A 72,089-nucleotide genomic window follows, 5' to 3' on the forward strand; every position below is an offset into this window, starting at 1 on the left:
AAACTTTTAACCTCTTTTTCACCTCCTTAGGGGATGAATTTTCAAAAACGCTGAAATTAGTTTTCTTGTATTTCAATAATATATCTTTTTACGAAGTTTCAAATTGCTAGCTTAAAATAAATCTTGAACCCCATACAAACTTTCATCCCTTTTTTAAACCCCATAAGGGTAAAATTTCTCAATTTTTATAGCCTATAACCTGGCCGTGGGTTTTTTCGACAGATTAGTAAAGTTTGCATCAAAATCCGTTCCGCCGTTTTCATTTGATGCGCGGTCAAATAAACAGACAAACAGATAAACAGACAAAAATTCTAAAAAACTGTTGGAACGTGTTCTGTTATCGATTCTAAGTATCCCCAGCCAATTTTTTTTCGAATATCTTTCATGTACAGACTTTCGACCCTCTTCCGCTTTATTATATGTATAGATATAGATAGAAGATAATGTCAATATCTAGAGAGGAAGATATTAAGAACTATTCAGCGTTTTAAGCGTGAAGAGGTAACAGACAGACAGACAGAGTTACTTTTGCATTTTTTTTATATAGTATTACTAGGGATGTATAAAAGTGTCCAATGCACTTGACCAAGGCAAAGCATTGGGCACTTTTATACATCCCTACTAGCAGCTAGTTGCAGCATGATCATTGATCACCACCGCATGATCCCATTCGGTTGATCTAGACCCTACTCAATCTATCGCCTGCGTCAGCGACAAACTTTACCGCTAAGCGTCTATTGCATGCTCATTATTATGCTTTAAAAACTTGGCGCGTTTATTTTTCAATGAATAAAGCTTAATTTAAAAATACATATTTAACGGAAAGGAATTTGCATTTTATGAACTCGTAATTATCAACTTACTTATGTAACTCATAGAGGCCAATTCAAACTACATCGTGACATCAAAATGATGACAGTCGCCCGTGCGTCTCGCTCGTATCCACACATGTGTCATGTACAAGTAAGAACGAAATGCACGCGCGAAGGATAATTAAATTACATAATTTATACATTAAAATGTACGTTCAAATTGGTATCCTTGATGTTTCAATTAATACTATATTAATTTTTGACCAGTCGAATTACGTTTTTTCCTGGAATTAATTCCCAGCAAGCTGGAAATCGTCTTAATACCTTCATTTGGTTCTAAACTAGTGTAATCCGAGGTTGCTCCATTCCAGTTGTGGAATTTTTTTTTGTTCTTTTTCAGTTTTTTGCTTGTAGTTCAAAAACGGTACGTCGGACGGAAAATTAGCTCTAATCATGATAAAAATTGCCATCTGAGGATCCGAAAGGTACCTTAATATGAATTCGTAGCCAAAGATTGTAAAAAATGGCCGCCAGTTTGAATTTTTTTTGGGATAATCGTGTTAAAATCTGAACAGAATTACGTGTGCTGCGGCGTAGCTTTTAAAATGATTCCATAAATAATCCACCGTTGAGCCAGTGAATTTAGAACGCCCAAATCTTTTATTTGCGCTAAAAGATTTAAATTGGGCACTAGATTGGTCTGGTACATATTTTTGGTACTAATAAAAAACTTCCTAAAGCCAAAATATTATGTTCTCTTGAATTTAAACTGTTGTGAGACATACTAACATTAAATCATTTTACGGTAATACACGGTCGTCGTGAACGCTGCTCGCACTATTAGTGCTTGAGAAAGGAGACCTAGGCTCTCCGAAACATGTCGCGCGAGTGACTAAAACAAGTGAGTCTAAACCGTAAAATGATTTAATGTTCTCTTGATTAAATTTCATACTGACATTAAATAGTAACGATATTGGTCGACTTCGACAAACTTTTTCGTCTATGGTTCGTGAAAACTCTCATGAGTGCCAGCGAGTTAGTTTGATTTTTTATTGAAGGAAACAGTTAAAAGTTTCTCAAAGTTTATAAAGATAAGTCTGCGTGTAGAGGCGATAAATTTTCAAAGAAAAATGTTTCGAAGTTTAGAAAAGCGTGAAGTTGCACGTAAGGTTGGTGTGAAAACATACCTAAGTAAAAATATTTACTAAGTCTTCTATGATAACTAAAGTCATAGCTAAAATAAGTACCTAATCATGAAACCAACTCTGGTTTTAAGTAATCGCTTATACCTACTAAACAATGCTTTTATCATCATATGTCTATGTAGTGTAAGATACAATTAGGCACTAATTTTTACGATTTCAACTCGGTCGAGGAAAACCGATACATGTGGTAGACCAGTGGCCTATCCCACAAAACTTTACAATTGTCAAAATTGTTAAATTATAAATAAAAAAATGTACCACAATAATTCCAAATATGTATTCGTTACAAGTTAGCAGTGTACAAATATGTCACTTTTGTGAAAGCGTATCACAAAGAATAAAGGTATGTCACGACAGCTACATAATTGTAGTATTGTAGGATTGTTGATTTGTGAATATACAAGCGAAAAATTGTAATGTTACAACTACAAATATATAACAATTTATTTAGCTCCTTTGGTGTTTGCTACTTATTCAGGGTCCATGTGATACCATAAGAAATATGTAAATACTACCTCAAAATGTACCATGAAAGCAAGAAATAAATTAATTTCACTAAATATTTTTCACTTTTAGTGATATAAAAAACTATGTTGGTCGCATAGAGTTCTTATTTCAAAAACCCATTTGCTCGACTTATCAAGATTAGTTTATATTTTCAGTTTTTATATTTATTATATTAGTCTATATATTTACATTTCGTGGTACAAAGGGTTGGAATCGCTAAATATGATAAAATATACTTCAATTACTAGTATTCGTATACTTAGCAAGAGGGTGGGACACACGTTTAGAGAATTGTTAACTTGTAGGTACAATTCTATATATATGTATAATTATTACAACAATATAGTGTAGCACAAAACAATTGTCAGCTACAAATTTGTACATTTTCCGAAAAATATATGTATCGTATGTAAAGTTTTGTGATACAATAAATTGTAGACTTGTCGATACAATTTTCACCTCAGCAGCTCGAACAAGCCTACTTTCGTCACTGAAACAATGTAGCTTTTTAATTTAGTGAAGGCCATGAACTTCATACTACGGTACGGTACGGTACGGTCCGGTCCGGTCCGGTCTCGTCTCGTATCGTATCTTATCGTATCGTACATATTATAATACTTTTTTTTCTGTTTATTCTGTGTAATTCGAAATACATTTTAACCTTTAATATGTTCTCACTACTGAGGTGAAAAATTACGTGTGCAACACGAGCGCAAAGTTATTTTACATCTCGTGTTTTTGAGTCCCGAGAAAGCGAAAGATTCTATAATTGAATCACGAGCGAAACACTCGCAAGAAAAACCAACTTTCCTCTCTTGTTGCACAAATAACTATTACATATTTATATGTAAGAATTTTCCACTACAAATTTGTTACTTGTATATTTTGTGGTACGCACACTTGTATTATTACAAACTTGTAACTTGACACTTGTAAAATTGTAATTGTAAGTTTTGTGGGATAGGCCACAGGGCTCTTGCTTTTGGTTATACCAGTGACAAGTAATTAAATATTCGAGACTAACAACCTCCATACAAATCATTCCCCGCGTGCCTCATCATTCACAGGTAACGCTTTCTATATTTTAGCATTTTAGCTTTATTCGTATGAAAACTATCACCTAATTAATAGTAATTAATAGTTATGACTTCCAAACGTAAAACTGGACTTGCCTGGCCGCTGTCATAGGCACAAAATTAGATTAAAATCATCATAAAAGCTTTTAATTAAATTCTTATAAGGTGGTTCGACTAGGTTACCCAAAGCTTAAACCCCGCTAGATGGCGTCACTTTCGCAAATTTTCAGGTTTTATTTTTTTGTGGAATAGTGTTGGTATCTGTATACTTAAAAGTATGTTTAGCGCACTCTTTACATAAATATTGAACTATTATAATAAACATTGAATACTTCATTAGTGCAAAAAACACTTTTAAAGTCGACAGAGTGTTTCTGTCATGCTATTTCCTACTATTACTCACACATGCAAACAGTGTTTCCGTGATGCTTGTAGTAGACAATTTCATGCAGTGTAAGTATGCTGCAATGGCGTTACGGTATGTTCGTGGAAATACATGCAAGAGGATTCAGGTTCGAGACTGGTACGTCAGGGGTACTTTTTTTGTCCTTTTGTGTTATCTTATGTTTCTTATACCTTTTATTCTTCGAATTCTTGTCCGATTCCGATATAACCGAAATATATTTCAGTGATATCGGAAACGGCTCTAACGATTTCGATGAAATTTGCTGTAAGGGGTTCGATCTAGCTAGGTCTTATATCTGGGAAAACGAGCATTTTTGAGTTTTTACTTATGTTTTCTTTTTCTCCCAGATATTCAGTATTATTAATAAATTAGTTTATAACGTTTTTTAAAAATATGTGACGTTTTGAACTAAAAGGTACCACATTGTCGGTTGTCGATTAGGTTGATTTCATTTTGAAGCTTTATGGAAATATGACAACAATAAGTAGGTACCCGTTTGGTTGAAAACGCCACATATATTGAAAACCTGACTTTCACAAATCTCACCTTTTTGGGTTCTTCCAACTCAGAAAGGATGGAGAATACTGACGATTCTTAGTAGCACTAGCCCAAGGAAGTCCAGGTTTGTAATTGTCAGGTATCAGTTTTTTTTAAAGCGCTAAATATAGTTCTACAAGTAAAGCAATCCCTTACTGCCCAGCCTCTATAGTATTTTTCAAACTGGAAGGGTACGATGATAGATTTCATCTCCATACAATTTATAACCTAATAATGCCAAATGTTGCAAAATTATATTGAATTGAGATCTATCATCGTACCCTTGCAGTTTGAAATAGTTATTTACGATACAAGTGCGGAAAAGAGAAAATTCGAAACGAGTGGCGACAGATTAAAACACGACCGCAGAGAGTGTTTTAAATCGACACGAGTTGCGAATTACCTATTCGCACGTGTATCGTACAACGTTTTACAGTACATATGGCCCTTTAAACTTTCGACATATGCATGAAAAGTGCTCTTTACGCACTAGGGCGAGAAAGTTGCACCATATGTACTGTAAAATACTTTTTAGTACATATGGTGCTAAATATACGTTACCGCCCTAGTGCGGTAATTAGTACAATACGTGCATATGTCGAAAATGTAAAGGGCCAATTATGTACTGTAAAACGTTATACAATACACGTGCGAAAAGGTAATTCGCAACTCGTGTCGATTAAAACACTTCCTTCGGTCGTGTTTCAATTTATCGCCACTCGTTGCCAATTTCCTACTTTTCGCACTTGTATCGTAATGTACTAATAATAAAGTAGTAATTGTAAAATAAAATTAAAACTTTTTTTTATTTTATTTTTTGGATTCAAGTAGGTACAGTGAGTAACAACATTGCATGGCCTTCTAATTATAACTATTATAGAAAACGGGATATTTATCATGTTTATTTATATTATTTATTTCTCGATATTTTGGCCGGTCTTGCAAGACCAGTCGTTGTGGAGATCCCTGGGGAGGCCTATGTCCAGCAGTGGATGTCTTGTTGGTGTAGATGGATTCACACAACAAATGAAATAAAAAAAATTCATATTTGTTATCCGTAGTTGTCCCTGTACCTGAAAGAAAAATAATATCATGATAGCACAAAGTCTCTAATGTTATAGGAAGAAAGATGATGCAACAATATGGATTCTAATAGACAAAATTCCATAATTTTCATCCCCAGGAAATGTTTTATTTTACTTTATTGCAGTGAGGATGTCCTGATTTTTTCTGGCTAATGAAGGAAAACATTTTATTTCCAAGAATGCCTCTTCATTTTGCACAATACCTAAAAAAACCTAGTTAGTGACACATTGACTATTCGGCAACCAAAACAGTAATAATTACATTATATAGGTATTGTTCACTGCTTATATCTACCATTACGGAAGAAGTGAGAATTATTTTCTAAAAAGATTGGCACGAGAAAATTACAATGTACAATGAAGGAATGAAACTGTACCTACCTTACGAAACTTCACCATCATGAATTCCGCTTCAATTGAGTATGAATTTTTCTGGATTTTCGCGGACCAGAACACCGATGATTTTTGTAACTTGATTTAGACGTTGCTATCATTTTCAATTTATACAAACAAATTGATGTCCACAATAAACATGACCCTATGTGTCAGTGTCAACACTGTCAAATAAAAATGCACTAAACACGACGGCACTGCAAATCCTGCCAGGTCGGCCAGGCAACGTCGCCAACGTCATAGAGTGGCAACGCCGCACGCAACGTATTTGTACACGACATTTGTGACACACACATACGTAAAATTGATGAAAAAAATACGTTGTTTTATGTATGATTTCTGTATGAAACAAAGTTTTTCTATTAATTTAGCGCAAACGAATATTCGAAAGTAGATAAATGAGCAAATATTTGTGTAGTAATAGTGTGTAGTGCCTTAATTAAAGCAGATTGAATTTTGTATGAAAATCGAACCACCTTAATAAGCGCCGCCCGCTATTTAGTGGGCTCTTAGAGTTAACACTAAAGCGGTCAAGAAAGTCTTATTTTATATTACAAAATTAATGCATCCAATGCATTACAGCAGTAAAGTTCCACACGCAAATAACTACCTAAAATGTGATGATGACGAGAATGACTATTCTCGCGGAATGTATGGGGGTTGTCAGTCTTTTCTTTACATCACTTTGGTACCCTACAGTTTGTATAGGTACCTATCTACCTAACAATGTCAAATCGTAGGTATGTATGAGAATACTTCACCAAAATGTCGTATACCTAACGCTCATTTTTCCCATACTTCTACTAAGCCAACTCATATCATCTGACTAAAAATACCTACTTCCACTATTTACAGGAATATTAAAAAGTAGCGTTCAGTAAGCGACACTCTTTTGGAATGCTTCAATCACTTTAATGTGTGGTGAATCAAGTGTATTTAATGCCAAAGGAGCGATGTAATTAGAAGTTTATAATTATTATTTAATATATTGAAAATATCCTTTTTAATACAGTTGCTCAAAAAGTGCTACTTTTCGTGGCTGTTTAGCGTGCGGAAAGTTGGTTTTCGCGAACTAGTGCTTTTTACTTTTCCAATTTTTTGAAATGTTTACTTGTTCCAATTCATGACTACTTATTGATGAGTGTTAATATTAGTTTCCTTTAAACGTCGTAATCAACATAAAAACCTACTGTTAATGTAAGAATACGAAAAATATGCATATTTCATATTTTATTACTTACCTCTTCATCATTATAACACGTTTATTTTTAAATGTTGAAAAACCGTTCTTAATAAGTTGTCTGAATGGAACGGAACGCCTGTCAAAGAAGAGGCGTATTTTCTTACTGCAAGAATGTTTTAAGTTTCCAAAGGCAACATTCGATATTATTTTTATAAATATACGATACACAAATAATGGTAAATAACGATATTTAGGTAATAATAGTACAATGTTTTAATATTTACAATTGTTTCCGTCTTATAGAACATGCATTTGAAAAAAAAGCATTCATTGAAGTGGGTTCAATAATAATAACAAAATCTATTCTAGTCGAATAAAAGCTAGAAAAACACCTATTCATAATGTCAATATCAATGTCAATGATGTCAGTGTCACAGAATTAATAATATAAAAGTTTCGAATTCCATTCCTTACTTGTTGCTTTTCTTATTTTTTCGCAACTGTATTAAAAAACGTCGTTCGATACACGTGCCGATATGTCATTCTTCACTCGTCCCGAGTCTTGCCACTCGCCTACGGATCGTGGCAAGATATCTCGGTACTCGTGGAGTGATGACATACTTTCCGCACTAGCATCGAAATGTACTATATTGATCTTACTATATTTAAGGCTAGATCGACTTGTATCCTTTAATTTTTACCTACTAAATATATACACAAGTCCTACAAGTCGTGAAAGAAAACAAAGGGTTTTTGTAACGTACTAAACGCATTGCAATATGCCTACTTGAATAATAAAATAATCTTTATCTAACTTAAATGTTAGGAGGAACATCAAATGTTGGATCATGAAATGTGTATCCAAACTTCGAGCATTCCTGGGTCGTCTCAGCATTTGAGGTTTCTCGTGTTTTTCCTACAGCGGCCTTCGAATGCAAGACTGAGAAATTGTTCAAATATTTGACATGCTTTTTATGAAAAATTTCGGAGTGTACATCCACATTGTCTATGACAGGTCGGGGCGCCAAGATTTTATCATTATACAATTATCAACTAAGAATTAGTTAATTCAATAATTCGTATTCACTGGTGAGTGGTGACATAATTCTCCGATCTTGACTTGAAAAAATATGTAAATGACAAAAAGTGCCTTTAAAACTTATATACAAAATATTGTTATGTCTTTAACGTTAACGTATGCAAACAATGTTTTGCAATTAATATACTATATTCAACAATTCAATAGGTAACTGTGAAGGGAAGAAGTCTGAATAACTTACCTAATACCAAAGATAATAACTTACCTAACTCCGTAATAGATGGATACAGTCTAAGGAAAAAACGTGCCTCGAAAATCAAGAAAATTTGATTCTCGATCAGAGAGCGCCACTAGCTTTGGCCTACTGTCGTATAGATGGCGTTGACGCTTTCGTTTGTTATTTAACAATTTTAACGCATATCAGTGAAAGAACATGGGTCAAAATCATAAAAATAATTAATGCAAATAAAAAAATATTTTATCCATATTTAAATACATTTTATCGTATTTTTATAAATCTTCATTTTTAGTTTTAAAGTGTGTCGATAGATGGCAGTGAATTTACTGTGGTTACAAAATTTACTATGACAGTACCGCTCTATCGTATTATATCCTCTTTGCTAATACAAAATTGAATCTCTTTCGTCTAGACTTTTAATGATTCCGACGTGACCTGGAAGACATCTGTCGTCGACCTGTCTGGATCTTTTGAAGTTACCGACAAACTTTAAGATTATATTAGTTCACTGCTGCTTCGCAACTAGGGTTATTCCGGGTAGGGAATGAATGCCGGCAGTGTATTGCTGTGGCCAAAAAGTTTCGTTTATTCTGCACCGTAGTTTAGTTACGTAGTGCAGGTTACTAATGGAAGGGGGTAGCAGTAGTCACGAAGGCGCAATTAGATCGAAGCGAGCTAAGGAACCCTTTACTGATAATTTTATGTAGTTAGCACGCCTGACACAAAGGACTTGCACTATGGCGAGTTTGAGCAACTTTTACGCTCTAAGTTTTATTAAGTCTTAAATGCCTTGCTGATAGTTTGACAGATTTATTCGTTTTCACCACACCAGCTCGTAAAGGCGTAAAGGTCGGTTGTTCAAAAATTAATAGTGTTCTATTTTATCCAAAAGAATGGCAAAGTAATTTGATGCAAATTTTGAATTGTAAGTATCCTTATGTTGACTGGCAGAATATTTTTAAATGATGATTTCCAATGAAATATTTAATAACTTTCGCGTGGATTTCATTTGGTTTGATTTTGTTTGATGTTTTACAGTTAGTACCTATTTTCTTGGCGCTGGTGTAGTGAAAAAATCTGTTTCACTCAGGGGCAAAACTAGTTTAACCCTCGTCCCTTGAAACCCTCGCAGCGCTTAGGAAGCTTAGCTTAGCTTAGCTTCAGTTCGGAAGTTCAGGTTCAGTTTTGGAATCTTTTGTTTGCTCGGGTGAATATATTAGCACGAGCGGTTAAACAACAATTTTGCCCCCTTTTAAAACATAAGTATTATCCGATCCGATATTATCCGATAATTATTAATGTGCCGAATCGTAACAAATACACTCAATGCAACTAAAAGTTTCTAAAATTGTATTCTAAAAACGCAGGGGGTTTAAACCGCAGTTGGTTTCATTGAATTTCTAGGCGTTCATGTAAGAAATATCATTTGCTTTATCGGTAAATGAAAAAATATCGCTTGGAAACCTGCATAAGAAAAGTCCCAGGTTTAGGATCGCATTTAGCTTATGTGGGAACAATAGCCGAAACCCTCTTGTATAATCTGTGCCCGGCAGTAGGACGTACAATTTTATATGTGCTGGTGATGATAAATTGTCTCCTTCCTAAATTTTATGGTAGAATAATTTGTTCTTCCTTTGAATTCAGAAAGGATACTCACATATAACAATATATATTGCATTTTTTGATTAATTACTTTGACCAAGTATAGGTAGGTACTTAAGTTTTAGGGAATGTATGAACAAGCTTTTATTGTAACCTTTATGATTATCTAAAAGTTTCCGACTCAAAGTTCACATTTCTGGAATACCTAAGCAACTTAAAAAAAATAGTAAAAAAGTAAAATTTGTTGCAACGATGCAAGTGAAACTTTTTTTCGGATTGTAGGCATATAATGGAAAATTATTCGATGTAGGTTATTAAAATTATCTTACAGAAGCTCGCCCAACGCCAATGTAATTCAGCTACTCAACATGGAATGGCGATGTAATTAATTATTAATATCGGTTACTTATCATTATCATACTAAAGAAACCGGTATAAGTAAGCTCTCCGATACACTGGGATTTTCGAGATGTCTACACGCTTGCGAGTAGCCAACCGTTTGACCATGGAGACTGTATAAAGGAGCCAAATCTCTATATATGAAAAGTGTCCATCAAAAAACAGTAATTAGGCGGCGCCACCATGCACCGAAATACTACCTAAAACAACCTACGTAATTTGGTCGGGTTATTTGTTGCCTTATATGGTTCATGTTATACTCATGTCCCAGAGCCTAACTAGCGCCACCGGAGAGATTAGGAACTATTATTTAAAGCTTAACGCGGTCACTTTTACAACAATTCTGCCATAAGAGATTGCGATCCTTTCTATACCATCCATACGTTTGACGGAATCGTGACGTCCGTGACGTTCGAAAACAAAAAGTCGTACTATGTAACTGTAAACTTTCTATTATGATATGACTATTTGCCATTCACCGTAGAATTTGACAGAGAGAGAGAAAGAGAGAGAGTTTGACGTATTATGGTAAGCCGCCGGAAGACCAGCGCTAAACTAAACTAAACTAGGTATATACTTTTTGTTTTAAATATAATTTTTCTTTGTAATACGTTTGTATGAAATGTAGTTTACCGTGAATAAATGAATTATATTCTATTCTATTATACCTACCCTAGCCGTATTTAAGGTTAATAAGGTCTACTGTCCAAAATTTTGTATGAAATTACAAGCAAATATCGGCCTTCGTGAATTAAGTATTGACTATTGTTTTAAAGACTGAACTCTAAGTCTTCTTCTTTTCCTTTGCCTTATCCCACATTAGGTGGGGTCGACTTTCCTTATCCTTCGGCGCCAAGACGATCTGTCTTGAGTTGTCGGGTTGGGTAGTTGGGCTTTTTCCAATAGTTTGGCCATACTTGTCCACCACGTCAGAGGGGGCCTTCCTATACCTGTTTTGCCTTCTGGCAGAGCTAGAGCTTTTTGCACGACATGGCCGTCGTCTCTCCGCATAACATGGCCGTACCACCTTAGTCGCGTTTCCGTAAGTTTTTCGGAGATGGGAGTGACTTTGAAGCTGCCTCTGATAAGTTCGTTTCGTATCTTATCTATTCTTGTAACTCCACCTGACCATCTAAGCATTTTCATTTCGGCCACATGTAGCTGTTTGACGTGAGTTTCCTTAACCGGCCAGCACTCAGCACCATACAGCATTGCTGGTCTCACCGCTGTTTTGTACACCATACCCTTTGTACGTATGGGCATTCGTGGATCACAAAGAACTCCGGTGAGTGTCCGCCATTTTTGCCATGCGACATTGATTCTATGGGAAACGTCTACTTCTACCTTAGCGTCATTTGTTATAACCGAACCCAGATATTTAAATTGGCTAACTTTTGGTACTTGTGTTCCATCCGGGTAGTAGAGATTGCATCTGTTTGCCACATTGCTATAGTTGCATTCAAGGTGTTCGGTTTTCGATCTACTTACTCGGAGTCCCGCGTTTTCTAAAGTATTGATCTATTTGGTTAGGGTTATTTGCAGGTCTTCGGCACATTTAGAAACAAGCGCAATGTCGTCGGCATATAGGGGGTTCCAAGGCAGTTCCTGCTGAATGGGTTTTGTGATATAATCCATAACTATATTAAATAATTGGGGGCTTAGCGCTGATCCCTGGTGGACTCCCACTTCGACCGCGAAATCTTTGCTCAATCTGGTAGGGCTTTTGACTTTCGTGCGGATGTTGGAATATGTGTCCTGAACCAAGCGTATGTAGTCCTCGGGTATTAGATGTTCCCTCATTGATTGCCACACAAGCCTACTTGGTACCCGATCAAACGCCTTTTCTAGGTCTATGAATATAAAGTGCAAGTCTTCCTTATTTACGCGATGTTTTTCGGTCAGTATTCTCATGGTCTGTATTGCGTCTGTGGTCGATTTTGATGGGGTGAAGCCAAATTGATTCGGTGTAATTACGCAGATGTCCATAAGGCGTTTGTTTAGTATGCGCTCTCACAGTTTAAGAGTATGTGAGGTTAGTTTTATCCCCCTGTAGTTGCAGCAGTGAATTATGTCCCCTTTGTTCTTGTAAAATGGAATAAGGTAGCTTTGCCGCCAGGCCTCAGGAATAGATTTGTTTTCCAGTATTATGTTAAAAAGTTTAGTGAGCCACTCTATTGCTGATGGTCCCACAGCCTTCCAAAGGTCGGCCGGAATTTCATCAGGGCCTAGCGCTTTTCGATTTTTCATTTTATTGACGGCTTGCTTAACTTCGTGTACAGTAATCTTGTGAATTGGGCCTTGAACTGGTGGTAAGGGATTAAACTCCTGACTCGGGAACTGAACTCTAAGTACTAGAAATAAAATTTTACTAATGCTTTAATTCTGTAATGCGACATGCTAAAGACAGACCAAAAAATTTGAGGCTATAGAATAAAAGTTTCACTTTAATTACAAATTCTCCCTAAATCGTGTGAATCCTGTATTTTGTTACTAACCGGTAGCTCTTAGGAGGATAGTGGACGACCGCTTCCATACAAACGTAGGCGCGCTGTAGGCGCCGAGGGGATAAGAATTTGGAGCGAAAACCAAATTCCATATTTTTTTTTAAAAGCTCGTATATCTTATAATATTTTAAAAATATAAAAAAATTACCAAGGGGCATAACTGTGGTTATTACAAATCAGGGCCGTGTTGCATAATAAACTACAACTAATACTACAAACGGAGTTCCTTTTCTAATAAGCGTAAAATATTTTCTACTAGAAATAAAACTATGAAAACGGATTATATCGCGTATATTGAATTTATAATACATCCCGACGTATATTATTATTTTCTATAAGGTCAATATCTAGAGAAAAATGAAGAGTACGTTTGTATGAAGAAGCGGTCATCCCCTTTCGTCTTAACAATCTTCAGGTGTTACAAATGTTGTATAGAAGCCAATAGGGTTAAGGAATCGGACCTTTTGGCAGAATCAAGGTAACATGAAACCCTGTAAGTGTACCAATCATATGACCATTGTTAGAAGGATCGGGAGGCAGCCAGCCTAATTGCACTAACGAAACACACACCTCGTCAGTAAATCAACAGCACTAGAACTACACGGCTAAGGGAAATAGACGCAAATCCCACGTAACACGGTCACAATTCAATCCGAGTTGGACCGCGGTCGCCCACTAATGACTGGGCCAACGGGGCCAATCGTGATTTATTCGCCACGAGCTACGTTAGTACTTGGTGGGCTAAGCTATGAGAAGTGGCAAAGGAGGTTACAAACAAAAGACTTATAATATTATATTGTCACATCCAGCAGAAGCAATTTTTTAAATTTACTTTTTTTATTATATATATTTTGGTATATTCAAATTGCACCATTTTTCTTGTTATGAATTAAATTATTGTCTTTTATTGGCATACGCTCCAAGAGATTAACCTACGCAGCAAAAATGCAAAGATTCGCCATAATAACGGGCCGTGGGGTTTTAGAAATAAATTATTATAAAACAATAATATGAAGGATTTTGTTAGGACTAAAAAATACACAACAATACAAATGCTCTGTCTTTCTCGTCTACGTCTTTTTCGTTTAAAATGGTATCCTCTGCCTTAATTAAATTGAAAAAATATAAGCATTACACTGTAAAATACTTTATTTATACCATGTCTTTGACAATCAGCATACGGCCCATCTGATAGTAAGCGATCACCATCCCTAGTAAGGCAGTACCTGCCTGGTGGTCCTCACTTCGCCGGCTCTTGTAACTTAGCCCCGGACCGTTACGTGCACCTGCTACGTACTTTCGATATTCGAACGCGAAAACGATAATTGGTTTCGATTCGCCAGTTGTTTGCCGTGAAACGGCGCCAATTAAATTTTGTTTGAATAAGACTTGTTTTAAAGGGAAGATGTTCTAATGTTTTTTGCTACAAATAAGATATATAGCCATTCCTGTAATGTTATTAAATTGCTCAGGAAGTAGCAAGTATTGTGCTATATGATATGGCAGTTAATAGCCGGTCATGACATAAAATTTGCTTTAATAATTATCTCAACTTTTTATAAGCGACTGGTTTGCTGGTAATTAAGCCTGGTTAAACCATTAAATGAGTTTTTTAATGGCTATGCGTCCTATGGCACGGACACGAGCAGCATCCGCTAACCCCTTACTCGTAGTGTTGGCTTCGACTCCGCGTACACCTCGCACCACCCAACACCATTGTGTCGTTCAGTGTACCTGCGGAAAAAACATAATAATTATATGTATATGTATGAAACCGGTCTTACTTAGGTCTTCATGAATCTTCAAATGAAACTTCAAATATTTATATTCTGATTTTATGTTTAGTTGTTAGTATATAGTTGCTAAGTTTATGATAATACATACGTAAGTAAGATGTTATCACGTCAAAAATATTTGGCATCCAAGCAGCTTCCGAGTTTAATTTCACAGTTGGTTTGAATGAGATACTTAAACCTGAATGTCTCATTTTGAAACGGATGCCAAACTGAGACTATGCCCACAACATGCTTGGCAAAGCACCAATATTTCTAATGAATGCAATAGGTACTTTTCTACTTATTTTAGCCGTTTGTTTCTATTGCCCATCGGTACTTATGTACAAAATTATTAAACAATACAGCTTCGATAGAAAAACGCTGGAACTTGAATTAGAGTTTTAAGGGTTCCGTAGTCAACTAGGAACCCTTATAGTTTCGCCATGTCCGTCTGTCTTTCCGTCCGCGGCTTTGCTCCGTGATCGTGAAAGCTGCAATTTGGCATGGACACATAAATCATGCATGGCGATATTGGCGACAGAACGTTAAAATAAAAACTACAATTTTTGTTAGGTATATAATATACCCATACAAATGGCTTTCCCATACAATGGCGTGGGGTATTTAAGTCACATCTTGAACTTGAATTACATCCCACATCCGAAATCAATTCGAACTTACATTTTGATGTCAAAACGATGCCATATTGTTATCATTCACCCGTGCGTCTTGCTCGTGCTTTATCATTTACGAACAAATACGAGCGAAATGCACGCGTAAATGATAACAAAATGACATAGTTTTAATATCAACATGTAAGTTCGAATTTGCCTTGGACAACTGGCGAACGGCGTTGGGCAACGCCGACGTCATGTCCGCTTCCTAATTCTTATCAGTGACAATCTATGGTGATAATGTTTAAGCATCGATATAGGTAAGACTAAGACATATATTACTTACGTTATAAAAATAACTATATCTTATAAAACAATTTATGATGCTTAGCTGCCTAAAATGTATTAGCATGGCAAAGGTTTTATGACCACTTCGCTATCGATACTCGCATCGGTATAATATTATGCAGGTTAAACAGGATCAATAGATAAACCGCTGAGAATTTAGACATTTACCGCAAGCGAACGGGGCGAATGACGGCTCCTGTCAGTACCCAGTACCCATATCTTTAAAATACTGCTGCAGAAATTGTGGCCGGTTTAATAATTGAGGCCGGTTTAATTCTAAAGTATCAATGGGCATTAACGTGTTACCTATTGTTTACAGAGCATGATCACTGATTCACAATCACCATGTTTTTTTTAATTGGGATGTTGTCTGTATTTAAAACAAATTATGTGAAATAACGCACGTACGCACCCATGCACGAAATAAATCACAAAAAAATATTAGACAAACGTGGACACCAGTTATTTTTTGACACAATTTATATTTAATAAATTGGATAGACTGTTTTTTATATAAATTCCATAGTGGCGAATCGTTTGACTATTCGAAAAAAAAACTGATTTGTCTAACAGGCAAATAGTTACCCTATACCATAATTATCTCGTATTTATTTTATTTATTTCCAAATATGCAAGTTTACAGTTCTAAACCAAAGCACTTACATACTACAATAAATCATATTATTATATTACATTATATTAATTCACGCATGTCAAAATATAATTTAAATCATTTCTTAAACTACCAATTGTACTCAGTCATATTATTAAATTTCATTATAAATAATTCAACCTGTAGATTAAACCTTATTCCTAAAATTATTAAGTTTATATATAAATCCATCATAATAAAATTACACATGTATAAATCAAATCAAATTCAAAATTAATTGCCCACCTATATTGCTCTACAATTGCCAAGACACAGCCCAACACGTTTCACAAAAACACTCATACTATCGTGGAATATATCTGTATCAGCAACCTGCGTGTACAAATTGTTCAGCAGCAAAAGTGCTCTGTGCGTGGGAGCATTACCACCCCGTCGAGTGCGCGCAACGCTCCTCGCGAACGGGTGCGGGCGTCGCCGCGGTTCCATTGCTGCGCCACCTCCGCGCCTCAGAACGGGGACGTGCAGCTGCAGTCCTATCTATGCTATATGTATGCTAGTTTCCTAGTGGTCAGTTATTTTCTGATAAACGCAAAACTCATTATGATTCTTGCATTGTCCCGGCTATTCTGCCATAGCTTACTGGGGAAGCCCGGGTTCCTGCTCGTCATGAATGCAATAATTTACGCAGGTACCAGTTTTTGTGCGGAAACAGTATGTCGAATCATAAAATACGATTTTCCAGGCAACAATAGTAGATTTAATAACAACAGAAAGATCAGTGAATTTAATAACAGAGTTTCTAGCGGACAGGAAGAAAAATTACTGCGTGATAACGAGCTCTGCTTTAAATCTAGCACTAGATCCAGATATTCTACGAGGTTCTCACTGTGTCGTTTTTGAATGAATTCCAGTCACAAACTACTCGGTAATACTATAACAATGTACTTACTGATCATTATAACAATTCGTATTGGTTATTTACTTTTTTTCTAAGCCATCAAATTTTCGGTTATTTCTACTCAGAATCATTAGGACTATCCATTTAATTATTATAAAAAGAAAAAAAAGTGTCCCAAAAAATGACAGTTTTGAGACGCATTTTCACATACATTTTGTATGGACCGTCACAAAACTGACACCCAAAATTTGTATGAAAAATTAGGGTCACTTTTCTTTGTTTCAATCAATAGTCCTCGTGATTCTGAGCCGAAATAACCCAAAAGGTGTTAGTTTTTCGAGAAAAAGTTAATAGTAAATTTTTTTCTGAAAACCCCTTTATACGTGATATTAATCCTGTAATTTAACGCAGATTGCAAATCATCAGATCACAAAAAATTACAAGGCAATTGTAATGTACCTAATGACCATTTTTACCGTAGATCATAAATAATCATAATACAAATAGTGTTTGAATATTAATTAGTTCGTAGTCTAGTTGAATGCTTCATATGCTCATGATTTCCATCTAGGAGTATTATTTTTTGTATGTATTATTATATATTCGTATCTTTCCCGACTCTAATTGAAATGTTAAATTTTGTGTTCATTTTGAGGTAGGTATTAGTCAAACGTAGTTGTGGTGCATTGTGTTGCCAAAACGGACAGTTGCAGTGGTGGTGGCGCATGTTTACGATGTGCTCCTGGTCCCGTTGTGGCAGTTAAAGGCAACGTTCACGGTGGAGGTGCTAAGGAGTTTATGTAGTAACACAGATAAATGGAGTGGTTGTTTAAAATGGGAACACCCAAATATTCCGAAACATGTTTTTCCGATTTCTATAACCACGATTTTCATAATCCCGATTTTTAAAAGTCCGAAATATCAAAATTACGATTTTTAAAAACACAATGGAATAAAATCACGAATGTGCTATTTCCGAAAACTTAAAATCCGATTGTCATTTGACCGAAAGCTTAAAGTTCCGATTTTACACTTTCCCGAAAATATTTTTTTCCGAATTCTTAAATTCCGAAAAATCATTGTCCGATCGGAAATATAATAATTCGGTATTCAGAAATTCGGTCTTTTGTAAGGTCGGAAAAATGAAATTCGTGATATTCAAATGAAGACTCACGTTTTAGTAATTCTGTATTCAGAAATTCGGTTTTCTGTAAGGTCGAAAGAATGAAATCCGTGATATTCAAATGAAGACTCACGTTTCAGTAATTATTACGGGTGCCTGTCGTGCCGCATCACGTTAAATTCGGCATAAAATCTTATTGGCATAAAAATTCGGCATAAATAAATTTGGCAGAGTTCGGAAGATAACGAACCAGAAAAGTGGGTTACGTTAGGTTAGAACTGCGACCTCCAAGAAAACTGTTGCCAGAAAAGTGGGTTAGGTTAGGTTATAACTGCGACCCCGAAGTAAACGAACTCTTGCTAGAAGTGGGTTAGGTTAGAACTGCGACCCCCAGGAAAACGAACTGTTTCCGGAAAAGTGGATTAGGTTAGGTTAGAACCGAGACCCTCAAGAAAACGAACTTTTATAACATATTCGGAATATCGTTATTCGGAAATTTAAAAATTGGAATATTTAAAATAAAAATCACGTCAATTCGGAATTATAAAATTCGGAATAAGGGAAATTCAGAATTCGTGATTTAAAAATCGTAAATGTTAAATTCGGCGTTTGTCACCATCGGAATTGTTATAATCGGAATTATGTGGTTCAGAATTTACAAAATTCGGCTTTTCGGAAATATAAATATTCGTGATTTTCATCATTCGTAATTACGACAGTCGGAATTTTGATGGATCGAATTCGATTTAAAAATCGGAATAATATAATTTGACATTCTAAAATTCGGAATAAATTTTTTCGGAGTTATGTAGTGTACCCGTTTAAAATACATCGATATCAAGAGAAGTTTAGGACGCGAATGAGACTAAACTTTATGAAAGGCGGCTTTTTTGGGTTCCGTACCAAAAAGGTAAAAAGGAACCCTTGTGGTGCGACTCTGTCCGTCTGTCTATCTGGTAAGTACATCGCTAAATAATTTGGCAGCTGTTTTTATAAGTTTTTTTTATGGGAGCAAAATTTCAAACACTTGTAAATTTCAAGACAATATATTTTGTCTTCGTCATTATTTTATCTTAATAAAAATGTTATACGAGTATTATTGGACCCTATTAGCGCCTTTTGTATCTGGAGGTACGGCAGTGCCCCCGCCAAGTCAAGCAAAACAAAGAGGCACGGCCGTACCATCCTTTTCTCGAAGCCATTCAGGCCATTTTCGACGTCCTGTAATTTTGTGCTGGCTAAAGCTAGACCTCTGAATTTTCAGTGATATGTAGGGCATAATATGGCTTACATATATTCTTATTAATATTATGCCCGTGAACTTGTAGTTTAAGAATGATTGCACGTCAAAGTTCCTTAGGTTTGTCACTGACTCACTCACTCACTCACTCACGATCATCATAATTGTAAGGTACTTCAAGCAGACTAACAAGCTTCAAACATTAAACATAAGTAGTTTTTAGCTCATCAAGTAATAAAAAACCTAATAATATTGAAATATCAGTCACGTTTTAAAGATTTAGATAAAGATAAAGATAAAAGATATTTATTCGTGACGATCACAACACAAATACGAACATGTACAGACAACAACAGCAAGAAAAGAAGAGATCATCAAGTGTGCATCACGAAATAGACCCAACTCAGCATAATGCTAGCTATAAAGCCAGCGCTTAAGAACTGCATAAGTAAGTTTGTAGGCTCATATAAATATATGCTATTACAAAGTTACTTTTGTAGTTACTAAACATGTGAGTATAAAGATGTGTATAGTTATAATATGTGTATAGTATGAGTATGGTATGGCTATGAGTATGGTAAGGATATATAAAAATATGGTATAGGTATCTATGATTGCGGGTATGATGTGGTGTGGGATGGGTATGAGTATGAGCTTTGAGAAAAGTGCTAGCTGACGTACAAAAAGTAGTACCCGAAAAGAAGGACTACCTACAAAAAGAGATGAGATCCCAACAAAAACATTACATGTAAAAAGATGCAAGTCTCGCAATGCAATTCTTCTACTACAAAAAAGTTTTGAGATGTAATGTGATACCAAGTCGGTTATTTTAGTCAGTGCCAGGGAATGTTAAAACCGTATCAATAATAGACATCTTTAATTTTTAATACAGGCAAGACTGCAACACTTTTTCTGTAATCTTCCCGATTGATCTATATTTTTTTAAATTAAATATTACGCCGATAGGCTCTTGGCTGACTGCGGCCGACATCTAACTCAAAAACCGGCCAAGTGCGAGTCGGACTCACGCACCGAGGGTTCCGTACTTTTTAGTATTTGTTGTTATAGCGGCAACAGTCATCTCTGAAAATTTCAACTCTCTAGCTATCACGGTTCATGAGATACAGCCTGGTGACATACAGACGGACAGACGGACAGCGGAGTCTTATCATATACGTGATGGCTTCCCTTTCGCCACTTCAGCTGTCTTTAAGCGTTAGCGAAAATGACAGGTCTGTGGTTATAACGGTGGTTAATCTTTAAATAACCATTAGCCTACATAAGGGGCCCACTGATTATCAGTCGTCGGACGATATCGGCCTATCAGTTTGAACAAAAAATTAAACTTGAACTTTGTTGAGTTTTTGTGAACAAAAATTTGACAGCTCCCAACAACTGACAGGCCAATATCGTCCGGCGGACTGATAGTCAGTGGGCTCCTTCAGATTTCTTTGAAATATACGGTAGGTAGCTTTCATTAGCATTCACTGTGTTGTGTACTTACGTTCCTTAGTATTTACCAACACCACCATGTGCTGAAAGACGCCTACTTTATATTTAAAGATGCCGAGTAATGTACTCTTTTCTCACAGTGAGTGTACTGTGCTCCAAAGAAAGTACTTTTCTGATTGCGGTCTTAAACGCCGCGTATGCCAATTATGCATGCCACTCCAGCCTGGCCGCTTTTAGACAGATTTGTAATAATCGCTGTTTAAACTATACATTAACTAGCACAGGTAGGTAATTGGATTAGATGTTACTTAAATGGGTTCACTAGTCCTACCTACCTACCTACGTCTGTTCTGTCCCCATCCCATCACACATAACAGCTTAACCGTAACAGCCTTTGTAAAACACATTGTTTACCGCATTCTTTCACAAAAAAATCAAATTCTAATTGGTTTTTCAATGGCGACTGTTGTCTATAATGTAGTGTCCTCAACTCCTCACTGTTACATATAGCACAATCGAACTTAAACTATCTTGAGACATATTTCAAAATATTTAGATCAGGCGCGGGCAGTGCACGACGTACAACCGCCGCGGACACTCGTGCCTGAGGAAGGATTCCCAAAGAATCCGAAACATGTCGCCAAAAGCGACTAAAAATAATAGTAAGTGAAACCGTACTGATCTAAATAAATAGCACAATGTCTGGCCAAATGATATTTGCGTAGGTTATATCTTCACGTATTAATGAGTTATTTATATACATAACACAAGACTACCCTTGCAGATGCCTCAAAGAAAGAAACATTAGATAAAACATAAATCAAAATCGATGACATAGTTTAAAAATTACGCATCAAAAAACCACGCGATACCTACCCTGTATAGCGAAAATTACGTGGTGATAAGAAGAGATGGCGCTAATACGTTCATGTGTTGCTCAATCAGCAGAATAAAGACATGTAGCCACTCGCCTCCTCCCTTCGGATCAAGAACTAGTACTAACGTTAACACCTTTCGAAGTCCACTCAGCGATCCTAAAATGCCGACTTCATGGCGTGGCCGGTGCTTAAGCGGCGCAAGTATGAGCCGCAGCTTCAGGGAAATGAACATGCTGAGCTGGATATACAGAGTAACGCAAAATTACAGCATCAGTAACTCTCGCATTCAGCAGATAAACTACAAGAATGTCACCTTCTCTGGTACGGCCACGTCTTGCGAAAACCGGCAGTTACGTGGCTAACAAATGCTGCGTCTGCGTATATAGGTAAAAGAGGAAAGCCATGGAAGTGCTGGCTTGACTCGCGAGTTACGAGGGATGATATGCGCGCAAAAGAAGATACCGAAGACCTGGCAAAGTGGAGGAGAAAAAGTTGGAGATCCGGAATGTAAGCAAATAAGAGAAATTTTAATAATCACGCAGCGATCATTTTGTTCGGTTCGGTGTGATGTTTACTAGTTGCACTGGAAGAGTAAACGTCGCCGTAATCACAATTTTAAAACTTGGTTGCATGGTACTTATGACCCGCATACACGGGAATTCACAGTGTTTTTATTTTGAGCAGGTGCGCTGTGACTAAGGGGTGAATTTTTTTCAGAAATACAAACAGAATAAAACGTAGTTCAACCTTCTTGTTTGTTTGTTTTACTTTTATTTTCTCGGGTCCCTAGCACATAAAACTAAAATTTCTACATTTGTAGAGATTGTCTAAGCTAACTCTGCATATACCTACTACTACTGTGCTCTACACAAGCACAAAGTCTTTACTTTACATTTAAATCTTGGTACACTCTTATTTGAAATGCAGAAAGATGAAGTAGACATAATTTCAATAACTGCAGGCGTATTATGGATGGCTTTATCAACATGATAAAATAACTGCCACTTTTTAACACTGCGGGATAGACAGTGACGGACACCGTTTTATCACGCTGTCACGTAGACAAGAACGCCCATCATAGCCGTACAGGGTCATGTTACGATAATTGTGAGGGTAAGTAAAATATAGCGCTTTGATAAATATTATTATTATATTTGTCCATATCACTCTACAGCATTTCTGTAGATATGAAAACAAATTTCGGTTCGAAGACAAACGTTATCGCGCACATAAACATTATCTTTTCAATGCTCCCCTCCGTAGAACTCCCGGTAGACGAATTTCCTGAGGGTTGCATGCACGCCACAAATCAGAGCGAGGGGGATGCTGCAATTTGCTTACAGCCAGTTGTATACCGTCTTTACGGGAAATACAATTATGAATATTGACTTTGTTACTTAGGAACTAATTTTCCTGTCGCAAAAATCACGAAAAGAAGAAGATATCACAGTTTTGGTAATATTCTATTATACGAGTATGATAAGTTTAAGATGACTAACTATCTTAGGATCTTTAAGAAACTACCGGAAAAGGAGGTTCTTTAGTGCATATAATTTAAGCATGGATTTACATATTTGCATGAGTATGATATATGTGTGACTACTTAAAATATATTTAATAAAATAATTTGATTTGTACCCTAGTTGTAAAAAAATATATTATTGTAAACAATTTGGTTACCCTGCAGTCATCGGTGTTATATGTCACTCTTCATAATATGGTACATACTTACCCGTTATTTGTCAAAAGACTCATGACATTGATTCCTGATAGAAAAACATGTGTGAAGAAAATTTAAAAAAAAAGATGAATTTTATTTGAGTTTGTTTTATTCCAGATTTCTTATTGGTGGCTAATTTAGGCTTAATTAAGGCTCACCTGCCGAAAAAAACGATCTTTTGATATTTAGCCAAAGATAAGGTCAGGTATGTATCCTTTAGCACCTAAAATAACGGTACTGGGGTAAAATAATCTATCGTAAACAAGCGTCGGATCGACTTGTGTGTTTAAGAACAACACGGACACTTGTCGGCCGTAATGGTGTAATTGAGTTGACTGCAGAAGTTATGAAGAGCGCGGCGACGCGGCGGCGCCTCTCCGGATATCAACCGCCCACCCCCCTGCGGATACGGGCGTAAGGGTAGCAAAACAGATCGAGACCACATTTGAAATTATTAAGTTTAAAAAACATTGAACAGGATTCTAATTACACCTTAGTAGCTCACACAAACTTAGCTACTGATGCTCGAGCCAATGATTTTTTCTGGGTCTTTAGGCGACCAAGAACTGAATTTAAATATTGTTGACTCATAAGGTTTTTGACATCATTATTTATTATTATACTCAACAATTTTGATGGCTTCTGATATAATTATATGGTCATAAATAATATAAGAATCAATTTCTGACTTTCGATAGGATCCCTATGACTTCCATAAACATTTTTTTCTGTCACGCTCATCGTATCGCCTTTACATAGGGAATTAACTATTCTACCAAATAATAATCTAATTACTTCAGACATGTATACGACAATAACGTTGACTCAAGAGATTTTGCAACTGAGAACTTGAGACCAACCTTAAATAATATTTGCAGTGTACAGTAGTGCTACAATTTGTTTTGTTTTTTGAATGTGAGATAATTCGAGTTAAATTGTTTTGCAATATTCTTGAACTTGCAGCATGTATGATGGTGCTATGATGGAGTTTTACATATATGTTCTCCTCTGTCCTTTACAAAAAGAAACAATTAAAACCATGACAAAAACAAACAATTAACTGCTTTTATTTGTGGACGCTACCAAAGACGAACTCATTCTAAAGATCTTCCGATGAACTCACAAAAACTTATTTGAAGGAAGCTAGGGAGTAGTTTATTTTTATACGCCACTATTGTTTAGTCATTTCTCATTTGGCCGAGGGCTGCTGGCTTTATGTGCGTCGTTATGTGATCTATTTATTGCCACTTTATGTATTTTGTTTGGGAGGGCTTCGATCATTGAGGCACTGCGATCTGTAGGTATTCATATACAGCTATTTTGTAATTATGTAGGTTTAGGAAGGATTTATTTTTCTTACATTTTAGTAGAAAATATATTCAATCATTTCTTATCTTAGGATTCGGTAGTCGAACTCGTAGACGCAAAAAGGAACGCGAGTGTCACAGGCGAATGAAATCATTGGAATACTAACATCCGAGAAAATAAATTGAAATACATATATATTTTATTAGGCACTACTTAAGAGAGTCGCGTACGGCTACACACCATATGCTACTGTTACAGTACTTTATGGATTATGGATTAACAGCTCAATATAAACTGTAAAAAAAGATAAATTTCGAAACAGGCACTTGTTTTACAATTAAATAAATAATCAAATCTTATTTGGTCATTTGTGTTATCAAAGGAGGAGTTATGTATTATTTTATACTTATGTGTTAATCTTATCATTGTATTGCACCTATATTTTATGTTTTGTAACATAAATAACTTTACGAAATTTAGTACCTATAAGGAATAGAAAATAATTATAATTGAAGGTAAAGCTGGAACACTGGCGGAGTAGACGTTAATGAAACCCGATTTATCATCCCCACTGCCAAATAAAACCTCGCGACAGAGGTGCGGTGCGGTGCAAATCAAGAACGCACAATCACACTGCTCGCTACTTTAACGTTATTTGAAGTAACATCGTATTGTAAAATCAGTTACTGACGAAAGGTGACTAATTGATTACACTATGTATACAATTACCATTATATTTCCCGACTTCCTTCTTCGCAATTAGGTTTACTATTTGTAGCTGGTATCCTACGCTATAGCCTTACACGGATATAGAGAGGGTAATTTAAAACGTTGACATGGCAACACTACCCTCACCACCATGTCCACAGGCCACTTCTGCGGCAAAGAAACAATGTAGAAACAATAAGAAAAACTGCCGGCTGGACTGATACCTCATCAGTATTTGCAAAATTCTATAATTAGTGATTAAACGAACTTACCTGAAAGTGAAGTTCGATTACAATTATATGACCGATACTACCTTCAAAGCAATTAGTAATCACCCTCCTCATTCTAGTATATGTACGCCCAACCCTACACACAAAAAAAACAGAATGAGGGCGGTGGACAGTCGAGGCCGAATGGTGGTGAGGGTAGTGATGCCATTTCAACGTTTTAAATTACCCTCTTAATATCCGTATAAGGCTATAGCGTGGGATACCAGCTACAAATATAGTTGGTCAAGCAAATTTTGTCAGTAGAAAAAGGCGGCAAATATAAAAAATATACCCGCGAAGGGTTATCGACTATCGTCCGTAAAAAAATTGAATTTCGCGCCATTTTCTACTGACAAGATTTGCTTGACCAACTATAGTAAACAAACCTAATTGTTTCGAAGCAAGTCGGTCATATAATTGTGATCGAACTTCACTTATAGGTAAATCATCAATTTTGCCCTTACTTGAAAAATTTGGTTGAGCGGGGCGGGTAGGGTAATTTCAATTAATGGAAATAAATATTTTTTCTTTTGTAGTAAATGTTTACTATTTAGGAGTAAAAACATTGACTGTGAGTTATTTGATTTTCTTCATGTCCTTAGATTTGTAGGAAATTCCTAAAATAAATTCAATTGAGATGACCGAGAATAAGTAGTCTAACATTTTTTTTGTACTTTCGGGACGCTTTCTTCTAAGAAAATAAAATAAGTGAAGAATCCTAAATGTTTTATACTTTTCTTAAAGACCCCATTTTACGGGTTATAAAAAATAAACATCCTATTTTATGTCTAGGCAAAGAAAGAAAGGCAACTACTCTAAAAAAAATCTTATATTTGGGCATATTTAATGCTGTAGCAAAAATGTTTGTGCTAAGGGAATTTTTATATTATTTCTACTCAGAATCACGAGCTCTTTCGATCCTAATACGAGAAAAAACTTTAAATAGAAACGCCCATTTAGAATATTAAATATTATATTCTAAATGGACATAAAAGGTGTATAATCGCAGTTTTCGAATACTAGTAATACTACTGTCAGGTTACTGCGTGTGGATAGGCAGAGAGGCAGACATGGCGAAAGTAGGGTTCCCAGCTGACCACCAAACCGCCTTATAATCAGCAGTTCGTTCTTGACTTGGAAGTTTAAGTAAAGACGTGAATTCACAGAGCTCGCCATAACTTTAATTAGACGCTGCAGAAAACAACCCACGGCGGACTTAAGAAAAATATCTGCACTCTTGATTATTGCCGCCGTTCGTGGACAACTCTTTTATCTTAGTTTTGTGGTAAATATGTCGATAGCTTGAAATTGTTATGATTATACGACTGTAATACTTAATCATTATCGAACACTTTTATATGAGTTTATTATTTACTTAGGGCGTTACACACGGGTACTATACCACATTTCGATGTCTAGGTTTTTGTAAAAAGACAGCCTCTAATGCTGTTTTATTTTTAAATCTTTCGCCTGCTAGTCTTTCAATAAGCTCTCATGATAACAATAAACAAACTAACGTAGATTTTCTTTAGTAGTTATTTCTGACATCCGGATAAGGTGTTTTCTTTAATCTACCGTAGGTTCGATTTCTGCAGGCGATTATTGGCAGGCAATATCGGTGAGGCACGTGGCACGTGCCGAGCACCCGGCGCAGGTCGCGTGACCCCGACTAACAAACATGTCGGCTGGCATTTTTTAGGCATTTTGTTTATTGGTTTGCAACTACGGTTCTTGGCAGATTTATAAAAAAACTACTTGTATTGTAAAAAATGTGGCATCTTTGATACGTGCACATCGCTTGCTTGCTCTAAAGTGTGCGAGCGCGATTAAAGTTGTTTGTCTCCAAAGCGCCATTTGCATTATCCCACTAACCCGGGGTTAACCCGTTAAACCGTTAACCCAGTGTCAAATTGCACTGGTAAGCATGGTAACTGTGGCCATGGTGCAAGTGGCCCTTAGAGGTTTCAAATTAAATTCAAATTCTTTCTGCGGCATAAATTGATGCAGTCAAGGTGACGTTCGGATGTTAACCGCAGTTGACATCCGAACGTCAGATTTTCGGCACTTTAGCGAAAATAAACGAACGAATTGTAATGTTTGATTTCAACCACTCCAAATGTGATTCTTTCTCCAAAAAGTAACGTCTTATGGGGTTATTCATAAACGCGTTACTGGCCTGAATTAGCTATGAATCGTTTGTCTTTATTTGTCATTTTGACTTATGTTTTTGTAAGAAAGTGATAAAATATAATTTAACAAAATCAGGTCCGTAAAGTTTTATGAATAAGGGGGCTAGAACTAATAGTTAATAGAGTGAGACCAAGTCTGCAACGATTCGGATAGCACACACAGTGGAAGTGTTATTTTAAAGGTCAAACTTCTATGAAATTATGATGTATAAATAACATTTGCACTGCGTATGCTATCAAAATCGTTGTAGATTTTTCTTGGTCTAACTCTATGTTACTAATATGTAATTCATTCAGGGCAAGTTTTTCTTCGAAATAAAAATTTATTGCAGTCGATTTCAGCCAAGTCCTATTCAAAAGCAGTTCCAAACTACAAAACTACACATGTTCGCAAAACCTATAAAAAACACAGAAGTTTGTAACTAAAACTACAAACTCGAGTCAAACCGCTGATCGTGTGTTCGCTCATAAATAAAGAAGCGGAGTTGTCGCGCCAACTTCTGGATACATCGGCATATGATTCGCGGCCGAGTAAGTAATCAAAACTTGTTTGGCGACGTCGAATAAATACAAAATATATTACACTGGCGATATTGAACGACGCAAATTAAAATATTTAATAGTTGGTTCCATCAGATTTAATTAAGAGGCGGAGTATATCTGGTAAATCTCCTTAATATATTAAAATGAGCAAAATGAAATCAAATTCGCATTGCGATTTTTGTGACTTCAAGTTGCGAGTTGAGTGCAAAAATATGTATATAATATAAAAATATATTTCATATTTTTATATTAATACAACATTAAGAGAAAAGAGGAGGCCGGCATATCCACATAAACTTAATCCCCATATTCCTCTCTGGATATTAACATTATAGAAAATATTTTTACTCAGTTTCATGTAGGTATTTGTATTAACTACAGCTATGTTTGATTTTTTTAAAGCTTTAAATTATTATAAGTAGGAATATACTGAAAAGTCTCAATTAAAACTAGTTATCACCAAGGTCTTACGGAAAACTAGTTTCTACAATTTATTGTAGGACTGTAATTTTGGCCTTAATAAAATAAATTCCTTCATGAAAACCAATCCTTAATGGAATTTGAACCAGGCTTCCTCGTTTAAAAATAAACGTAACCCTTAAATGTATAGTGATGTATTTATATTAGTAAGAATTTTTAGGGTTCCGTTTGATTTTTTTAAAGCTTTAAATTATTATAAGTAGCAATATACTGAAAAGTCTCAATTAAAACTAGTTATCACCAAGGTCTTGCGGAAAACTAGTTTCTACAATTTATTGCAGGACTGTAATTCTGGCCTTAATAATAAATTCCTTCATGAAAACCAATCCTTAATGGAATTTGAACCAGGCTTGCTCGTTTAAAAATAAACGTCTCTCATAAATGTATAGTGATGTATTTATATTAGTAAGAATTTTTAGGGTTCCGTACCCAAAGGGTAAAAACGGGACCCTGTTAGTAAGACTCCGCTGTCCGTCTGTCCGTCTGTCTGTCACCAGGCTGTATCTCATGAACCGTGATAATAGTGATAGACATTTGAAGTTTTCACAGATGATGTATTTCTGTTGCTGCTATAACAACAAATACTAAAAAGTACGGAGCCCTCGGTGGGCGAGTCCGACTCGCACTTGGCCGGTTTTTATATAATATCTTTTACCAATAATTGTATAAATTTACATAAATTATGATTTACCCTATGTAAATTCTAACACTTTATTTATTTATTTTTCCCAGAATCAGTAAACAATTACCTATGTAAGATCAAAATCAAATCAAAAATCAAAATCAAAAATGTTTATTTTCTTTAACAATCTCATCATCTTACAAATTAGTGGTTGGAACCTCCTTTTAAGCTTTAAAAGCCTGTGCCAGGAGGTACCGCCCTTCCTTATCTGGAGAATATTAACAATAGTGCGTGCTACATTTATGAGTAGGTATTTATGCTAGGTAAATATTACATTAAGATTTACTTACAGTTACAAATGTTACAATAAAAATGCTGAGAAGCTTTATACAAGACATGCAAAAGGTATGTACATATAATTAGAAAAATAAACAGATGTAAAATCCCTCGTGTGTGTGTGTGTGTGTGTGTGTGTGTGTGTGTGTGTGTGTGTGTGTGTGTGTGTGTGTGTGTGTATGTGAGTGGGTGTGAATATTTTTTGTACGGCTGTGTGTATTTTATGTTCAATAGGTTAGTCAAATGAGCAATTCTTCTGTTTCCTCATATGTCTGTGTTAAAAGCCAAGCCGGTATAATCTTTTTGCACTCATAATAGTTTTTACTGTGAATATTAAGTTGTTTGTTAAAGAAGTTATATAAGTGTGCAGATAATGCTACGTAATGCCGTTTTGCAAATTTAGTATTATTTTGAGGTACAGTAGCAACTTTATACATTCGTCTTCTTTGTGTGCAAGTGTTATCATATGGTAATAAGTTATGTTTTTTCAGAACTATGTGAACTATGTGAAGATATATAAATTTCAGGCAAAAAGAAAAAAAAACATGCATTTAAGGGTTAAAAATAAACTAGTGACAGGCTGACAGGCCTACTACTCGTTGGATGCCTATTTTCGAGTGCCAGACTACGCAATAAAAATGATCTTTATGACAAATAGCTACTGGTTAGTTAACCAAATAATTTTCAAATAATGCATATTGTAATAGATATTTTAAATACCTAGTATTTGAGACATAATGACATGTAAACATATTTTTTACCAATAAATGATCGTATCGTATCGTATCTTAGAATCAAATATTTAACAAATTACGGCCAAGTATTTGCGACGTATCCACCTCGTACCTCTGGCTGTTAACACCTTTGTACCCAAATTACGAGTCAATTATTGACTCACTGGCACTATAGGGAGCATGCTGCATGCTGCTGCAACCAAGTCACTGCAATGTAGACCTTAAACTTAGGAGTATAAGGGACTGGATGAGTGTATTTGGGCATACTATTTGCACCATTGTCAAATTGACGAGACAAGGTGGTAACCGATACAAGACGTAGTCTCGTAGCCAAAGCAAGGAATGTTACGCATTACGGGGTACTATGGCGTGGCATATCTCTTCTGATTAGAGAGCCTGGATCTATAGTGTTGGACTTCCTGTTATATTCATCTCGTTTAACCATGAGTTCTAAAATATGGCTGACTTAGTTCACATCAATATTGATAATTATAAAGAATATATTTTTACATTAATATTAGATTGGGACAAAATAGCATCATTAAAATCACGAAAATTTTTGAAAAATAAATAAATCGACTTTAAATCATTGATTGAGTATTCCATGGGTTACTACGAGTAATGGAGAGCTTTTCAGCCGAGTACCTACCGTGTTAAGTCCACAAAGCTTGCTGAGGGGCCTTATTGTGTACAGATTGAAAAGATTGATTATATCACTGTTGTATACAATACTTTTACTACGAGTCGACAAAAATAATACTTTAAACTAGTAGAATCATATTGGTAAACAAACCAAAAGTATAAGTACTGCTAAGATACGCGAGCAGTCACGATACCTTCATTGCTATCTTAATTATATAATTAGGTACATAATATAATTATCTACAATTACCTAAATGTGTAAAATGTATATTTACCTAAACATGTATTTACATTTATTATCAGACTACCAGAAACACAGGCGCGGATTTGGATCCTCGATTTCAAAATTGTATCGAAAAGCCTTGTACGTACGTTGTACGCCTAAAGATGAAAATGAACCAGCAGTCCGCAATGTCACTGTGAAATCATTAACGGCTGGGACTAAAATCCCGCTTTTTAATTCTGGTGCCTGAAGCCTTAAACTATTTTGGTAGTTTTGATCAATGATATAATCCATAGAAAGAAACTGTTGTGCACCTCATTGGCTGAATAACTGAGTCATGTGTTTTTTTGTTTAGGTACATTTTACATCATTGATCTGTATAGAACACAATACTTACCTATACATAGGTTCGTAAAGTAATACATCACTTTTCTTAATAAAGAGCATGTTTACATTGTATTTCTATAAATATAGGCTTGCTCGACATTTTAACTCAAATGGTTTTACTCGGAGTTTAGTGTCAGTTGTTAGTCATGACCTTATGAAAGGCCGACATGGAGGTTAATTTTACATACATCAACATAACCTAATCTAAGAACCTAACCTGTTATTATAATTAGAACAAGCCACATGGCTAGTAAAATAGGCGAAGAAAAGATCAACCGTCAACAATCAAACGTTTACAAGCGTCACTGTGAAAGCCTCCTAAGAATGAAACAGCATCTCCAGCAGAAAAAAAGTGTTACAGTTGTCATGCAAAAAGCCAGTTGTCGTACCGGGAGCTATCAAGGATTGCGGGAAAATAGTTTTTCGGATTGTTTCGGATGACGGCGACTTTATTTATATCTTTTACATATACAGTGTGTAAATTCAATACGGGCGAATATTTAAACGGCGGTTAGCATAGGACCTAAGAAGTATTTTGCTTAGAAATACAATGAAAATTTTAACCGCACTAAATAACTCGGCCCGTAATGTAATACAACACACAAGTTACGGGATACGAGCTTTGTAAAGTAACTGTCAACGCTTGTTGGCAGTTACTATTAAAATCGTAACTCGTATCTCGTAATGTCATGTCATCTTATGTCTCTTAAACCGTTAACCCAGTGTCAAATTGTACTGGTAACCATGGTAACTTCAGGTTTAACCGGTTAACCCCGGGTGAGTGAAAGGTGCAAATGGCCCTCAATGTTTGCAGTATTTGTGCTCGGTAAAAAAAAAATACGGGGTCATAAACGTCATAATTAAGTGTAACTTAAAAAAAACTTCTTATTAATGATTAGACAGATAAATTCTATATCTGGTTTAATTTATTGCCCGTATTAAATTTACACACTGTATTATAGATACATGGCAAAAGTTTGATTATGAATGTAGCGAATACCGAAGTGACTGGAAGTCTTTTTTTATTCTTGTTGACAAGATGTGTATTTTCGTAAGAAAGCTTAACAGCTTAATCTCAAAATTGTAGTTTTTATATTGAATTATTACACTTTTTAATCCAAGGAAAACTTCATTAAAAACATCACACGAAAACCAGACTATATTAAATTTGCAAGGGCAGATTCCAACCAAAATCTTAGTTTAAAACTTTAAAGTTGGTTCGATAGAAAATGAACACAAAACATGTCTTGTTTTCAGTTGTAGGTATATGCCGTTAGCCTGCACCTAAATATACTTATGTTTAATATACCTAATTAAATTACAAACGGTGACAGATTATTTAAGTACTTCTTACTTAAGATATCTTGCTTAAGTAAATTATGAATTTGTAGGTAATGTAGTGATACGAGTAAGAATGTGTCTCTGGAGATTGAATGGGTGAGATCTGGATAGACCGCAACATAACAAAGGCAACGAAGATTCAGACTAATAGAATGACAAAATTAAAAATTCATTTTATATGAATAAAATAGTAGTATTTAATTGCGATTGTTACATGTTACATATTAAAATTTATATGTTATGGCAAAGATAGATATAACTCCGTAATAGATGTTTACAGTCTAAGGAAAAAACGTGCCTCGAAAATCAAGAAAATTTGATTCTCGTTCAGAGGGCGCCACTAGTTTTGGCCCACTGTCGTTGGTGTTGTTTTGACGTGTGGCGTTGACTGTTTCGTTTGTTATTTAACAATTTTAACGCATATCAGTGAGGGAACATGGGTCAAAATCATAAAAATAATTAATGCATTTAAAAAAAATCATTTATCTATATTTAAATACATTTTATCGTATTTTTATAAATCTTAATTTTTAGTTTTAAAGTGTGTCGACAGATGGCAGTGAATTTACTGGGGTTACAAAATTTACTATGACAGTACCGCTCTAGTATAAGTTACTCTATGGTTATGGGTATCAATGCCATACTACATGATATGGTTATTTACAATCTAATGAACGTGATGTAGTTCCGGGGTAAAGGCCATTTACCTTTTGTTTAGTTTAGTACGCTTCACGTCATGCTCATGGAAGCAAGGATGTACCAAAATGTTGGCGAAAAAATAAAACAAAAGTATGTAAAATCCTTGTTGATTGTTTTGATAGTGAAATAATTTTTATAGGGTTCATTTTTATGCTAGGGTTCATTTCATGCTAGTGTCCTGTAATAAAGGTTTTATTTATTTGCTTTTGTTGAAAAGTAGGTACCTATACGGTTGTTGTTTTGTTCTAACCTCAAAATGATGAAGCTCGAGTTTCAAGGTTTCAACTTGTTATAATTTTAGGCGTGGTTGTCGACGTCGCTCTTAGAGACCCGGATAGTTTAGAAAAGCTGGTCAGCTCGACGGGACCCCGATCATCTTTACCCAATAGTCACGTGGTCAGCCTTGATAAAAACAATCATCGGCTTATTCGGCTTGCCAATACTAAAGCTATTAAGACCGCCGAGGATAGGGAACACTTGGAAGAGCATGGTACATCACGCAGTAAACTCTTCAAACTAGACACGACCTTCAGCGATGAAGACGCTAACTAAGAAGAGTGGTCGTGTCTCCCAGACGAAAAAGAGAGATGGCCAATTGTGAATTATTATTTAAAACATTTTTCATGCTGGTCTCAATTGAAATATTTCATAGTTTATGAAGATTTCTTTAATAACCAGGGATATACACTTCTTTTTATCGCGTATCAAAAAAATCATATACTAAAAACCCCGGACTTATCTAACGCAAAATGCCAAATACGATTTGAAATTTACTTTTATTACGTTCTGATTGAAACCACTTTTTGCGGTACGAGCGGTTTGTGCAGCGATGTAACTAAACCCGTTTTAAACATAAAACGGTAACTTTGTTCGAATTAGAGCACAGAGGTACATTTTTAGCAGCCAAAAACATTCAAATTTTTAACACTGTTGGTATGTACGTACGATATGAAAGGGCCTAGAAATCTTTACTTCCCGGCCTTCTAGAGTTTAATTTGACTTCGCAGCGAAAGTCTTGGGAATTAACTGAGGCTGCCATATCGCCCTCGATTGCTTTTACCTTCCACCTCTGATAAATTCCAAATTTCATTTCACTCCAATTTTATTGGAAAAGTTAAGCTATATAATTCTCGGGAAATACGGCTGTTACGTTTGTTGTACTAACCAATATTTTTATGTTGTGCGTGAATATTTTTTCGCTACAAAAATTTCAATTTTTGATAAAAGCTTTTATCGCTCACTATACTTTTCTTTCAAGAGTTAATTAATACTGATTGAGACAATTCTAACAAACCTAAACAAAATTAGGCTGCGTTGTTTTATCACAGAGTTCCTATGGCCACCTCCTGTGGCCATCATCAGATCAGCTCTATGGTACCACAATATTGTATTGTCACCCAACTTTCATATTATGTATGTGAAGTTTAGGCTCTATTGATTAATGGGTAGTGGGTCTTTAGCTTGCAAGATTTTACCCGAACATACATACAAACATTTCAAGTGAAATAAAAGCTTTTAAAATTACCTAGAGAATAACACAATTATTAAAAGATTATAATCAAGCATATAAATCTTTGCAGGGTCCTATAGATTGGACTCGGATAGACCTCCTAACAGAAACCTACCGATTGATTAATTACGTGTGTTAACTGCCCTGGGACTAATAATATGAAATGTCCTAACTACCTTTATAAATACTCACATACAAAGGCCACCTCGCCAGAAAACTTGTTTTAATAGTCATCTTTTGCAAGAAAAAAATGCTTGGGTTTACTCCCAATAAAGTGTAAGTATATCAAAAAGCAAATGTGCACTTGCTTAAACTATAACATAAATAGGTAGGTAACACAATTTCAATGGGCCACACTGAACTCATGAAGTTATATTTTCTCAATGTAACAAAAAGGAGCATAAAATATAATTTATGAAAATATTATTTATACAGTGGAAAGGCCTCACCATTGGTGTAAACAATGTATAAGCGTATGTATAAAATAGCGACCGAACACCGACGCCTTTCCACTGCGGAATTCGCACACGACTGAGCGCGCTGGTGTAACTAAATGCGATTTTGACTCCAATGTATCAGCCCCATTCGTAGTGCTCGTAAGGCCGGTCTTTACGAAGTAATATATATGTCTATGTTTTGATGTCAGTTTACGTTCGAATTAGCCTGTGAGTTTCTATTCTAAAAACTTTCAGTTTTTCCTTCGTATTTTTCATTATAATAATAAAAGAAACTAGTAATTACGAATTAAGAGTCCCCGGCAAGCTCGGCCGAATTTCACCTTCCCATACAAACGGAGTTACGTTCTCTTTTTAAAACTACGGGTTGGGTTGTAATGGAACTTTGCACATATAATAACATGAGTTCTAGGTCTGTAATTAGTTTATATAGCTCTGGTATATAAAACAAACGAAATAGAGCAAAAACAAGTTTAGTATGAAAAACTTAAATTCGCTGTATTTCTTTTACTTTTTTATCCTACAAAAATTAATTACACACCTAGATATACCTTATCCTATTGTAAGTACAAAGTTTCATAGCGTAACTACGTTTGTATCAAAACGGTTTTTGTTTTATGCTCAATGATCTTTCTAGCCATATGTGAGGAAGGTTAAAACAAAGCTCTGACTCAACTCGTCTGTCGCGTTTCTTTTATTGATCCCTGAAGTTTATTAGTGAAATTTCACCTGGAGCAGAGAACATTATTTCGCTCGTGGAACGAAAGGTAGGAGACAGCGGTGGTTAAAAAAAACTGGCCAAGTGCGAGTCGGACTTGCGGTCCAAGGGTTCCGTACATTACACAATTTAAACAATGTATTTTTTATGTGAAACGAGAATGAAATGTCGTTAAAAAACCGGTAGGGGTCGGATCAAAAACTAAGTAATTAAGTCCGACTCACGCTTGACTGCATATTTCTAATAGGTTTTCCTGTCATATATAGGTAAAGAACTATTTTGTGTATTTTTTAAAAATTTTAGACCCAGTAGTTTCGGAGATAAAGGGGGGGGGAATGGTCATTTTTAGCGATTTTCTTAAATAACTTTTTACCTATTTTCTTGAATAACTTCTAAATTGTTTATCCTAAAATTATAAAAGAAATTGAGAGTCTCCCAATGAGCTATTTCATTTGATATGTAACACAGTATAATTTGAGAAACTTCATTTTTTAATTTTCTCATTTACCCCCCAAAAGTGGCCCCCATGTTTAAATTCATTTGTTTACGTTACATGCTCGTCTTTGGGTCACAAACTTACATATGTATACCTAATTTCAACTTAATTGGTCCAGTAGTTTCGGAGAAAATAGGCTGTGACAGACGGACAGACAGATAGACAGACAGCTTAGACGCATAAAGTGATCCTATAAGGGTGCCGTTTTTTCCTTTTGAGGTCCGTACCCTAAAAATCAGTCATAATCTTATAGGCAAATAACTTAATTCGACTTTGTTGATCCAAATAAATATTTTTGTATTATGTCAAAATATTTAGGTGTCGCTAACTCGCAAGTAGTAATACAAAAAGCATTGGACTTCAGAAATCGTCAGGACTGTTAGTTTATTTAATTTTATTTAATGTATTATTTTTCACAAAATAATAATTAAATAATTTTTTAAGGCATAATATTCAGTAAAATTATATCTAAGTACCTAATAATAAAACAAATAAACGTATATAACAATATTTCATATTCAGCCAGGGACGATTATACATTACTAAGGCACTCCGGCCAGGCACTTTTTAATATAATCCTCACTCCGTTACTTTGACAAAAAAATTAATATTCTAAGTGGTGGCTTTTCTGTGGGTATCTATGTTAATATGTACCTATGTACGACCACTGTACTGTACCTACACCTACTAATAAGAGCGAGACGACAAAGAAGGAGAAGAATAAGAGTTAATGGACAATGGACATTGGCCATTTCGAATAAAACGTCATCTCGGCTGAAATTTGAATAGAGGTCAAATCGAATTGCATTGTTTTTCAGTTTTTTGAAACTTGAATGTAATTATAAAATCGCCATTTAATGCAATAACATTTTCACAGGTAAGAAATTTGTTCTAACAAAACAGTGAATCTTTATGCTGGTCTTTATTTGCGGTTTTTAAGAGTATCATAGAGGGTTTATGATATCTCTATAAAAAAAGAAAGTAAGTTACTTATATGTACTTATAAGTATATCCACGGTTTGCACGCAGTGAAAACCGCATTCGCGCCTCGCCTGCTCCGTCACTCCGTGCCACGCGCCGCCATGTATAATTGTTTTCGGACGCACAACTTCGCCGTAACGTGACAGATTGGCTGTTATATTGCGTAAACACTTGATTGGCTTCATCGATGACTGCCTTTCATAGAGCGCCAGATTGTGCGCTACACCTAAGGAATTTTGTACCCTGTAGGTACAGTGAGCTGCAAAATTGCATGGTGAAATTATGAATAAATTCATTGATAAAATCGCCATGCACTTTTACGGCTGATGGTAGGTGCTACGTGGCAAATGAAAAATAAATAAGTACCTTATTGGTGATTTTAAAAATACTGTTTGTTTGCTTGATGAGAAAAGTTATGAAAATATTTTTACGAAGTATAAAGAAGATCTATGAAGGTCGCATTTACTAGTAAATTCGAATGTATGATAGTTATCAACTGCTTGAATAACTCCTATATTGGACATGATATTAAGAATCACACTAACCTGGCTGCTGCCATATTTGCAATCGAAGTTATGCTCTCATTTTAAAAGACATTCTGAAATAATATGAAGTTTTCATGTAGTTTAAGCATGTCGTTTTATAATGAGAGCATAACTTCGATTAGGGCTTTTGGCGGTAGGTTCATGTGACTGTGAAGGTAAATCAATTTTCGTCGCTGTTTCTTTGAGATAATTCAAATCTATATTTTAATTTTATCTACTACTAAAACAAAAACTTTATACACGATGCTTTTTAAAACTCCGTTTCGGGGTATTATATGGCTAAGTTCATTTAATTTTAAGGAAACCGAATGGCATAGATAATTTTCAATTTTTTTTTCTTAAAAGTAATTAAATGCTGCATACAGCGCTGTTGTAACATGGGCGTCTTAAACCATTACAAATCAAATTAAAATCAACGTTATTAAATATTTATCAATCAAAATCATCGTTTAAAAGCCAATCTATGAGCCAGCATGAGCAAACAACTCAAAATAGGCATCAAATTACTTTGCCTTTGCCTCACATTGAAGTACAAAAAGAGAGCCTTTCCGAGCTGGTGTGGTGAAAAGTAATATAATCGTTAAAAAATAAATAACCGAGTGCATAAAAGAATATACCTTCTTTTGTTTTTATTTTTATCAACAGTTCCACTATAGGCACCAAATATTTGTTATGTCACTCCAAGATAAAAATGTACGAAATACTATGTATAAGAAAAAAGTGAAATAACTAAATCTGAAGAGTTCCTTTGAGTTTTCCAGGATCCCGTCATCAGATACTGACCTATAATTGGGACCAACGTTTTTGAATTCCGAAAAATTGAGTTTGAGAGCACCCTCGTTTGAAACCTTCAAAGGAGTTAGTTAATTCAGCAGCAAACAAGTGAGTAATATTAGTGTAACAAAAACTGTTATTTCAAACTGTACTGTAAATTAATTTCAGTATCTCTCGGTATTGTATTCGCTCTTCCGCAATTAATTTTAGTTTCGCAACGCATGCAAACTCGCGTGCAACGGGCTGCAAGCTGTTCGCACCGTGCATGCTTTGCCGGCTAAATAACGATCGTTACCCAAACGAAACGAACGTTGATAAACCCAGCTAGAGCACTATTGTGAAATAAAAAATGTTTTTTTTTCTCAGTTTGAAAAATTATAATTTTCGCATCTAACAAAGCAAACAATGTTACCAGGGTGGGATGCTTTTATTTTCGTATATGTTTTTCCAAATCTGTTTGTCTGAAATCGAAAATTTGTTCGGATTGTTCTGACCCTTTTAATATACTCAGCTAAGATAACTGCATAGACTTTGCAGTGACATAGTGTAAAAGTGACTTCATAAACGTACAACTTTTATGAAAATACGACATTAAAAGTGGCACTTCCAAAGTAAGTGCAGAGTTCGCTTAGGGGGGCGAGGCTTGTAGCAAGTGTAGCACCTTATTCACCACCAAGGATTTAACACTAACTATAGGTAGGTAGCAGGTTTTCTGAATATATATTTTTGTCTGTGGCTATCTGGAAATATGCAAATAAATGTTGACTAAACAACTATTCTAACTGTCTATTATCCCATTTGAGAAGCGAAAGTTGAGGCGGAAATGTGGAAAGTAGAAACTCTTACGCTACACTTTCAAAGAACCGAGGTGGGCGTTTTACTGCGCCTATGTATTGTAACGAGACATCATTATTATTTTAGTAAATCTCTGTAAAAATGTCTAAAGCTCTTGAATCGAATTATATTTAGTGTAATATTTAGTCAGTGACTAAGCTGTTTTTTTATTTCCTTATAACTCGGCAAGAACCTATAGATAGATTCGAGTTAACCAAGTTTGCGTATAAATCACGAGCACAGCGGACAGCTTCGGAAAAACTAAAACTTTTACAAACTTAGCGCTTTCGTAAACACAAAAAACAGGCTTCCATATTGACGCTCTGTTTACTTGCTAATATCTTTTTGATATCGAAATCTGTGAAAACTTGAGTGGCAATTTTTAACCACGAAGAAAATATTATTTTTTGACCAAATTCAACATTGGTATCTTAACATAAATAACATGCCAATTCGAGTTTTATTATTTTTGGTTAAAGAAATGTCACTTTTGACACTGACAGATCAGTAACATTATCAGTATCATATTGAAAACAGATCTAATAAGTAATAACTAAAACTCGAATTGGCGAATTTTTATTCTTATAAGAATAAAGCCACATTAAACTGTCAGTAGGTATAGCTGGTTGACGCGTCAATCTGCGAAACACATCAAAGTAGGTAGTAGTAGTAGTCCTACTGTAGGGTTTTTGGTATTTATTAGCAAAAAGCAGAGCTTTTTAAGGGCTCGCGGAGTTTTTCTACCTCATCATCATATATTTAAGAGTTAGACTTACTTGGTAGATGTATTCTGTGAGGGTCTCTATTGTTCAAACATATGACAATCATTACATTATGACTTTTAATAATTATGTCAAACAATGGGACCCTATTCTGTGAACCGCATTAAGATTTTCACACAAAAATAGAAAAAAAACCGGACAAGTGCGAGTCGGACTCGCCCACCGAGGGTTCCGTACTTTTTAGTATTTGTTGTTGTAGCGGCAACAGAAATACATCATCTGTGAAAATTTCAACTGTCTAGCTATCACGGTTCATGAGATACAGCCTGGTGACAGACAGACGGACAGACGGATAGACGGACAGACGGACAGATGGACAGACGGACAGACGGACATCCGAGTCTTAGTAATAGGGTCCCGTTTTAGTAAATAAGACAATGATAAAACTAAAAAAAACATATGATGTACATTAACATGCAAAATTTCACCGAAAATTGGTTTGAACGAGATCGAGTAAGTAGTTTTTTTTAATACGTTATAAATCGTAAACCGCAATTTACCTTTCATTCAATCAACTCGAATATAAAAATAAAAAACATAAAAAGTACGGAACCCGCGGTGCGCGAGTCTGAATCGCACTTGGCCTTTGTTTTTTTTTAACCGACTTCAAGATTTCAAAGGAGGTTCTCAATTCGGTTGTATGTTTTTTTTTGTTGTTACTCCATAACTCCGTCATTTCTGGACCGATTTTGAAAATTCTTTTTTTGATTGTAAGTATATAGATACAGATTGGTCCCATTTTTGTCAAAAAGCAGTTCTGATGATGGGATCCATGAGGAATCGAGGGAACTTCTCAAATGTGAAAGGCATACATATAGTGATTTTTGTATTTTTATCAACAAATCCAGCATTTCCATTTTAAAAAGTGACATTTGATGAAGTGGAACTGCTGATGATGATCAGAATGGAACTCTTTAATGACACATAGTTCACGTTTGGCGATTTGTTCTCTTCCTTATGGACCCAGACCCAAACTTGGACCTGGACTCGGACCCGGACCCGGACCCGGGTCTGGACATGGACCCCAACTCGGACCCGGACTCGGACCGAACTCTGACCCAAACTTGGACCCGAACAGCCGGACACGGACCCGGACTCGGATCCGGACCCAGACCCGGACCCGGAAATGCTACTAGAAAAGTGGGTTTTTTGAACTGCGATTTTCACAGAACAGAACTGCTATCAGAAAAGTAGGTTAGGTTAGGATAGAGCTGTGACCCTTACAGAAACGAAATGCTATCAGAAAAGTGGGTTAGGTTAGGTTAGAACTGCGACCCTTACAAAAACGAAATGCTACTCGAAAAGTGGGTGGTTTTACCTCCTTTTCTACATAATTAGGCAAAAGATGCTGTCTTTTTCATTTCATTGTCTGGAATCTAAGAGTGCACCATCAACAATAAGTGAACTTTCAGCGGCATCCCCCATTGAAGTCGTTTTTTTTTTTCTTAAAAATTATTCCTTATTTGAGCTATGTACGTTCTGTTGTTGTTTTTTCTACCTATATACTTATAATTACTAAGGCATTTTTTAATAAGAGATTCATCTAAAAAAAATTATGTATCATGATATAAGGGCTTCTGTAAATAATTAATACGCCAAATCATTTTTGGTAACAAACGATTGTAATAACCCAGGTAGCAAAATGACGTCAAATGACGTCAGCGACGTCATAATGACGTAATAATGCCGTCATTGGGACGTCGCTGACGTCATTTTACGTCATTTTGCTACCTGGGAAGCCGCGATTATTGTGATTGCAATACATATAATAAACTATTCACGGCCGTAGACATTTTTAACACAAACAGAGCACGTTTCCAAAAGCAAATCCTTGAAATCCTAGCTGAGACAACTTAACTTTCTTGTGTAGATTGCTTCTCTAGTGTGCGTTAAGTTTAGTTAAGTCAAAGAGGATATAATAAGATAGAGCGGTACTGTCATAGTTAATTTTGTAACCACTGTAAATTCCCTGCCATCTATCGACATACTTTAAAACTAAAAATTAAGATTTATAAAAATACGTTAAAATGCATTTAAATATGGGTAAATGATTTTTTTATTTGCATTAATTATTTTTATATGATTTTGACGTTAAAATTATAAATTACAAACGAAACCGTCAACGCCCTCTATACGAGAGTAGGCCAAAGCTAGTGGGGCCATCTGATCGAGAATCAAATTTTCGTGATTTTCGAGGTACGTTTTTTCCTTAGACTGTATCCACCTTACCTATATTATGTATAGTTCTTAGAGAGAGCGCTTTAGGAGGTAGGTGCATATGTTTTGAACTGTATCTTATCATTTGCTATTATTGTAAGTACTTACTTCTGTTGTTGCTCCAATAAAGAAAATAAAAATAAAAATTATACCATTATAAGATTTATAAGTTCGAATGAAGAAAAGAAAATAAATTAATAAATATCTGTAAGAGTGGTTGTTATTTTACACTTCCTACTCGTACGTATTGAACCTTTTACTTGGATGGCCGTAGAAGTCTAATATCCTTTAAATGATTACGAACTTTTAATTTAAACCACATGGAATTTATTTAAACCACCTTTTACGTTTAGCTAGTAATAGTATATATAGTAGGTGGCAATCAATTTTGGTATTTAGAGTTTTGTTAACATTGGTATTTAGAGTTTTGTTAACATTGGTATTTAGAGTTTTGTTAACATAACTTTAAGTCGATCTGATATTTATTTTCGGACTAACAGGAACACCTGAGCACTATGTAATTTATACCCAGAAGAAACTAAGTAAGCTACGAAAACTTTTTTCGCATTCCACTCGCCCTGTTTCGATAGCAAAGAAACTTCAAACAACATTACGACTTCATCTCATTCTCAATGGATGCCGTACACAATATGCGAGTTAAATGAGTTTGTTCTTAGTTTATTTGCTAGGAAACAATCAGCGAAGTCGTATGAAGGCGGATCATATGTCTCGGTTGAAACGGGTCGCGGCAGAAATAAGGGCCATTGATCTGAGCAGATATAATATAATATTTGACGGATATAGATATAGATATTGCAGTAAAACACATATTTCTGCACAACACGTATAACTTTAAAAAATTAACCAAAAACAATTTTTTTTTACGGTCCGATTTCCGCACTGGCGTGAACTGCTATACGGGCGAAAGATATCGGCGTATAAATTTAGCTGTAGAAGGAAAGAAATGGATTAATGAGATGGAGATTATGTACGATAATGGCTGTTTCAACGGGTGATAGGTACCTAAATTTAATGCCCAATATTAGTTTCGCCTGACAATTAGGGGCAATCAGAATTAAAAAAAAAAACCTTAAAGTAATGCGGAATACGGATAACAGCGGCTTAACAGAATTAAAAGAAATATGGCACAAAAAATAACAATGAATAATTATAGGGTTATTAAACGGGAACCGATTCCATAACGTTAAAAAATATTCAAGCTCCGTAGACGATGACAATTTGCTAGTTCCATTCCAAAGAAAACGTTCGGCCAATCAAAGCTGTGCCGTGACCTGTCGAACCGCACAGTATGCGGGCTCGTGTCCTCCGTGGGTCTGCTAGTTCCTTTCCAAAGAAAACGTCCGGCCAACCGACGCTGTACCGTGACCTATCGAACCACGCAGTATGCGGGCTCGTGTGCTCCGTGGGTCTGATACCTGACCGCCGGTCGACGACCATCCACTGCCGACTGCCCGTCGGCGGCTGCGCCCCGTCGTTGATACGGCCACCACGCACCACCGGAGCACTGCTCGACGGTGGCCTTAAAAAAGGTCCTGGTGCAGGCAACTACGGCCAACAAGGCCTCGGAACGACGGGAAGTAAAGCGCACTCGAAGTTATTATTGGCAACTTCAGCAGAAAACGTTCCTCTCGATTAAAAGGTTAACTTTGACGGAAAACAAGGAAAAAATGTAATATAATCACAAACAGATCTTTACACGTCAATCTCAAAATCCATCTGAAGTACCCCGAAGAAAACAAATTTCTTCTTTCCGAATCAGAATTGAAACTCAAAATTCAACGCAATTGTAACCTGCCAATATCGAAAATATCACAGTCCAAAAAAGGTTCCATGTATTTCTTTAAACCGCCATCTAACCGTAATTGCGTGAATCAATTCACACTATACGACACGACTAAACAAACAAGCAAACTAGACATGACAGACAAGCAAGTAGTTTCCAAAATTGACGACAGATTTAGCGTCATGCTACAATATATTGTATTAGTAACAAAATTGCTTGCTACGGTACTGAGACATCAACTTTGGTTGCTATGGAACGAATTCTGAAAAGACATATACATATACTCGTACATTTACATACTTACATCAAATTGCACAAAAAAGGCGGAGATAATAGAGATGTAAAATAAACAATCATTTTAAGCTATAGGTAATTGTTAATTAAATGATTAATAGTTTGTATATTTTTAAGAAGCAGCAATCATGTTGTAAACGTGTATAAGTTTTTTATTATTATTAGGTAAATAGGTATATTTGACGACTGGTTTGGCCTAGTGGGTAGTGACCCTGCCTGTGAAGCCGATGGTCCTGGGTTCGAAACCCGGTAAGGGCATTCATTTGTGTGATGAGCACAGATTTTTCTTCCTGAGTCTTGGATGTTCTCTATGTATTTATTTATTTGTATATTATACATATATATCGTTGTCTAAGTACCCGCAACACAAGCCTTTTTGAGCTTACTGTGGGACTTTGTTAATCAGTGTAAGAATGTCCTATAATATTTACTTATTCATTATCTTTATCTTAATCGTCTACAATTATTCTGCATATAAATATTTCTATCGCTCATTTAAAATATCTGTTTTTCTGTTTGTAAGCATAATTTTCTGCATTTATTTCCTTGTTCTTATCGTGGACCTATGCTAATTAATCTACCTTTAAATTATTTCCGACTTTAAACTTTAAATTTAATAAAAATGAAACATCTTGTTAGGTTGTAAAAAGAAAAGAACGTACCATTTTAGTGCAAGAAATGGAACGTTCCAATCTAAAATCAGTTACCAAATATTCGATTTAAAAAATGGTTCCATTTTTAAGATAATGCCGCGTTTACACTGGGCGAGCACGTATTGGACGCCAATCTAATCAACCTCTACGTCCGTAGTTCATAAGCGCCCGGCTTACTTAATACAAATAACATCTTTCCTAAATTGCTTCATTTCGATGAATGTCGATAAGCGTTATTTATACTATATGAGATACTAAATGAGACGAACCTCAATGTAAAAAAGTGGCCAAGTGTGAGTCGGACTCGCGCTATAATAAAAAAATAATACAAAAATGATTTATTCAGTAACTTAATAACTTAACAATATGCAGGTTGGTGTCTCTTTTTAGTCTCTTCCTTACTGGTTTGCTTAGTAACAATATAAAACAACAGTTAAAACAAACAAAACAACACTAAAAATTAAAATGCAAAATTAGTATTAAAATTAAAATTACTTTGAAATTAACGTTACTGGAACAGGGATGAATAAGGTTAACCAGAAAAGAGCTAAATATCTAACTATAAGCCACGTGTGGTTGTGTGTGTGTATGTGTTAACATAAAAACGGTATGGTTAAATTGGGTGGACGCTGAGCATCTGAAGAGGATTGGAAAGAATTGGAGAAAGGTAACGTGATTGTTACTAATAAATCTTCTATTTATGTGTAGTTTTTAGATTTTAACTAGTTTAATCTTTTATTTTTACACTCTTTATACGTAGAAGAATATAAATCAAGGGCATTGTCTATGAGGTTATATAATTTTGCAGATAGAGCGACATACTGTCTTCTAGCATACAGACTTTGTTTTTGGAGTGGGGATAACATTTCGTTTCTTTTTCCTTGTGGACCTTGTTGAAGTATCCTCTCGACAGTAGCATTTTTATGTCTACGCAAAGTCACATTCCACACATACAGTTTTCTTACCGATAGGAGGTCACTAACTTCATACAGCTTATCGGTTGGAAACCTGTATGGTTTACAGTACATGACCTTGAGTAAAGCTCGTTGAGCTCTTTCTAATTGAAGGAATTTGGTTTTAGTGGCTCCACCCCAGACCGGAATGCAATACATAAGAACCGATTGTGCTAAAGAAACGTAAATTTGGTTGAGAAGATTTTTGGTGACAATGTGTCTTAAATTTTTAAATGTCCATATGACTTTGCGAGTACGTGACATGATTAGCTCTGTTAGCTGATGTTAGTCGATGATCTATCATAATGCCTAGGTATTTAACACAGTCAACTTAAGTGATAGGTGAACAAGCGCAGTTTGTTTGATTTAAATCGTTACAATTGTGAATCCTGATATTATACATGTGGTCTGGTTGTGTGATGTTGTATTTTGAGAAACATATGTAGTTTGATTTATCCGTGTTTAGGGTGAGAAGGTTTGCCTGAAGTTCCGCATATACCTACGCACATCATCCCAGGTATCTCCATAAAACACAACCACTGTGTCATCAGCGTAAGCAATGATGGACCCCTGCTCGATATGCAGATTGCAAAGTTGGTTCATGTATATTAGAAAGAGCGTAGGACCTAATACGCTCCTCTGGGGTACTCCATAGGTTACATCACATTCATCACTTACATGTTTCTCTATTTTGACTCTTTGCCTACGATTTCGAAGATAATCTCTTAACAAAAATAGAGGAGTTGCTCTGATGCCAATGCTTTCCAGTGTATTTATAAGAGTGGGTACAAATACCGTGTCGAAGGCCTTTTTTAAGTCTAGAAATGCAGTCAGACACTTTTTATTATTATCAACTATTTCAACTATTTTCGAAGACAAAGATATAATAGCATCCTCGGTAGAGCAACCTTCCCTAAAACCAAATTGATTGGAGGATAAAATATTAAACTTATTTATATAAGTAGTTAATAATCCGTGTTAATTAGATTTTCAAAAAAAAAATATAAAGCCGGTAAAACAGATATACTGCCGCCTTAAGGAGAAAAACCATAAGTGACAATTTTTGCGAAATTGAGTTATTGACACCCTCGAAATCAGGAAGAAAAATGTGATTTTTCTATCTAGCAGTTATTTCTTTATCTCTAACAGGTCAAGATTTAGACAAGCATAACTACACGCCATTTTGGTAAAGTTAGTTCCTTTTTGAGAAAGAAAAAGCATAAGTTTATATTCATAGACAGAAAAGTACTAAAGTGACGACTTGTGTTTTTTTTCCCTTTTGTGTTGAATTTAAGCCCAACATCTATTTCATAAGAAGAAAAACCATAGTTTAGTATTACATAAAATTTCTATGTAAAAAACCCTTAAGTTGACAAAAATGTTCATTTTTGTTAGTACCTAAAAAAATATTATTAGTCATAACTCTTGGAACCTAAAAAAACATAAGTTGCACATTATGTTTTTTCTGTCTCGTATGACTCTTCCTTATGCTTTTTCTGCTTAGTGTCGGTTTCAAAAACAGTGAACTTGTGGTTTATTTCTTAACCATTGTTGTCAGTTATGCTTTATCAGGCTAGTAGGTAGTCCCCCTCCGGTCTCCTCAAAGACAGATTTCGGGCGGTTCACTTGGCGCGCGCGGCTTGATCGGTTTTTTTCCTTTGGAAGAGGTTGCGAGTACGACGCAGTACGCACGTATTAATACTCCTGCCTATTTTGAAAAACATGAGAAGTGTTAACGTGTATTGGTGTACCGCATTCTGTTTCAACCTTAGATTTTAATACAAAAGGACATTTTTGCAGGTAAAAATTTTGGCTTGGCATTTGGTTTCAGTTTCAGGGTTATATTTGCCTTTTTAAAACTACCCCAGCTTGGTTCAAATACAGAAGAGCTCTTTTTTTTATTTTCTCTAGATACGCCTAGCTGTTTAGTTGGAACATCTAGACACGCGGCAGCGTGTCCAGCCAAGTTAAAAGAAAAAGTAGCAACCGTGTGTAATATTACACAAACCATTTCGAGCTACTTTTGACCCCTTCATAACTTGAAACCTTTATATAACCTGCACATATGAAAATTGGCACATTTGTCCAAGCCTATTATATTTAGCTTGTCTAGAATACGAAATTTGGGTTGGGTATATTTGGAGCACCTAATGGCAATGTGTCATAAATGTTACTATTTAATTTTGTTATCAAGAGAGAGACCTTTTTTTCTTCCGAAATGTCATGTAATAACTTGTAATTATAACAATTCAGTTGTTCATCGTAACTCCTCCAATTTCCACCACAAATTTTTTCTAAACTCGTAATACGGAGCATGACTGGTGAGACATCTTAATGTTTTTGGTTTTTTCTTATTCTGGAAGCAATTTTCGTAAGTCGACGATACTCTGATTTGAGCCTGGCGATGATCGTAATTGTTTTATGAGTTGCGATAATGTATCCTTTGTTAATTCTTGTATTACCACTTGCAATTTTTATTTTAAATTCCTCTAGTAGTGACATTATCGATCTTTAGATTGTACCTCATTTTCATTACATTATTACCTAAAGATCTCTAAAAGCATCTGTACTTAGTGGAATCTAATTGTAATAAATTTGAGTTTTGTATTACATTATTGCTATTATTAAGGGTATCTCAAAGAATTAGTAATTACTTAGTGCAATCAAATTGTGGTTAATTTTAGTTTTGTGTTACATTATTACTCAAAGATTTCTAAAAGTATCTTATTTGTTTTCTTTTAATAAAAAATTTTGATTCCTCATCGTATTTTTATGAATTCCATTAACGAGATAAATCATAATTTGATTACTTTAACTAAGCAAAAAAACCACAAAGTACCCAATTGTGCTTTTTCAGCTTCTAGATCGATTAGTAACATAAGCACAACTGTGTACTTGTGCTTTTATTTCTTAGACATCGTAGTGCAAAACTAACACAAAAAACATAAGTACGCACTTATGTCATTTAATCTTAGTAAAGATATTTTTATTCTATTTGTTTTACGAGGTAATAACTATTTTTTATAAATAACTTATTTAAATAAATAGATAAACGAATAATTTATAATGCATAAAAATTCTACACTATTACTTTGTTCATTAACAAAAGTTTTAACTTTGTACTTAGAATTTAACCTATTTGAACCGGAGCGCAAAGTTTTTTGGCTTTTTCTCGAAACTTACTTTTTGTCAGTTATGGTTTTTTTCCTTGAGACGGCAGTATAGGCCTATAGTTCGACACTAAGATTTTTTTCCCATGCCATAGGGTTCCGTATATCAATTATTTTACTTTAGAGCAACTACCGATTTTTTTTTTCAAATTGCACTCGAGATTCTCATCACATCGGCCCTATTATTTACGTGTAATATGTCACACGACGACAAATTGGCTGTGACAGACGGATGGACAAACACACGAGTAATTCTAAAAGGGTTACGTTTATAGGGTTCCGTACCCAAAGGGTACCCTAGGGACCCTATTACTAAGACTGCTGTCCGTCTGTTTGTCCGTCTGTCCGTCTGTCTGTCACCAGTTGAAATTTTGACAGATGATGTATTACTGTTGCCGCTATAAGTATAACAACAAATACTAAATGCAAAATAAAATAAATATTTAAGTGGGGCTCCCATACAACAAACGCGATTTTTTTCCGTTTCGTTCGTAATGGTACGGAACCCTTAATACGCGAGTCCGAGTTACATTTGGCCGGTTTTTTATTTATTTTCAGGGACAGAATCTTAAAAAACCTGAATAATTAACTATTAAAGTTAAATAAAATGTTAAAAGTCTCGATATTATGGAATCTCAATCGTCGGACGCTTTATTGTCGCAAAACCTTGGAAGATCTGTTGTGCAAAACAGCAAAGAGGTAAAGGCGCTCTGTTTTGTGGGTGAAGATCAAAGTTGAAAAGAAGCAGAAACTGGAGAATGTGGGCAATAAGATCAGCAAATTAAAAAAAAATTATAAATATAGTGATTTCGGTGGCCTCTCCACTTTTTCCGCCATAGGACTCGATGGCGTCACGCTGCCGGTGCGCTCCAACTTTAGTTACCTACATCTAAGTTTTCTCCTGTAATGGTGATAGGTATGGACCGTTCGTGACAATCGTGACGTACTATAACAAAATTTACCAAATGGGGAGGAGGAGATTAACACCTCTTATCAAATTTAATGAACTCAGCTTAAACAACATTTAGAGCAATGTCTGAACAGAAGGTATGGCCTCAATGGCCAGAACCATACTGCACTGACTAAACAGTACAAGAGCAAACAAGTAGGAAATATAATATCATCGTAAATTGTTAGTGGCAAAACCTTGTGGCGCAAATGCTTCCGATCAATTACTATCCCGCCAAGATATGTCAAAGTCTGACAAAAAGAGGTTATAATATGTATAAAATCGTTGTTTCAATTTCCCGGTGTACCTAGCACAAGGACATATATGTAAAAAAATATGCTGTATATAGGTGAATTTATAATGTGAATGTACATGTTACTAGCTTGAAATTTAATGCACTAACCTACGTAAAATACTTATAACCTGACTTCAATAGACATTGCGAATACTGTAAACAAACCATGTTATATATCTTTATTTTTATGTTTTAGAATTAATTGCTTATTTATTTCTTAGTTTTTAGGTATTCATCATTAATCGTATAATTTTTGATTTTGACATTGTATTTCTGTGTCTTTGACCCGTAGCGTGTAATTATTTTGATTTAAGGCGGTTCCCTGAGCCAGAAGGCGAAAAATCTCCTTATATGATCCTGTTTTTCTAAGAGACGTTGACATTCGTAGACGTGGAAAAAATATATGTAGTTCTTGACTATATTATCTTTAATATCATAGCTTCCGATACACGAATTATGACACTTCGCTCGATACAATTAATTCCCAAAGTAACCTCTAACTCGGACTTTTAATCCAACTTTACTCGGTTATTTATTATGTGATACTATGAACAAAAAAAGAAGAAAAAACAATCTTAACTTAAATAATAATTTTATAGCTTTCGAATTTCGATATTGTAGGATAACGTTTTTCAAATAAATAAAAATCGACAAAATTCGATCAAAATTGACACTTGGCGCGCATGATCTTTCCCGTTCTTTCTTGCGAAATGTGACAGAGACAGCGGCAAACCGATGGAACGGCCTTAAATACAATAAATAATCATTTTTAGGGTTCCGTACCTCAAAAGGAAAAAACGGAACCCTTATAGGATCACTCGTGCGTCTGTCTGTCTATCCGTCTCTCACAGCCTATTTTCTCCGAAACTACTGGACCAATTAAGTTGAAATTTGGTAAACATATGTAAGTTTGTGACCCAAAAACGGACATGTAACGTAAAAAAGTGAATTTTAAACACGGGGGCCACTTTTGGGGGGTAAATGAGAAAATGAAAGAGCTCATTGTGAGAATCTCAAATATATATTTTTTATGATTTTAGGATAAACAGTTTAGAAGTTATTTAAGAAAATAGGCAAAAAATGACCCTTTATCTCCGAAACTACTGGGTCTAAAATTTTGAAAAAAAAATACACAATATAGATCTTTACCTATAGATCACAGAAAAACCTATTAGAAATATGCAGTCAAGCGTGAGTCGAACTTAATTACTTAGTTTTTGATCCGACCCCTACGGGGTTTTTAGACATTTCACTCACGTTTCACATAAAAAATACATTGTTTAAATTATGTAATGTACGGAACCCTTGGTACGCGAGTCCGACTCGCACTTGGCCGGTTTTTTTTTAAATTTGAGCTTTACTTAATCTCGCACTTTTAAATAATAAAAAGAGCTATAGCCATCACGGCGATAAGGGCCACATTATTTTCCATTTCTATTGTACTCCACTTTACATACCTACTGCCCATATATAAGATCAATTCATACGATATAATATAAGTATAGTGGAGGGTAGAATACATTTTCTACCAACAAACTGCCATGCATGATGCAGTTTGGCAGATGATTAAATAAATATTTGTAACTTTATAAGCAAAAAAAATTACAGCGTATTTTGCGAAGTTTGTTTTAACAGTAAGCTGCATAAAATACCCATGTAAGATAATGCCAAATAAAATTTAATTCAGAAGTTCCAATGTAACCATTTCTAACTCAATTAGTACATAACCGATAACCGCTTTTACCTTGTAACCAGCTACAATTTCGCTGGACAACCTCCAAGTGCTTACTATATGCTGCCTCGAGTTTAACGTATATAAAATAGTTGTATACACGCCTGATTGCGACTGCTATCGCTAACATAGTAATACAATTATGGGATTTCAGTTGTGGTCAGTTGTAAGGTTATATTTTGTAGAAACGTTCTATTTTGTTTGTCTGTTCTGTTTGATATTTGATGACGTGCATCATTATTTGAGGAATAAACATTGCACTTGGTAATTTAATTGCATCATTATTATTATTATTAAAGCCTTTATTATACGAACTGTTGACATTTTATGTAACAAGTTTTTATTGTATGTGTATCTTCCATATGCATGTTCGTAAGGTCTTTTAGACCTAGGCCTCTTCCGAATCGCCTTTTTCTATTATATTTAAGTATTTGTCCAACATTTTCTTCCATTTTTGTCTGTCTGTTGCCATTTCTTTCCAGTCTTTTCCTATTGTTTCTATTAGGTCTTTTTCTCATCTTGTTTTTGGTTTGCCTTTTTTTCTCTTACCAATCTTTGGATTCCAATTTGTTGCTATTTTTGTCCATCTGTTATTTTTCATCCTGGCTATGTGTCCTGCCCAATTGTATTTTTGTTTCAGTATATGTATCGCCGCATCTATAAATTTTGTTCCTCTTCTAATCTCTGTGTTTCTAACTCTGTTTGACAACTTTATGTTAAGGATACTTCTCTCTATTGACCGTTGACATACTTGAATTGGTTTGATGATATCTCCTGTGTGACCATGTTTGACTACCATACGTGAGACAGGGTAGAATGCATGAGTCAAAGGCTAGTTTTTTTAGTTTCATTGGCATTTTCTTCTTGAATATTTCTTTCATAGACCAGTACTTCTTCCTTTACAGCACTCATCCTAATAAAATAGTTGTATAAATTCAGTTTATATTGTGACCCTTTCTTTATTTCATGAAAAAATCAAATCGTTGAATGAAACTCATTTGTTTTTTAATTGAAATACAATCGAAATTATGTCATGTGTCTGAAAAATTCAACAACTTATAAAACATACGTTGCCCAAATATACGAGTTCCTTCTTTCTCTAACATCCGTGTAAGTGTGAATATCGTTATATTACGGCCAAGTATGTTGTGGGTATTGTACTAAGTATGATTATTAAGTGGGAGATCTTACATTTTACTTTAAAACGACAATTTACTATATCCAATAAAAAGCTTGTTAAAGTAATGTATTTAACAACAGATTTAAAAAAGGTACATGAAACCTTTTCAATAAAACCGAATTTAATTATGAAGCAAACAAAGTAGGTAAGTACACCGAAAATTGTTTCCGGCACGAAAGCAGAAATGAACATTACGACGATATTCACACAAGTTCAAATCCAAACAGCGACAACCATGGAGGCTACTTATCTGAACCACGCAATTGTTTTTTATTGGAAAAAGGTAAGCATTTGACCACAATCTCACTTGATGGTAAGTGCTGATGCGGTCTAAGATGGAGCATGCTATGCTTACCTAAAAGATCTTTATTCACTCGATTTAAAAATATCCAAGTTAAGTATAGTGGGCCGAAAGCCTGGGAATTGATTTGCAGGAAACTAAACTAAAACTTGAGATTACGCAGGACAAAAGACCGAAACTATAACCGAAGGAAGAACCAGTGCTCCGAACGGCCGGGGTGAAAAGTTCGCCCAAAATCGTCATAGGGACGACGATGCTGAGATTTCTAAGACCTGTAAAAAGAGAGAAGACTTTGTAAATGAAGATATAAAGCATGTCAGTGTAAATTAATCTAAATAAAAATAAATTCGCTCGCTACAAATATAGTCAAGTAAGAATATTATCAATATTATTGATAGGTTACCATCCTAAAGATCTTGCCACTGCACCGCTTTAGGAAGTCTAAGTAACTATATACTCACAGCGAGGCCTGAAAAAGTTATGATAACATATACAATTTGCAAGATTTAATTTTAGTTAATAATTGAAATTATTATCAAGTTATTCAAAGTTAAAATTTGAAACGTACGAAAGTTATTCCGCATATTGACGTAGAAATTTAGTAATTTTCTTATAAAACTTAATAAAAAAACCGGCCAAGTGCGAGTCGGACTCACGTTGCAAGGGTTCCGTACATCACAAGATTTTAAACAATGTTTTTTTGACATGAAACGTGAGTGAAGTTGCTTATAATGATGTTTAGAGAAAATAATTAAATAAATTAAATTCTAATTGAATGTACCGCTAATAGAGATGGCGCTGATTTTGCGTTAAAGCGACGGATTCAGAGCTAAAATGACCCTTATGCGCCGTGTTTATAGTGATGACTCATAATTCTATGAACGGATTTAGGAAAGTAGTGTCATTAGGGGATATTTCTGTAATGTTCTGCCACCAGAGTGCAGCACTAGCCTTTTTAGTAAAACATAGAGTAACTTATACATACTGTAGGTACCTTTAACAGGTTTTTGAAAATTTAGTAGTAGTAAGTTATTGTACTAGTTAGTAGTTATCTACTCGTAGCATCGTAAACAATGTTAAAGAACTGACGGTTCATAAACCTTATTGTAAAGGAAAATAAGGTCACAGATAAACGGTCTAGTATAATTGTAGACGAAGCAAATTGCTCTGAGATTAGCAGATGAAATGCCTACGCACAAATATGGAAAACTTGCCATGTTAGTTTAGGTACCATACACTACATATTCGTATAGGTTTAAAAAAAAATAGTTATAAAAACATTTATTAATATTTTACATTCCTACAATGATTCCTATCTTTTGATAATATCACAATATACTTTGAAATACATACATTTTTGTTAAATTTCTCTTACATTTTTTATATTATTAAATTGTAAAACGGGACTTAATCGCGTATTTAAGTTTTAAGATTTACCTCCGACGTTTCGAGGACAGCGTTGTCGCCGTACTCTCAGAGAAGACTCAAACACTTACATACGCGATTAAGTCCCATTTACAATTGAATAATGTGTAACATTCGTGAAAGTTTAAATCAGTGTTCTTATAGGTTTTCCTATAATCTATAGACGACCGGTCTGGCCTAGTGGGTAGTGACCCTGCCTGTGAAGCCGATGGTCCTGGGTTCAAATCCCGGTAAGGGCATTTATTTGTGTGATGAGCACAGATATTTGTTCCTGAGTCATGGATGTTTTCTATGTATTTAAGTATTTGTATAAGTATTATATATATCGTTGTCTGAGTGAGTACCCACAACACCTTCTTGGGCTTACCGTGGGACTTAGTCAATTCGTGTAAGAATGTTCCCTATAAATAATATTAATAATATTTATTTATTTATTATTTAGAGGTACTTAACTTATTGAACTGTTTTTTTTTTAGAATGTTACACCCAGTAGTTTCGGAGATAGGTAGGGAATGGTATTTTTTTCCTATTTTCTTAATCAACTTTTTACCTCAGCGTAATAAAGAAAACCATAGGGGTCGGTCAAAGAATAAGTAATTAAGTCCGACTCATGCTTGATTGCACATTTCTAATAGGTTTTCTGTCATCTAAAGGTAAATAACTATTTTGTGTATTTTTTTCAAAATTTTAGACCCAGTAGTTTCGGAGATAAAGGGGGGGGGGGAATGGTCATTTTTTTGCTATTTTCTTAAATAATTTCAAAGCTAATTATTTTACAATTACAAAAAAATATATTTGAGATTCACAAAGTTTGCTCTTTCATTTTATAACACGATATAGTTATACATTTCACTTCAGAGAAACTTACTGGTATTTTTTATTAAATTCTCTAAACATTTATTTAATGATAATTAATATCGAACGAACCATTAATGCAACATAATAACTTGGAGTAGAGATACTCGTATACCAAACATTAGTGTATTTATTTAGTAACAACATTTTAGTACAATGCAGAGCTTGCATTGAAGAGCGGGATGGACATTTAAAACAAATAATTTTTTCTACTCGTCGAGTATAATCTGTGTATTACAACTTGATAAGCTACACTACAACCTTACTCTTTTCAACGTTGGATAGTCTATGGCACTTCCGACTCAAGCATAAGAATTTTATCGATACGGTTTAGTCAATTATAAAAATTTTGAAAATAGAATGCCATACATTTCGATAAAATATTTCTTGTTTAAGGAGACTCGATTCAATGCAAATTCAATGCCTACTTAAACACGCTGCTGCGTCGCATCTGCTTTGTGATTGGTTGGCCAACAAAAACATTTTATTTTGTGTTGTAGTAGAAACAATTAGCCTCATGCATGAAGTTTATATTTTAACGAAATATGTTTTAATCGGATGTTTGTTACCGTTATATCATGTTACAAATGCATTTCCGTTTTTAAATTACCATTTAATTACTTAAAATTATAAATAAAAAGTACAAAAATTTGCCCGCGAAAAGCTAGTGAGCGAAACGCTCGAAACGCCACGTGACGTCACGCGTTCGACAGATTAGTGTCATTAGTAGCAAACGTCAGTTGGGCCGCCCAACGTGTGACGTCATCACGCTAAAAAATAAAAATACATTCATGCATGGAGCTAATTGCTTCATAAGTCAGAAATGCGCATGTGACACCCTTCATATAGCAACATCCATACCCTACGAAAACCTCTTAGCGTTGCTTGTTAGTCTCCATAGACTACCGTGGCCAAAATCGAGAAAAAAACTGTCTTAAAATTGAATTTAGCAAGGAGCAGGTACCAGGGCCTCATGAGTTACGAGGAGGTGTCGTTGACCAACCCGCCGGGGGCGCCGGGCCCGCGGCGGCCGCGGCCGGGGCGCGTACGAGTAAGAAGGTATCGCAGGCTGCGGCAGCTCGCTTATCTTAGCTTTATACTTTTGGTTTGTTTACCTATATGATTCTACTAGTTGAAAGTGTAATTTTTTTGTCTCGTAGAAAAAGTATTGTATACAATAGTGATATAATCAAGCTTTTCAATCTCGTACCTTACCTTAAGCAACTTAGCAAGCTTCGTTGCTTAAACACGGTACTCGACTGAAAAGCTCTCTATTATATCACGATTGTATAAAATACTATTTCAGTAGTAATGTTTAAACAATAAATTCTTTATTTTTTTAAAGGATATATTCGGTAGTGACAAGTAATCGTTAAGCAAACGAATTTATTAACCTTTTCGCCGCCATTGTCTTGATTGAAAGTCATCACATTTCGTACCCCACACGTCATAACATGATATGTATGTTATACATATCATATATTATGTTTTACGGGTTGTCTACATGCAGTTTTTGACATGGCGGCCAAAAGGTTAAACTTTGTTTGTATAGCAACATTCGTCCCTCAGCCTGTATAATTGTGAGTAATTAATAAACGCAATTTGTGTGTATAATGGAGAGCCTAACTTAATATATGTTTGGTATAGTTGCTTGGAGCTTGTTGTACAGTCAGCAAAAGTATTAAATTCAGAAGTCAACTTTTATTATAAGCTTCATAATTTACCCCAGAATAACACAAAAATATATATTTTAAATATCCCGTTTTTTCATAGTTAGGAAATTACCATATTAACTTGAAATTATTATACAGTAAAAGGTTAGTTTAGGTTATATTTTAGTAGGTAAGTGTTGCTATTTTGTCGGTTCCGCTTATGCTATAATATTTAGCATTTCCTCAGGTACCCGCGACGTATCGCGCTTCCATCAGCGCGGCGGTAATCTCGAGTCCGCGCGACAAACGTCGTCAAAGCACTCTTTGTCCCAAAGAAGCGAGGCTACAGCTCCGGCCAATCGCAACGTTGTCTTACAAAATGTAATTCTTCAGAAAACACACTTTATGAAAATATCATTTGTAACGGAATGTTACACTACCAACATCTATTATTTCTGGCACACACAAATTCAAAATTCCCTATTGAAATTCAATTTTTTCTTGAAAAAAAAAAAATTTATAGTATCAGTTTGGCACTGACATAAACGCCATCGAGAACGTAATTTACTTTCTATGCATCTCGCTCGTACTCGCATATTACTGCGAGCGAGATGCATAGAATAGTAAATTACGTTCTTGATGGCGGCGTTTATGTCAGTGCCAAACTGATGGTAGCCGTACAGAGGTTTATAGAACTTTTTATTTTTTCAAAGAAATTATACATTTCACTTCAGAGAAACTTAATTACAGCAGAACTAAATATAAATAATCAGCTAGTATAGCGAGTGCATGCGTACTCACTTACAAAGCTCTTAACTAACTAAAACTAAAATAAATAAATACTAAAACTTATGTTTGGTACTAAATATCCGTAACATTTAAGAACCAAAATGCTATTTTCTAGGGTTCCGTACCTCAAAAGGAAAAAAAGGAACCCTTATAGGATCACTCGTGCGTCTGTCTGTATGTCTGTCCGTCTGTCACAGCCTATTTTCTCCGAAACTACTGGACCAATTAAGTTGAAATTTGGTACACATATGTAAGTTTGTGACCCAAAGACGGGCATGTAACGTAAACAAATGAATTTTAAACATGGGGGCCACTTTTGGGGGGTAAATGAGAAAATTAAAAAATTAAGTTTTTCAAACTATATCGTGTTATATATCAAATGAAAGAGCTCATTGTGAGAATCTTAAATAGATTTTTTTTATAATTTTAGGATAAACAATTTAGAAGTTATTTAAGAAAATAGGCAAAAAATTACCATTCCCCCCCTTTATCTCCGAAACTACTGGGTCTAAAGTTTTGAAAAAATACACAAAATATATCTTTACCTATAGATTACAGGAAAACCTATTAGAAATTGCAGTCAAGCCTGAGTCGGACTTAATTACTTAGTTTTTGATCCGACCCCCTACGGCTAAGTAACAACAAGACAGTTCGATCCAAGACTTCGATTGATTAACATCAAGTAAACATCTTAATATTATAAAGCCAAAACCTGCTTATCTCACATTTAAATAGTGAAATTGTGATCAAATATTTAGATAATACAAATTAGTGTTGTGCAGTGTATAATTACACATCTAGTCGTCTACATCGTAAAGACACATACCTATTGTGCCTTTTTATCTCAATTAACTAATAGATACCCTGATCGTCCTGGATCCTGCCTTTCATTACTAAACCGAATTTGTATGTGCCAGAAATAATAGAAAAGTTGGTAGTGTATTAATGTTCCGTTACACTATTATGCTACTATTATAACATGTTATAGTTTGTCAAAGGACTTTTCAAACACAGACAAATATAATCATACTATCTTTGTTTTACACTAGTACTAGCACCCAAAAGAAAAGGATGAGTATATTTTTTTTTCTGTTTCAGTTTGGCTTGACCAACTATATATTATTCCTTACATCCGCGTTACCGCAATTAATTGAAATTGAATTCGTTTGTGAGAACTTCCGTTACCGGGGGTGTCGAGTTTATTTATAGTATCACATTGACATCATCCCGAAGTAAAAACATATAAAATATAAAGAATAACCTTTTTTTAAATTCCTCTTCACGCTTATACCACTGCCCCGATTTAGTTGAAATTTGATATAAATATAGATATAGGAAAGGACACAGGATAGTTTATATCCAAAAAATCATTCCTTAATAAGTGTGTGAAAAGGGGGATGGAAGTTTGTATGAGGAATCAATAATCTTCGATTTAGTTCAAAATGATGTCAAACGTAACTTAGAACCTAAACTTTAACAGTTATAAACCTACCTCAAAAATCGGGGCGCCTCCACTTCTTAAATACATTTATTTATTTGTTTAAATTTTATTGCACAAAACACAAAAAAATAATTAGGAACGCATATACCTATACATCTTAGGAACATATATCTTTGGTTCAGAGAACGCCGTATTTAACCTTTTTATGTTGTGTGCTACTTATTCTAAAATAAGATGGTAAAAATGAAAAAAAAAAAAACAAATGGAAACGTACACAACTACACAAAGGACAATATAGAAAATCGTAAATCAAATACCTATGTCTAACGAAACAAACCGATGACAACATCATTATGCTGCAAAAATTTATTAAATTTAAGAAACGTGATATTACGAGTATATTCGTTGAAGAAAATGAAAGATTTACAAAATGCACTTTATCTGTCCCCAACTGCATCCGGATACTTTGCTGTAGGTTGTGGCGGACACAAAAAGCGCTTGCAGCGAGAAATCTCATGGAAATTGGTTTTGGAATGAAAGAGCTAAGCTGTTTAAATGTCTCGAATAAAAATTGAGGTCGATAAACTTTAATTCAATTTATTCCTCGCCACATCAAAAAATATTGCAACCAGACTGACTTAACTAAACCGGCATAAATAACACAGATTAACTAAGTCGACGATTGTTTATCTACGTTGACTCGAGTTTAAGGCAAAGCTTCAGTTTACATGACTATATATAACAGGGTTAATTGAAAGAGATCTAAATTAATTTTTAACAAGCAGAAACGTCTGCGATCGATGCTATTAAGCTTCTTCTAAGCTTGAAAGAGAACTGTTATTACATGACATCAACGTTAATTTACACATGCATATAATAGTACATTGTGATACAAGTGTGCTAAATTGGTCATTACACACGAGGCGATATTGTGCGCGCGAGCTGTAAGCGGGCGCGCAATAAGAAAGCCGATGTGTGTAATGACCAATGCACACGCTTTTATACGACGATTTTCAACACACTTGCACACAAAAAAATAAACTTTCATATTAATCAAATTCTAATTGTTAAAACAGTTAGTAAAAGTCTAAAATCTGTCATACCACCGGCCACCCCTCGCCCCGGCCGCGGGCGGCGGGCGTTCCGGCCGGGCCGCGGCAGGCGGTCGGGCGCGCCGGTGCCCGCCAGTCCGACCAATTAAAGAAGGCTCCGTTTCCTTGCATATTATTAGCAATCAGTTACCTTCTTAACTCAGTCGGATAATATTATGAAAAAGCACGAGTGTTATAATATACTGAAAAAGCACGCGTGTTTAATATCTAGGATTATGAGCCAAAAATCGGTGGAATGAAAACGTCGTTTTGAGCAAGTGTGTTGAAAAACAGTTTATCTACACATATATCACAAACCTTCTATGAGGCGTTCAAAAACCGCAAATTCCTACCAGCATACCTAAAGATACTGTTTTAAAAGAACTAATTTGTTATCTCATGAAATAAAACTATGAAACCGGATTATATCGCGTATATTGAATTTATAATACATCCCGACGTTTCGAACCCTTCACAGCGTTCGTGGTCAACGGGTGACCGAGGAAAAACTACAAAGTGCGAAAATACCCACATACTAAAAATAATGAACCATCATAGACTATATAAACTTTAAGGCTGGTTTTACATGCAAAATCGGTTCGTAAGGCTAGTTATACAATACAACTATTTTTCAAGTAAAGATATGTATATACGCGATAAAAACTACGCCGGCTCCAACCCTACACCACGGACCCGAGAAGATTTAATTACCTCCTAAATTGTAGGAGGGTATCCCAATATGGGACCGGCAACAAACTCGGCGGGACACATCTTTTCAAAACATATTATACTCAGGATGTCCAACATCATCCAACACTAAGGTCTCACACTCTGTGCTCCTTTATCACTCGGGTGAAGGACCACATAGCTTATGTCAAACACCGTCGACCGAGCGACAAAAATGGCAAATGGCGAGGCCATTGAGATTAAGAAATATCCAAACTTTAATAGGGAAGATGGCTTTTCTCTACCACCAACTTGGGATCCTGTAGTCCATCTGGACTAAATAAAAACTACGGTTGCGTGACAATGCGTGAAAAGTTTTAATTTCCCGCCATTCAGGTAATAGGCATAAGTTTTTTTTTGTTGTTCATAAACTAACTGTAGCAAAACTTTCGTGTAAAATGAGCAATCAAGACATTTCATAGATGCCAGCATCATATTCGCGAGTGTAATGATGCTCCAATGCCGTTCGTTATATGCGGTTCCTGAACACATCATAGAGAGCAGAGAGCATAATATGTGTAGAATGTAGATAATAGCATTTTATACAATCGTGAAATAATGGAGAGCTTTTCAGTCGAGTACCGTGTTTAGGCCACCAAGTTTGCTGTACGAGATTGAAAAGCTTGATTATATAAATATTGTAGTTACCTATAAGTACAATATTTTTTATGAGTCAACTCAAATAATACTTTTACTATACAACCTAAATAATTAAACAATAAAGTTACTATTGCATAAATATCCTAGTAATACCGTTTTACTTCAAAGTCGCTTTGTAAATAAAAATTGTATTAGTAGGACTTGTTAAGTTATTTCCGACATTTGTAGATTCCGATATTTTATCTGTAGCTTGCTACTTGTATTACAAACAATGTACCATATTAGGCCTCAGGCACGCTTTCGTAGAATTTGGAAGTTGTTAAGTAATGTAGTCCACGATTTACATTAAACTAAACTTATTTTCCCATAAAGCACCCAAACAATAGAATTTAAATTGCTGGGCATTTCAGTAAATAAAGCAGGTGGGATTACGAAGGCGTAAGTACGGACCCTGCTTAACCCTTCTGCCGGGGTCAGAGTTAACGAAGTTTATTTTTATTCGCTATACATTGTTACAGTTGTATCATTTAAGAAGACAGGTGATATGATTTTAAAGATTAAAGTGCTCTTGGTTCATGGCGAAATATATTTTTTATATTAATTTCACAAATGATTTGCTGACAATTGTCAGCGTCATTCTAAAGTTCAGATGAGTTCTTTTAGAATAAATTCATTGAAAAACCAGCCAAGCGCGAGTCCTCGCCTCATGTATGGCAGTGGTCACGTGGGGCGAGGACAAATGGAATAAACCTTTTTATTGTGGCGACAGTCCCGAAATCGTGCATAACCAATCAGATGTTCCATAACAAAACATCTCATGATTGACCTAGGTATATGACATGTAAGAAACAGCTGTTTTTCTTAATTTTTAGGATTTGGCCCCAACTCATAGGTACTTATAGTTGTTCAGTGCAACCTAAGTAGGTATTCACGTCTCAGAGTTTTGTCGGACATAACAAAATCAACCCGTATATTAATAACAATAAGGCTTTTTTCGAGAGAAGTACCAAACTAGGAATATCATCGGCGAAATTAAGAGGCAATTTCTCGTTATTGAACGTTCACAACGTTACAAACCAAGTGACAATCACCCCTTTGGTCACAAATTGTGCCCTTAACATTACATACAGATACGAAACATCGTCACTTTTCTCCATCTCAAAGAAATCGAGATTGCAGATTATAGCGTCCGAAATTTATTAAAGTAGGTATACCTAGTGCCTAAGTTAAAAGCAAATTTTTGATTAATGTAACTTGATATCTTAGGAAACAAATGAAAGTGCTAATTAGCCGTTTTGCGATATTCAATATGATTGTAACTGATTTGTATCGATATAATATATCCTCCCCCGTCGTTCCCTCATTACTGAGGATCGTGATTACGAGTACCTACCTATTATTTCAGTTAGATACCTATACATATAACGCACTTAGCTATGTCTGCTGAATTGCTGATGACTAAATTTTATCCCATATGTTCACTCAGATATATCCGATGGTTCATTGGTTAAAGTTTTTCCATATATAACAAAAGAAATGGTTTTGTTGTATCCCAGCACTGTCATAACAATTTTGATAACAAACCGCTCCCATAAAATGTACGAGTACCTACCCAGTAACGTACTAATTGACAACTTTTGTTTTGACCCCGATTATAAAATGAATTGTATAAAGTTTCCTTTCAAGGGCCAAATACGGAATCTGTTGAAGCTAAATACTAAATGGGTTTCTTTAAAGCCTGTAATCTCGTTTCTCAGTTGGAATTACGGGCGTAATTAAATAAATCAAGCGATTACGGCGGTCCATCGTTCCGTCTTGTAATTTAGTAATCTTTAATGTCTTGGATCTGCTGAATTCATTAAGTATGCTAATAGATCGGAGGTTAAAGGTAATTCTAATTAAAAACAATCTTTTCTGATGTTTTTTGCTATTTCTAAGACACGACGAGTGAAAAGCCTTAAACGGTGCGTCCGACGGAAAATTGGTTCTAATCATGATAAAAAACCTTAATATGAATTTCGTAGTCAAAGTTGTAAAATATGGCGGCCATTTTGAATTTCTTCATTTTTGGTACGATAATGTTTAAAATCCGAAAAAGCTTTTTCACCAGTCTGATCCCCCAAACCTTGCTGGTAGTGGCGTTGTAATTGATGGTGGGTTTCTTTCTACATCGAGTTGTTTGGCAAGCCAATAATTTTTTTTCTAAGTCTCCCAAAATTTATGCACACCTCGTGGTTACACAAACTTGGATTACAGGCATCTAGGACCAAATGAAGGCATTAAAACGATTTCCAGCTTGCTTGGAATTAATTCCTCAAAACGCTTTTTATGGATCTAATTTGATGGACAAAGACGGTGACCGTAGACCGGTCGAGGTTCTTATAACCTTCGTGCCATTTTTTGTTTTAGCCCGCTGTCCCCCTACGCTGCATAGTGACATTTACTATTTTGTCCAACTGTACGCCTTCATGGAAACAACCCAGTTCCTTTTTTTTCGGACTACGTTCAACACTTATTCTTCATATTCAAGCTTTGATATACAGGTGATGTAATTATTTACGTTATTAATTCTTAAAATTAATTTTTCTGCTGACCCTGTATGCCTTTTACTCACTTTCCCATTACATATCCCGTGTACTTTATTTAGTTGTTTGAATCCTGTGGTTAGAGCCCATAGACGTTAGGGAACTCGCAGGTAAGTCAGACATAGAATTTATTATTTGCTGATTTTGAACCTTGAATCTTTGAACATTGAGGTTTTGAGTTTTAAATATATTTTCGAAACTGAATTTGTTCTTGAATTTGAATTTGAATTTAGTTCTTAGACTAAATTTATTGGACTTTGAACCTATTAAGAGAGATGGCAGAAAACAATACAAAGGGCCATGGACCGCTAATGCATCGAAAACCACAACTGACTGCTATTCGAATAAAAACATTCTTTTTTTCACAGTAATAAGTACCTACCCGGTTACAAACTGTCGTAAGTTACCTCTAACTTATCCTGGATACCACTGAATGTACGATACGTAGGTGTAGACATACAGATTCACGAGTAAGGTACGCTTTAGAATAATATTGTTGCCAACTGTATATTAGATAAAGGGCGTAATACAAGTTAAACAGTAAAGGTATCTACAAGTTAAAGTAAAATGGAAAAATGGCCAATTCATTTATCAGTTAAAACGTGAGACGATTCGTGGAGGTAGGTACCTATTCAAAAACACTTATTTTAATCAACAAGTGTATCCCGAGCGTTTAGAGAGCAGATATCAGTTTATGAGCGTGTCGCAATAAGGAATGGTATTATGTAGGTAAATTTAAAGGCCAAATTTACATGTTGTGCCTGTAATTCTGTCATTATCAATAGTACGTCAGACTAACTGCAAGCAATAAGGAGTCGGCTTTCAGGGCACTCAAAAACGTACTACTTACAGTTTTTTTTACCCGTTTTGTGTTATGATGGATTTCTAATTTTCTGATCACAATACGTTATAAAATTCAACATGTTAAATTGTTAAGTAAGTGAAAGTTCAACACGTTGTCGGAGACATTCGGAAACCCTCAACAGTCCTCAATCGGAAACACTCATCGTCATAATTATTTTAGTACGAAGTCGTCGAAAATTTTCGATTCCACAAAATCATTGTCGCTTTGATTATACCAATACTGTATTAAGGAGTACTGTAGCCTTAAACGGCATCTCTCGTTTGGATAACCCTGGCCGGGCTCCAAATAATTACGCGGGCCGCTCTGCGGTTGCACCATCCTCTGAAATCGTCTGTGACTCCATTTGAGAATCTTATTGTTTCTACTTAAGTTTAACGCGTATTTAACTAGAAACATATCTGGAAAACACCGGCTAAGAGCATGTCGGGCCATGCTCTGTAGAAAGTCTACGATAAAACCAGGAGTAATTCTTTGTAATATAATGAAATAAAACTGGTGTCACCTGTTGACCACGAACGCTGTAAAGAGTTCGAAACGTCGGGATGTATTATAAATTCAATATACGCAATATAATCCGTTTTCTTAGTTTTATTTCATGAGTAACTATCGCGGTAACCGAAGACAATACTTTGTAATATAGTCAAACTAACTCCAAAAACCTTACGCTTTAGATCTACACCCTACATAATTAATGTCATTAACGGGTCTAACGCGATTTAATTTCATTATTTTACCTTTTTTCCGACGTTTCAGCTAGGTGTGGTCACGGAAGACTGACGTCCCAGCAAAATGTCAATGAGATATTGGTAAATAAACAGTAAACTACCCGACATTAGTTTATATAAATTTTTATCTTGCTAATTATTTTAAAATGGCAAATTTAATAACAATATTATGAATGTGTGAGCCGAGCACTATCATTTGATACCAATCTCGACCATACTTTCTTGCAAATAAGATGACCAGAATAGCAAGTCCCCTCACAAACAGCTTTTTAGCCGTCTAAGCTCTTCTGCTCAATAACCCCTTGATCGAGCCTGTTCATAATTTAATGACTAAAATATAATGCCCTCCACTATACACGTTTACCCAATTTAATTTAAATTAGAACAAATTTAATTAAGTTATTGTCCATCAAACTATCCTCTGATAGTTTAGCTTAAAAACATCGAAATGCCGGGACGTGCCCCTAGCCAGCCGCGTGTTCCAAGTTGAATCTAAGAACTTCGCTTCGCTTCACTCGCTCATTCGATTATGTACAAGTAGCGGACTTAATGCCAAAAGGCTCTACCAGTCAATCATAGGGCCAAACAGAATCACTAAAAGTTGGTGCAAGGAGAAACAAACAATCCAGTAGAGATAATTGACAAGTAATACCTACATTATAATTATAGGAAAACATTGCAGTGTCTATATGTACTTACATAAACATATGATATGAATAAATATACTAACTCAGTAATAGATATATCAAATTTCTTTGTGAGGAGCACGGATAGGTAATTTATTTATTACTTATATATTTAAAACTTTATTGCACATCAAAAAAGGTACAAATGGTGGACTTATTGCCTCATGGCATTCTCTACCTAATTATTTTCTAATTTATTCTTAACTAACGACCCGCCTCGACTTTGCACGGGTAGTTCAACTAATTTACAAAGAACCTTTACAAATTATACATATAAATCTTCCTCTTAAAAAAACAGCATCAAAATCCGTTGCCTAGTTTTAAAGATCTAAGCATACATAGGGACAGACATACATATAGAGCGGAAAGCGACTTTGTTTTATACTATGTAGTGACTATGTAGTGAAGAAAATATTATGTTTTTTTCTCCGATGCCATTATACAAAAATTGTACATAAAATAATTCTACACGCCATACACATCCCACCTTGTTAAAATAAAATTACAAATGAGGATTACGTTGAAATGTCATTTTCCTAAGTTTATATTTCGCAGCTAAGGTTATCTACGATGCTATAAATCAATATATTAACAAAGTAACCACAAAGTAAAACGGGGGGATAGATAGGCCATTCGAGTTGGCAAGCAGCCAGCGAATCATCAAAATATTTACGTTGCAAAGATTACAGTCCCCGATTATGATATTGAAACCAATGAGAATAGGGTGAAAATGATGACGACGGGGAGAGATTAGATACATAGAAATTATACTTTATTTTCCTGAATTGCTTAATCTTCAACTCAAAATCAAATCTATAAATATAATTCGTCTACCTATTTAAAATACAAGTTAGAGGTTACAAAGAGAAGATCAATCTCGATTGATCTCCTTCGTAAACATCTATTTAATAACTTGTAGAAGAAGTAAAATATTATGTTACATGTAGGTAATAATATTATGACTTTTGTTACTTATAATCACGATACCTGACATTGACCTCCATCTTCGTGTTTGTTTATTAATATTAAAAACAATATTAAAGTGTTCTAGGGTTTCGTATCCGAAGCGATCTGTGTGGCAGCAGCGGGATTTATCTCAAGAACCGTTATAGGTAGTAAGTTGAATATTTTTTATAGACGCATAATTTAAATAATACCTATATATAACATCTAAAACCTTCGCACTTTGAACACATATTAAATCACATTTACAATTGCGTCTATCGCAAATTTACTTTGATACCTTTATGTGTAGTGGGTGGTTTGAAAATGTGTTGTCTACCCCAAGCTTTTTCACACACTTATTGTCCGGTAGTCACACAAATCTCTGTTTTGACATTTTGCTGGGACGTCAGTTAGCCGCGACCACGACCAGTGAAACCTGAAACGTATTTTAATACCTATATTTTTCAGTTTGATAATATTTTTTTTATCCTAATTTACCTGCTGAGGTTAAGCAGTAAATATTATTTTTTTAAACAAACATCATCAAAATTATCTTTAGCCTTAAGGATGACTCACGTTAGACCGGGCCGTGTCCGGGCCGGAGTTTCCGGCGCTTCGTTTTCTATGGAAAGCATCACGTGATCACCTGTCATGTCATAGAAAAGTAAGCGCCGGAAGCTCCGGTCCGGACACAGCCCGGTCTAACGTGGGTCATCCTTTATTCAGACAAGAAACAATTATTGCTTACTTACTGTTTGTCACATTAGAAAATAACTTCAAGAATAGGACAACACGGAGACAGTAAACCGAAAAACCAGTTTCTCTAACTTGTTTATCTTTTTGGTATCACAGATATTCCCGTTGCTGCATCAGTGATTTTTGTGCCGTTAGTTTGCCAGTGCTTCGTTTTCGTAGTGACATTTTAAGCGAATTTTTTTAGAATGGAATAGAATTGAATTCAAATTTGCTCTTGAAGTTTTATGAAAAGGGGCCTTTATCGCTACTTACATGATTTTATTGTAAGTACCTTCTAAACATGTTTAGTATTTATTGGGTTTCTGCAGGACTAAAAACATAAATGTGGGCTTAAATCACAATATCTGTTTTGATCACTAGAAAGAGCTTGAAAAGTACGAGTAGTGTATGGAAACACGTTATTAACAAAATCCTGGCCCTGGACACAGGGCCCATATTATGTTCAATTGTTGTAAGTTATTGATTTCCTGCTTCCCAAAAGTTGTCTGGAAGAGATCGCTTCTGAGCGATAAGACCGCCTGTTGTTACCTAATGTAATGTGTGTTCTTTTTTCATTATGTGGTGCGCAATAAAGAATATATTATTATTTTTATTAATACCTATGTTCGAAATAAATGCTTTATTTTTATTTTGACTAATTTATATGAATTCATGTATTGTTTATATCTAAGCTAAGTACCTGCCTATTATATATTTTATGATGAACAAAACTTGAGCCCTCCCTTATAAAGCCTCTCGAGTGAAAGATCTGATCCCATAATAGGTCAGCGTCAATGTGAAACGGGTCCGACGGAATTACTTGTCGAAACTATGTGTTGAATACAAATTAACTTAATCACTTTGATAATTTGAATCCTATTGACATGCAAATTAGGTCCAATTTGAGATTGGCTAAGACTTGATGCGTGTGTCATGACCTCATGACGTTTCTGATTGAAGATATCAAGTAGGATTATTGCAAATTACGGCACCAGAATGAGGAGAGATAAATTTCGATGTATTAAATACTAGCTTTTGCCCGCGACTTCGTCTGCGTGCAGTTAGTAGTTTGGGAAGCTTATTTTTTATCCAATCTGCTTTTATCGATTTCCCATATAAACTTCTACCCCCTTTTCACCCCCTTAAAGGATGATTTCTGGGATAAAAACTACCCTATGTCCTTTCCCGGGACTCAAACTATCTCTATACCAAATTTCAACTAAATCGGTTCAGCGGTTTAAGCCTGAAGAGGTAACCGACAGACAGACAGACACACTTTCGCATTTATAATATTAAAGTATGGATTATTGTTTCGGTTCCTAATGTATTTTTTTTTGGATTCCGTTCCAAAAAGGTAAAAAGAAACCCAAAAATTGTCTAGACGAATTCAACAGCATGCAACCTAGTTGACCAAGCGTTAGCGAAGTCTACGTTTTAGCTTGGGCAAAAATACTTTCTAATTAGTCCAGATGTTCTCCTCTACAGGTCGCAAATTCTCAACCGATTCTCATGGAATTTTTCGAGCAGATTTGATGATTAAATTCATTTTTTTGTAGCTTTAGTTTTTGGATTTTTTTTCAAAACGGCGGAGCCATACCTATATATTTATTCAGTTTAACGCTATTCACTCTTACATGAACAGAAAAAGAGATGTACTGCGACTTCGATAATTACGCCATACCATTATCTTATACCTACTGTATCATAGTTTAGATTTTCCTCCCAATAATGTGAGCAATCTTATAAAAATATGACATAAATAACCCCCACTGTGTTATGAGGGAAAAATACATAAAATGTAATACCGAGTCTCATGGAGCAGCGATACAGATAATTTCGGTACAGAAAAGGCCAGTCCTCTGGGAGCTGGGCACTTAAAATGGTGCTTTAGTAAATAGTACTCCACCGTACCCTGTTATCTAAACGATGTTTTTACTTAGCGTCTTTTTGCAAAGTAGATTTTATAAGTTTCTGTGAGTCAGGGTTTTGAGTTTTTAAAAATAAACAGCGGGGCGGTAATGATGATTGGTATATTTTTCATAATATTTTGGTGTACATTTTTCTTTGTTTGTTTTTGTACACATTTTATATGAATAGATAATGGGTTCTAATACATATATCTTATTCTAATAAGTTATATAATAAACAGTTAAACACACTAAATCGCTTCAGATACCTATCGTTCGCAACTTTTAGAA

Source organism: Cydia strobilella, chromosome 2 (assembly GCF_947568885.1).
Source record: "Cydia strobilella chromosome 2, ilCydStro3.1, whole genome shotgun sequence".
NCBI classification, from domain to species: Eukaryota; Metazoa; Arthropoda; class Insecta; order Lepidoptera; family Tortricidae; genus Cydia; species Cydia strobilella.